This window comes from Melanerpes formicivorus, unplaced genomic scaffold (genome assembly GCF_026170545.1).
Source record: "Melanerpes formicivorus ecotype bairdi unplaced genomic scaffold, bMelFor1.0.p_v2 SCAF_72, whole genome shotgun sequence".
In the NCBI taxonomy this organism is placed as follows: domain Eukaryota; kingdom Metazoa; phylum Chordata; class Aves; order Piciformes; family Picidae; genus Melanerpes; species Melanerpes formicivorus.
Genome location: NW_027142424.1, coordinates 1,341,458 through 1,409,260, shown reverse-complemented (window position 1 = coordinate 1,409,260; position 67,803 = coordinate 1,341,458). Strand labels below are relative to the sequence as shown.

The window sequence follows — 67,803 nt, the reverse complement described above, 5'->3', positions numbered from 1 at the left end:
GAGCTGTAGAGAGCAATGAGCTCTCCCCTCAGCCTCCTTTCCTCCAGGCTGAACAACCCCAGCTCCCTCAGCTGCTCCTCCCCAGCCCTGTTCTCCAGACCCTTCCCCAGCTTTGTTGCCCTCCTCTGAACCTGCTCCAGCCCCTCAGTATCCTTCTTGGAGTAAGGTGCTCAAAACAGAACCCAGGGTTTGAGGGATTCTTGGCTACCTGAGCACACTGCTGGCTCATGTTCAGCTACTGTCAGGTCCTTTTCTGCTGGGCAGTTTTCAGGCACTCTGCCCCAGGCCTGGAGCATTCATAGAATTGTTAGGTTTGGAAAGGACCTCAAGGCTCAGCCAGTTCCAACCCCCCTGCCATGGCCAGGGACACCTCACACTACAGCAGGCTGCTCACAGCCACATCCAGCCTGGCTGCAAAAATCTCCAGGCACCCACCATGTGCCAGTGTCTCACCACCCTCCTGGGGAAGAACTTCTAACATCCAATCTGAATCTACCCATTTCCAGTTTTGTTCCATTCCCCCCAGCCCTATCACTCCCTGACACCTTCAGAAGTCCCTCCCCAGCTTTCTTGTAGCCCCTTTCAGATACTGGAAGGCCACAAATAGGTCTCCTCAGAGCCTTCTCTTCTGCAGACTGAACAGCCCCAACTCCCTCAGTCTGTCCTCATAGGAGAGGTGCTCCAGCCCTCTGCTCATCCTCATTCATGGGGTGGTTGTGACCCAAATGCAGAAGCCTGCACTTGAGCCTTGTTGTACCTCATACAACTGACCTCAGCCCAGCAATCCAGCCTGGCCAGGTCCTCCTTTACATTAAAACCCCAGAGCTGGCATTATGGATCATTTCCCCCCCCAAACCAGACTATCCCAGAGCCTGAAGGAGCAGCTCCCTCCTTTATTTTTAGACATGGGTGCCCAAGCCATCACATTCTCAAGGAACCAGCTGCCTGCCAACGGAGAGGTACCCAGAGACCCTCTTATCTTGGCTTGTAATGGACTGGCAGTTCCCTGGGATGTGTTTGCTTTCAGGCTTTAAAAAGCAACCCCAGCTTCAGTCCACAGCAGCAGGTTTGCCAAGTTTCCAGCTTTCCCTGCAGCTTGTGATGTCGTCGCAGCCCCCTGGCAGCACCTCGGGAGAGGGCCCGGGCTGGCTGGGATGGAGAGAACAGCACTGCAAAGGAAAATGTCATGGGGTGGCAAAAAGGCTGCTACACTTTCCATAAACACTTGGCCAAAAATAAGTGTCAGTGCTCAGGTCCACCCTGTTTGGGCACCTCCTGGGCAAGGGCACTGAGGGCTTTGATGCTGGAGCTCCACCACCGAAGCCCCGTGTGCCGGCTCGGCTGGCTGCTGCGGGCAGCAAGGAGCAGCGAAGTGGAGCTCGTGCTGGGCAAAGGCAAGATTCTGTCTGCATGAATCAGATGAACTGAGGTTGGAAGGGCACCTTAGAAATCACCAGGCCCACACCCTGGCTCAGAGCAGTCTCCCAGGCAGCTCAGGGTGAGCTCTGAGCACCTCCAAGGATGGAGATCCCACCAGCCGCTCCGGGTCACAATTCCCACTCTGGATGCTATGATCCTATGGTTCAGAGCCCCTGCTATGATTCTGATCCTCTGCTTCCTCCATTTGCTGATGCACCCTGGGCTCCATCCCCAAGCAGTTGAGTTCAGCCTTTAATAGCCCCCAGAAAATGAATCTTACCAAGAGCCTTGGTCTGTTGTGGCTTCTGCTGGGATCCAGATGAATGCTTATAAGGGAAGCAGCTCCTCATGTGCTCTCACAAGCCCATAAAGCAGACAGATTCGATTCCAAGGGTTTTCTTCATTCCTGTTCACGTTGTGCTGACCCTCACTTTAGGTTTGGAAAGCAAAGCAGACTCCAGGAAACACAAGGAGCTGATTCCAGGCTATTTTAAGCTCAAAAATACCACAACTTCTCCAACAAATCCAGGAGCCAAGGGCAGCCCAAACTTAGGGCTTGGTGGGGAAAAGTAAAACTAAGATGGGAAAGGAGCAGGAGGGGGGCAGAGGGTGGGAGGTCAGCCCAGCCTGAGGCCACTCTCAGCCCCTGTGTGGCCCCAGCACAGCCAGGCCACTGGGTGCTGCCAGCCTGGGCTCTGCCAGTGTCCCTTCTCCACCCTGTGAAGTCATTTTAATCAGGAGCTATGCTGCTAAATTGCCTTTCTCCAGCCTCCAGGAGAAATGGCACAGGCTCCAGGCACTGCCCCACTCCTGCCCAGCACACTTCACAGAATCACAGAATCACCAGGGTTGGAAGAGACCTCAAAGATCACCATGGCCAGATGCTCCCCATGAGCTGAGCTCTGCCCCAGCTCCCTGGCTGCATGATCAGAGTCACCAGCCCAGGCTTCACCTGCCCCACCGGAGAAGGGGAAGGAGGAGGAGAGAGATGCCAAGGAACAGGGTGTCCAGGGAAGTGGTGGAGCTGTGTAAAAGACATTTGGGTGAGGAGCTTAGGGACATGGCCTAACAGTTGTGTAGAGGGAGATGCTAGGATATCACAGAATCACCAAGGTTGGAAGAGACCTCAAAGATCATCAAGTCCAACCTGGCACCCAGCACCTCATGGCTACTAAACCATGTCTCCAAGTGCCACATCCAGTCCCCTCTTGAACACCTCCAGGGATGGGGACTCCACCACCTCCCTGGGCAGCACATTCCAATGGCTAACAGCTCTCTCAGTGAAGAACTTTCTCCTCACCTCCAGCCTAAACTTCCCCTGGCACAGCTTGAGACTGTGTCCTCTTGTTCTGGTGCTGGGTGCCTGGGAGAAGAGACCAACCCTCACCTGGCCACAACCTCCCTTCAGGGAGTTGTGAACACCATGTTTGGGATGCTCTGTGTGGGTGGGCAGCACCCAGGGGACCCCAGCTCTGCTCCCCAGGACTGCCAGGCCTGGGCAACTCATCTCACACAGGGACATCTCCCTAAGTCCTGCTGGAGTGTGGCCATCAAACACTTCCACTAAGGCTGATGCACCTTCTGGGGGATGTCACTCTGGCCCTGCCCCTTGCACCCAGTGAGCATCTCCCTGATCCTATGGGAGGTGCCTCTCCTCACCTTGGCCAAGGATCCCAACACATTTTATGCCCCAGCTGCATGGTCCTTCAGAGACACTTCAACACCCACACCCTGAAGTGTCTCACTCTCTTCCCTGACAAGCAGCAGCAACAAGAGAGATCAGCAACCTGCTCTAGTTGCTGATGTCCCTGCTGACTGCAGGGGATTGGACTAGATGACCTTTAAAGGTCCTTTCCCACCCAGTCCAGTCTGTGACTCTCTGATTTGCAGAGCTGTGGTGTTGTTCCAATTAAGCAGCAGGTTGTGCTGGAACTGGGAGCAAGGGAAACAGATGCTTTTCCCACATGGTTTGCACAAGGCATTGCCCCTTCCACTAACTGACACAGGAATGTGGCCTAAAAGAGACAAAAAAGCTTGCAGTAAATATTTACAGGATAATTAGGCAGAGGACTGACTTCATGGAAGCACAGAAAGCCAGCATGACAGGAGTGGGAAGGGAGCTCTGGAGATCATCCACTCCAACCCCCCCTGCTCAAGCAGGGGCACCCACAGCAGCTTGCCCAGGAGCACAATGCCCAGGGGGGGGTTGAAATCTCCCCAGAGGAGACTCCACAACCTCTCTGGGCAGCCTGCTCCAGGCCTCCAGCACCCTCACACCAAACAAGTTTCTTCTCCTCTCCAGATGGAACCTCCTGGGGTCCAGTTTGTGCCCACTGCCACTTGTCCTGTCCCTGGGCACCACTGACAAGAGTCTGGCCCCAGCCTCTTGCCCCCCACAGGTCCTTTAGCTCTTGCTGAGCACTGAGCAGACTCTCTCTGGGGGTCTCCAGGCTCAACAGCCCCAGGGCTCTCAGCCTTTCCTCCTCACAGAGATGCTCCCCTCAGTACCTTTGTAGTCCCTGATGGACTCTCTCCATCTCCACTCTTGAGCTGGGGAGCCCAGAGCTGGACCCAATACTCCAGATGTGTCTTCAGCAGGCAGAGTAGAGGGTGAGGAGGACCTCTCTTGACCTGCTGCTAGACTTGACCACCCCTGGAATACCATAGAAGAGCCAGATGGTTTGGTGGGAGCTTCTGCTGACTTTCCTTGGAAATGAGAGCTGCAGCAGGGAGCTGGAGCCAGCCCCTTGCTCCAAATTGCCCCCTGCCCACCATCAGCAATCCCACTGCAACCACCTCATTTACCCCCAGTGGGAGAGAGGCAGGGCAAGGAGCATCTTCTGTCCCCACAAAAGGTCAGGATTTGAATTTCTGCACCCTGGGATTAGAGACAAATTAAAGCTATGCTTGGGGAGGGGGAGAAAAAAAGAGAGTTGCCTTTCCTTGCTGTTTAGCAGCACTCCCTGCTGCAAACCTCAGCCCAAATGCACTCCCTGCCCCTCAGCCAAAATGCCATCTCCAATAGCACAACAAATTCTGCCATGCAGAAAACTCTGTGCACCAAGCAAGGGCAGGAGGGGGGGTGTGGAAATCAAGCAACATGGAAGCCACTTGCTCCTCCCACACACCACTTTTTAACACCACTAACATCACTGTTTTACTTGCCAGACTTCAGCCCTGCCCCTTGGAGGCTCAGCAAGCTGTGAGGTGTCCAAAGATTGAGGGATGGAGGTGGTCTCAGCATCCAGGAGGGGGTCTCAGCATCCAGGAGGGGGGTCTCAACTTTCATGAAGGGGTCTCAGCATCCAGGAGGGGGTCTCAGCATCCAGGAGGGGGTCTCAGCTTTCATGAGGGGGTCTCAGCTTTCATGAAGGGGTCTCTGCATCCAGGAGGGTGTCTCAGCTTTCATGAAGGGGTCTCAGCATTCTTGAGGAAGTTCTTAGCAGCCATGAGGGGGTCCCTGCCCTTGATTTACCATGCAGCAGGCCGTGGGAACCCTCTGCACCAGCAGATCGTTGTCCCTGCTGTCTCCCTGGTGATCCAGCAGCCTGCTCGTGGAGCACTGGTCCCTGGGCCTCAGGAATTCTGGATCTACCCAGCAAAGTCATGGGGAAACAATTGCTTGGAGGTTGTTTTTTTCACTCACTCCCCAGCCCTCTGAAATCCAAGGAGAAAATGAGATTTTGTTTGCTTGCTTTAGATCCTGAGAGTTCCTTCCCTGCTGTGCTTACTCCAAATTCCCCACTCCTCCCACTCAGCTCCCAGACAAGAGCAGGGAGCAAGCAGCAGCACTGAACCCAGCAGCCCTGGGTCTGGGGGACCAGCCCCCTCAGCTGGCTGTTGTGCAGAGCTCAGCACCAGCAATGGCTTTGAAGAGCCCAAGAGGGCTTTGCTGCCCTTCTCTGGACCCACTCCAGCCTCTCAATGTCCTCGGAGTGAAGAGCCCCAAACTGAACCCTGGATTGCAGTTGCAGCCTCACCAGTGCTGAGCACAAGGGCAAAATCCCTGCCCTGGTCCTGCTGCTCACAGCATTGCTGATCCAAGCCAGGATGCTGTTGGCCTTCTTGGTCAAAGCCATGATGGAGCCTCTTCAAACCCAGGTCTCCTGGGCTCCTTGCTCATCAAAAGGCAAACCTGGGTGCTTGGTGGCATCCAGCAAATGCTGAGTGTGGCAGGGCCAGGACAGAGCTTCCTCTGCACCTGCTGACACCAAAGAGGGGGCAGGAGCCCTTCAGCTCCTCTCTTGGCCATGCTGGAGAGAGCAAGAGGCTGCTCAGCTGGAGCTGCCTTTGCAAATGGCTGCTGAGCACAAGCTGCTGCTTTCTCCTGCCCTGCCTGATCCATCCCCCCAGTCTCTAGATGTGTTGTCTGCTAAAGAAAAGACATTTCAAAGCCAAAAAGAAAAAAAGCCACCAACCCACCAACCCCAAACTCCATTCCAGATGGTCTGGAGGAAAACTCCTATCATTTGCCAAAAAAGCTAGGGTTTTGCTTCCTCAGACCTGAATTTGAAGCTCTGAAAGGTCAGACCTCCCATGGAGACAACTGCAGTGCTCTCTACTCTTCTCATTGCTAGATTCACAAGGTTTGCAATTCCAGCTCGTTACACAAGCCCAGGGCTGCTGTGCTCTTCCCAAATCCACTCTTCCCTTCTGATTTCTGCCTCTTCTCAAGAAGAAACTACAATACCAGGGTACAGCAGGAGGCCAGAGCCGTGGCCAGATGCTCCCCATGAGCTGAGCTCTGCCCCAGCTCCCTGGCTGCATGATCAGAGTCACCAGCCCAGGCTTCACCTGCCCCACCTGAGAAGGGGAAGGAGGAGGAGGAGAGAGATGCCAAGGAACAGGGTGTCCAGGGAAGTGGTGGAGCTGTGTAAAAGACATTTGGGTGAGGAGCTTAGGGACATGTGTAGAGGGAGATGCTAGGATATCACAGAATCAATAAGGTTGGAAGAGACCTCAGAGATCATCAAGTCCAACCTGGCACCCAACACCTCATGGCTACTAAACCATGGCACCAAGTGCCACATCCAATCCTCTCTTGAACACCTCCAGAGATGACGACTCCACCATCTCCCTGGGCAGCACATTCCAGTGGCCAACAACTCTCTCTGGGAAGAACTTTCTCCTCACCTCCAGCCTAAACTTCCCTTGGCACAGCTTGAGACTGTGTCCTCTTGTTCTGGTGCTGGGTGCCTGGGAGAAGAGACCAACCCCCACCTGGCTACAACCTCCCTTCAGGTAGTTGTAGAGAGCAAGAAGGTCTCCCCTGAGCCTCCTCTTCTCCAGGCTAAGCAACCCCAGCTCCCTCAGCCTCTCCTCACAGGGCTGTGCTCCAGACCCCTCCTCAGCCTTGTTGCCCTTCTCTGGACACCTTCAAGAGTCTCAATGTCCTTCTTAAACTGAGTGGCCCAGAACTGGAGACAGGACTCAAAATGTGGCCCAACCAATGCAGAATACAGGGGCGGAATGACTTCCCTGCTCCTGCTGGCCAGAGTATTCCTGATGCAGGCCAGGATGCCATTGGCCTTCTTGGCCACCTGGGCACACTGCTGGCTCATGTTCAGCCAGCTGTCAATCAGCACCCCTAGGTCCTTTTCTGTTTGGCAGCTCTCCAGCCACTCCTACCCCAGCCTGTAGCTCTGCATGGACTTGATGAAGCCTTTTCCAGTCAGTCCACTCTGGGGTTCTGGGAATGTGTGTTTGCATTCCCTGAGCACAGATGAGGTCTAAGGGCAGCTTCCCAGCCACCCCTCACACTGGGCACAGCTGGTTTCTCTCTCAGCACTCTGAGCAAGAGGTGAATGAGCAGAGACCAAAGAGAAGCTGCACCAAAGGGCACAGCCAGCTCGGAGCTGCCTCCGGAGGCCACACGGAGCCTCAGAAGCGACTGCTGCATGCCCGAGGGGAGCTGATCAAAGAGGGGCTGGCTGGAAGGAGCCCATTTATGGCTGCTGTTGTGTAATCCCAGGGTGCTGCACAACATGCCACAGCAGCATGGAGTTTCTGGGCCCCTCAATTTAGGAAGGAGGTTGACTTGCTGGAAGGTGTCCAGAGAAGGGCAACGAAGTTGGTGAGGAGTTTGGAACACAGCCCTGTGAGGAGAGGCTGAGGGAGCTGGGGCTGCTTAGCCTGGAGAAGAGGAGACTCAGGGGTGACCTTATTGCTCTCTACAACTACCTGAAGGGAAGTTGTAGACAGGCAGAGGTTGGTCTCTTCTCCCAGGCAGCCAGTACCAGAACAAGAGGACACAGTCTCAGGCTGCACCAGGGGAGGTTTAGGTTGGATGTTAGGAGGAAGTTCTACACACAGAGAGTGATTGGCCATTGGAATGGGCTGCCTGGGGAGGTGGTGGAGTCACCATCCCTGGAGGTGTTCAGGAGGAGACTTGATGGGGTGCTTGGTGCCTTGGCTTAGTTGTCTAGGTGGTGTTGGATTGATTGATGGGTTGGACACAATGATCTTGAAGGTCTCTTCCAACCTGGTTTATTATTATTATTCTCATGGCTCTCTGGAAGGGTCCTGCAGAAAGGCCTGCTGGAAAAATGTGGGATAGACAGAACCAGAGAATGCATAGGGTTGGAAGGGACTCTCAGAGGGCATCCTGTCCAACCCCCCTGCACTCAGCAGGGACACCTCCAACTAGAGATCCTTGATCTCTTCTCCCAGGCAACCAGCACCAGAACAAGAGGACACAGTCTCAAGCTGTGCCAGGGGAGGTTTAGGCTGGAGGTGAGGAGAAAGTTCCTCCCAGAGAGAGTTGTTAGCCATTGGGATGTGCTGCCCAGGGAGGTGGTGGAGTGACCATCCCTGGAGGTGTTCAGAAAGGGACTGGATGTGGCACTTGAAGCCATGGTTTAGTAGTCACAAGGTGCTGGGTGAAAGGTTGGACTGGATGATCTCTGAGGTCTTTTCCAACCTCATTGATTCTGTGAAGCAGATGTGCCAGCAGTGATAAGACAAAGGGAAGGCTTTCAGAAGCCCAAATTCCAGATTAGACATCAAAATGAAATCAGTTTCATGCCATATGCAAACCTTCCCCAGCAGCCCCTCTGCAGTCACCAGAGACTTGATTTAATAAGCCAAGAGCAGAGAGGCAGCGAGGATGGGGGTCTGCAGAAGCCCAGTCAGGGATGCTCTGGGAAGCCAGGAGCCTGCCCAGCCCCTTGCCCATGGCTGCTGAGGTCCACAACATGAACAGCAGCAGGAGACTCAATTAAATGCCTGCAAATGAAGTAAGTATGACAGATGAGGCTGCTGCTTACTCCTGACATGCCAGGGTTCTCCAGCCAGCTGCTCTCTTCTGCATGATCTGACTGCTACTAATTTGGTAGCTGGACTAATGAGTGACCCAATCCTCCCAGGGCACAGGGCAGGTCATCTCCAGGCATCAGCCTGGATCAAGGCTCAGTGGGACAGCAAAGGACCACCCTTAAGAGAAGGCTGTAGGGAGATCTCCTAGCAGACTTCCAGCACCTGGAGTGGGCTGCAAGAATGCTGGGGAGGGACTTTTTACAAGGACTGGTAGTGACAGGCTGAGGGGCAGTGCCTTTGAGCTAGAAGTGAGCAGAGTTAGACTGGAGATCAGGAAAAGTTCCTCCCAGTGAGGGTGGTGAGACACTGGAACAAGTTGCCCAGGGAGGTCATGGATGCCTCCTCCCTGGAGGTGTTCCAGGGCCAGGCTGGACAAGGGCCTTGAGCAACCCAGGGTAGTGGAAGGTGTCCCTGCCCACGGCAGGGGGGTTGCAACTAGATGACCTTTAAGGTCCTTTCCAACCCAAAGCATTCTAGGATTCTATGATTCTCCATCCTCAGGCTTTCCTCTTCCTTGGGAGCCCTGGGTATATGACACTGATGTTCTTCCAGCCCAGGAGTCCAGGAGAGCAGAAGAAGGAGCAACATCCCTTTCCCACTGCAGTGAAAAGCCCCTCCATGCTGATCCCCACCAAAGCAGGGACCACCATCCTGGCTTGCACTCATACCAAGCACACAGCTATGAGGGGGCAGCACCTCTGACAGAGCTACAGGTCCATCCCAGGAGGCATTATGACCCAGCACTGGCCGTTTACTGGAACACTCAGCAAGCATCCAGTTAATTCCACACAGAGCCCTTAGCCCTTGCCTGCAGCCATTTGCCATGCCAGGAAGCAATGACAGTGTTGGAGCTGCTTCCAAACTGGACAGATCTCTGAGAGGAGGGAGGCACCTCACTGCTTTGCCAGCCAGAGCAACAGATGTGCCAACACCTTCAGGAGGAACTGAGCTGCACCAGGCTGCCAGCACCCTGGGCTGGGGCTTAGCTCACCTGGCAGTGGCTGCTCCAGACAGCACAGGTGGGAAGCTTCTGGAGGAGAGCAAAAGGAATCACAGAATCAACCAGGTTGGAAAAGACCTCAGAGATCATCAAGTCCAACATATTACCTAATAAATAACACCTCCTGACAACTAAACCATGGCTCCAAGTGCCACATCCGTGCCAGGGAAGGTTTAGGCTGGATGTTAGGAAGAAGTTCTTCATAGAAAGAGTTATTGGCCATTGGGATGTGCTGCCCAGGGAGGTGGTGGAGTCACCATCACTGGGGGTGTTTAGGAAGAGACTGGATGGGGTGCTTGGTGCCATGGTTTAGTTGATTAGGTGGTGTTGGGTGATAGGTTACCCACCAGCACTCCCAGGTCCTTCTCCACAGAGCTGCTTTCCAGCAGGGCAGCCCCTCCCCACTGCCCAGCCTTGCCCAGGGCAGTCCTGGCTGAGCAGAGACCCTCCCAGGCAGGTCACACTCATCAAAGACTGAAATGTTGGAACTCAGCCAGGACATGCTGACCTCCAGAACCCAGCCTGGGCTCCCTCACAGCCCCCTGAGCATCCCCCAGTACTCTGCCTCTCCAGCATGCCTGTGCTGGCTGCAGTTGCCATGGTGACTGAACACTGTCCCCTCTCCTGGTCCCTTTAAGGAGAGATGTCCCCTTCTCAGCAGCCACTCACAATCACAGAATCAGCCAGGCTGGAAGAGACCTCCAAGATCACCAAGTCTAACTGATCACCCAACCCTAACTAATCAACTAGACTCCAAGCCCTCCATAGCACAGCACTGTGCCCAGGCCACCTGCTCTCAGACTGCCTCTCCTCTGGCCACAGCCTGTAGCCAGGGCTCTGGCAGGCAGCAGAAGGACATCCTGGTACATCCTGGTCCCTCAGGCCAAAGCAGGCAGGACAGGGATGTCTGCCTGGCGAGGAAGCACCTCCAGCTGGACAACACTGCTGGCTCCAGCTGTCAAAAGTTGAACATCACCAAGGACAAGAAAAATAAAGGCAAAGGCAATGAGGATCTTGTTGCCAGGTGGAAACAAGCTATGGGTTTAAATGAAGTCCAAGAAGGGAAGAGCCTGAGGGCATCTAAGACCAGAAGAGGAACTCTAAGCACAGAGAGGCACAGCACGGTGCCCATGGCCCGTGGAGCCACCTCTGCTCCCAGCCTCACCACAGCTAACGGCACTGGCACCTCCTTGGGCACTCACAGAGACCCCAAGGGTGGCAGCCTCATGCTTCCCACCTGCAGGAAGGGCCACCTTCAGCCAAGTCTGTCCCACCATCAGCTCAGCGAGGAGAAGCACCACCTCCAGGTCTGCCAAGCTGCTGCCTTGGCTTCCCACATCGTGGTGGGACACCCACTGAGCTCCAACAGCTGCCAGCAGCTTCAGAGGGGGCGAGCTGAGAATCCTTCAAGGTAAAAGAGCTCTTTTTGCACGCTGCTCCTCCAACACCCCCACCCTGCTGCCTCTTTTAGCCCTCCCTGTCCTCGATTAGAAGCTCTGGAGACAAGAAGTGTGCAGAGTTTTGACTGCTGAATGATGTATCTTGCAAATCCATCCTGCCTGAGGGAAGAGAGGCCTTTGCTGCAGCAAAGAGAGCTTCCTCCTCTGACCCCTTGGAGGGGTTTGAAAGCCATGGAGACATGGTGCTGAGGGCCGTGGTTTAGCGGTGTCCTGGCTGTGCTGGGTTCATGGTTGGACTTGAGAGGAGGCTGTGGGAGGCAATTTCCCTTCTGCTCTCAACATGCAAATCACCACTGCAGCAGCTCATGGGTTTAATATATCTCCAGCTTGCCTGGTGTGGAGTCACATCACTCAAGTATATGTGGCAGCCAGTCCAGAATGACTCTTCAGAGTCAGCATTTCCACCTCAGCTGCAAGGACAGCCTAAAGATGAGTGTGCAGCCACCTGCCTTACCCCTCTCCCAGGTCCCCTCTGAGGCAGGACTCCCACTGAGTTTGGGTCAGCAAGTAGATGGCCAAGAGGCTCAGACAGAAACAGATTAAGGTCGCCAAGAAACATCCTCTTCAGCCTTGACTTGATACATGATTGCAGCTTTCCACAGCCCTCAACTTCCCTAAAGCTGATACTTCTCCCTCCAGGACAGGACAGCCAGCAAGAACAGGAACTGCCCCAAGAGACCACGTTCTCACAGAGTAGGTTGGGTTTTTCCATGGTCTTTTGGGTTTGCTCCCTGTCCTCCACAGCTCCCAGCACCCCAACTGGAAACTCTTCACAAGTACTGGAGGAGGGAGGACTCCCAAGTGCTGACATAGCATCACAGAATTGTTTCTGTGGCCATTAAGCCATGCCCTGAGCTGCCATGCCCACCTCTGTCCCTGCCTGGGGGGGCAGCAGCAGCCCAGCAGCACTTGTTGCTCCCTTGAGATGCTTATTCCTGCGTCCCACAGCCTTCCAGACCTTCAGACCAGCAGCAACGTGTGGCTGGTTGGAGAGCTGGGCTGACCACAAGTGCAACCATGAGAAAGCTTCTCCTCCACGCAGCTGGGACTCCTCATTCCCTACTTTCCCTCTAAACTGCATTCCTCACTAGATGAAGGACTGCAGAGTGGTTTTGCTTGGGTCCTGCTGGTGCGACGGCAGAGAAGCTCGGACCGAAACGCTGCCGTGCTCAGCTGCAGCATTGTTTTGCAAGTTCCCCTTTTGTCCATTTATTCCCAGCACTGCAAACCAATCTGTCTGAGAAGCTCATTCCTCATTATTTGCCTGGAGAGCCAAAGCAGCCCTCTGTTCCTGCACCACCACCCCTCCCACCCCGAGCTCTTTCAGCTCTTCTCTTCACAGCCTTCTGATTGTGCTCTTCGGTGCTGGCATGAGAGCGTTAAATTGTTCACTTATCCTTGAACCCCTCCTCGCTCAGTGCCTGTGCTCTGCAGCTAGAAGCAAGCACCACAGCATGCTCCAGCTCCTGCTTTTTGCTTAGCCTCCTGTTTTCTCTTTAATTAACAGCCCCTTTGGTCTCACTCTGGGATCCGGGAGGTGGTTTCCCTTCGCCTCGCAAACGCCGCCCTCAGCGCCAACCTTGCTGTGACCTGGGTGCCAGCTTTACCACCAGGCATTTGATCTCTTAACTTGCCCATCTGTTCCTTGATTAAAATCTCACCCTTCCATCTGCAGTGCTGTGGCTGCCCCCCTGTAGCTCCTCCCCACGAGAAGACTTCCCTACAAAGAAGCAGCCTTTCCCCGCGAGATGCTCCTTGAGCAGAGGACTGCCTCTCTTTAACCCAGCAGCTCAAGGGCAACTGGTCACCAGCAGGTCCCAGGGGCACTGAACGAGGGTGTAGGAAATAAGAGATGAAATCTGAGCTGCAGAGGGACAAAAAGAGACACCAGCACTCCCAGTATAGCAATACTCACAGAGATGCTGGGCCAGCAGTGCTCTACAGGCCTGGGACAGAGTGGTGGAAGAGCAGCCAGGCAGAGAGGGACCTGGGGGTACTAGTGGACAGCGGCTGAACATGAGCCAGCAGTGTGCCCAGGTGGCCAAGAAGGCCAATGGCATTCTGGCCTGTATAGGAACAGGAATAGTGTGGCCAGCAGGAGCAGGGAGGTCATTCTGCCCCTGTGCTCAGCACTGGTTAGGTCACACCTTGAGTCCTGTGTCCAGTTCTGGGCCACTCAGTTTAAGAAGGACATTGAGACACTTGAAGGTGTCCAGAGAAGGGCAACAAAGCTGGGGAGAGGCCTTGAGCACAGCCCTGTGAGGAGAGGCTGAGGGAGCTGGGGTTGCTTAGCCTGGAGAAGAAGAGGCACAGGGGAGACCTTCTTGCTCTCTGCAACTACTTGAAGGGAGGTTGTAGCCAGGTTGGTCTCTTCTGACAGGCAAGCAGCACCAGAACAAGAGGACACAGTCTCAAGCTGTGCCAGGGGAAGCTTAGGCTGGAGGTGAGGAGAAAGTTCTTCCCAGAGAGAGATGTTAGCCATTGGAATGTGCTGCCCAGGGAGGTGGTGGAGTCCCCATCCCTGGAGGTGTTCAAGAGGGGATTCGACGTGGCACTTGGTGCCATGGTTTAGTTAGTCATGAGCTGTTGGGTGCCAGGTTGGCCTTGATGATCTCTGAGTTCTTTTCCAACCTTCTTGATTCTATGTTCCCTCCAGCAGGGCCAGAATGGAGGCTGGAAGTGGTGGGCAGAGAAGTCCTCTCCCTTTTGTAAAGATTTTTTTTCTTTGCCTTTTAACATGTGGCCCAGGAAAGCCAGGAGCAACCCAACATCAATATTTCTGACTTATCTCCAGGTTTATGGCAGGTGAGATGAGCACAAGGCTCAGCCTAACAGCCCCCAGCAGGCACAACACGGCGCAAGCGCTGTGCCACCAGCCCCTGTCACACCTCCCCACCAACAGACTCCCTCAAACCTCCTTAGCACACAGAAAGGTGAGTTTGATCCCGGTGCAAACAGTTCCAAACAGAAGCCAGAGCCTTACTCAGCCTTAAAACGTGCTTTTCCCGATAGCTGCCTCTAAAGGCAGAAGGCAAAAGGTCCTGGAGAGAGACTGCAGCGCAGTGGGAGGTTTCTACCGAGCAGTGAAATGAGTCAGTGCCACCTACTGTCTGCTTCCACCCTCACCAATCTGGCCTCAGATCTTAAGCATACTCAGTCTCACATCCCATGCCACAATCTTAAGGGGGCTCCAAGCAAGCTGGGGAGGGACTTTTCTTTCCACAAGGGCTTGCAGTGATAGGATGAGAGGGGATGGCTTTGAGATGGAAAAGGGGAGGCTGAGGCTGGAGATTAGGAGGACATTTCTTACAGTGAAAGTAGGGAGACACTGGAATAGGCTACCCAGGAAGGTTGGGGATGAGCCCTCCCTGGAGGTGTTCAAGGCCAGGTTGGAGGGGGCCTTGAGCAAGCTGATCTAGTGGAAGGTGTCTCTGCCCATACTGTGGGGGGGGTTGGTACAGGGTGATCTTTAAGGTCCCTTCCAACCCAACCATTCTATGACTAATGCTTCCTGAGTCCTTCTGCATTACCATAACCAATGGCACTGTTTCAAACCCCTCAGGGTTAAGAGTCCAGATCAGAGACCTTCAGCACAAGCATGGCTCCAGACACTTCAATGTCCACCCACACCAAGAGCTGCCAGAGAGACCCAGCAACCAAACCAGGGCTGCTCCACTTCACAGCCCTCCTCTCCTACCATCTACACCAGCTTCTCCCATCACTACCCAACATCATCATCCAGAGAATCATAGAATCAATAAGGTTGGAAAAGACCTCAGAGATCATCAAGTCCAACCTGTCACCCAACACCTCATGACTACTAAACCATGGCACCCAGTGCCACATCCAATCCTTTTTTGAACCCTTCCAGGGATGGGGACTCCACCACCTCCCTGGGCAGCACATTCCAATGGCTAACAACTCTCTCTGGGAAGAACTTTCTCCTCACCTCCAGCCTAAACGTCCCCTGGCACAGCTGAAGACTTTGTCCTCTTGTTCTGGTGCTGGTTGCCTGGGAGAAGAGACCAACCCCCTCCTGGCTACAACCTCCAATCTCTCTGGGCAGCCTGCTCCAGGGCTCCAGCACCCTCACAGTAAAGATTTTTCTCTTCATGTTGAGGTGGAACTTCCTGTGTTCTAGTGCACATCCATTGCCCCCTGTCCTATCACAGGGCACCCATGAAAAGAGACTGACCCCTTCTTGACACTCACCCTTCAGGTGTTTGTAAACAGTCATAAGATCCCCCCTCAGGCTGCTCCTCATCATCACTGGAGGTGTTTAAGAAGAGCTTGGGTGAGGCACTTGCTGCCATGGTTTAGTTGATTAGATGGTGTTGGGTAATAGGTTGTTCTGGTGCTGGTTGCCTGGGAGAGACCAACCCCCTCCTGGCTACAACCTCCCTTCAGGGAGTTGGAGAGAGCAAGAAGGTCTCACCTGAGCCTCTTCTTCTCCAGGCTAAGCAACCCCAGCTCCCTCAGCCTCTCCTCACAGGGCTGTGCTCGAGGCCCCTCCCCAGCCTCATTGCCCTTCTCTGGACACGTTGTGATGTACAACATTGTGGTGACAGCAGCCCTCAAGGTGGCCTGGATCTACGTGAGGAAGGGCTGTAGAGACACCAAGTGCCTGCTGCCACCCCCTCGAGGGATGCTGTGGCACCGTCAGTTCCCAGCACAGCCGTCACAAAGATGTACTGCTCCAGGGCTGCCACGAGGAGATGCCAGGCACTCCTGGCTGCGTTGCTCTCCTCTGTGGGATCAGATTAAATTGGTGAGCAGATTCTAAATGTGTTTCTCACCCTTTTTAAAAGGGAAAAGTGGGGGGAGTGGAATGCATCATGGCTCTGTAATTAATCCATAATTAGGCTTGGGTGCAACACACGCTTCTGTCGAAGCTCTCTCCAGAAGGGCAGAGAGATCTGCTCCTCCTTCAAACACTAATTGTCTCCCAGACTTCTCTTTCAGCATTAACAGGCTCTGGCAGGCTCCAAATGGCTGGAGGACACAGCAATTTTGTGCTACAGGAATCGCCCTGGGCTCCCTCTGCTGCTGCCTGGTCTCCAAGCTGAGGTGCTGTCAGTTTCTTTTTAGGGCTGATGGCTGAGCTCATCAAGATGCCTTTGTCAATCCTGGGGAAACTGATGAATCATGGAATTGTTAGGGTTGGAAGAGACCTCAAGGATTAGCCAGTTCCAACCCCCCCTGCCATGGGCAGGGACACCTCACACTAGAGCAGGTTGCTCAAAGCCACATCCAGGCTGGCTGCAAACACCTCCAGGGATGAGGCTTCCACCACCTCCCTGGGCAACCTGTGCCAGTCTCTCACCACCCTCTTGTTCTCTTGTTCTGGTGCTGGTTGCTTGGGAGAAGAGACCAACCCCCACCTGTCTACAGCCTCCCTTCAGGGAGTTGTAGAGAGCAAGAAGGTCTCCCCTGAGCCTCCTCTTCTCCAGGCTAAACAACCCCAGCTCCCTCAGCCTCTCCTCACAGGGCTGTGCTCCAGACCTCTCCCCAGCCTCGTTGCCCTTCTCTGGACACATTCAAGTGTCTCAATGTCCTTCCTAAATTGAGGAGCCCAGAACTGGACACAGGACTCAAGGTGTGACCTAACCAGTGCTGAGCGCAGGGGCACAGTGACTTCCCAGCTCCTGCTGGCCACACTGTTCCTGATGCAGGCCACGTTGAGCCAAATTTCCTCTTCCCAACTGCCTTTTCTTGAGCTTCATGTTTAAGAAAGATTGCTAATTTTACCCAAAATGGTTAACATTTGCTCCTTTTCCTCCTCCAGACACGTTGTGCAGGAGAGCTCCAAATGTTCACAACAGGGGAGCTGTGTTTACCCTGCCTGCTTTTTATCCACTGTTGTCAGCTCCGAGGAAGAAAAATAGCCTAAATTGCCCCAATTTATTTCTGACAAAGCAGGTTATTTTTCCCTGCCAGGGATGATTTGCTGTGTAAGCATCTGTTAGAAAACTGTATCATCTTGCTTGATTCTGGAAGCTTGAGGGAGTTACCTGCAACTCCTTAAGAGACTCTCTCCTCCTTCAGCTTTTGCTGTATTTCTCCCCACTTCTGGTCTTTAACAAAAGGAAGAGAGAGGCATGGAACTGCTGCAAAGCACCCCAACACAAGAAAGACCTGGACCTGCTGGAGTGGGTCCAGAGGAAGCCATGAAAACAAACAGAGGGCTGAAGCATCTCCTTTATGGGGACAGGCTGGGAGAGGGAGTTGGGGTTGTTCAGCCTGGTGAAGAGAAGGCTCCACGGAGACCTTAGAGCTGCATTTCAATATATAAAGAGGACCTACAGGGAGGCTGGGGAGGGACTGTTTAGAAGGGCCTGTGGTGACAGGATGAGGGGCAATGGCTCGAAACTGGAGCAGGGCAGATTCAGGGTGGACATTGGGAGGAGGTTCTTCACAATGAGGGCAGTGAAACCCTGGAACAGGTTGCCCAGATGTGTGGTGCAGGTCCAACAACCTGGAAACGTTCAAAACCAAGCTTGATCAACCTGATCTAGTTGGGGGTGGCCCTGGGGACTGCAGGGGGGCTGGAGATGACCTTTGGGGATCCCTTGCAGCCTGATGTGTTCTGATTCTGTGGCGTGGGGATTACTGACATATTCAACTCCCTTAAACAAAAAAAAAGACTACTTTCCCAAGAAGAGCCATGGATAGGTAACAAGAACACCTGTATCAGATAGAAAAGGCTGTTTTGCCACGTAAGTAAAACGGTGAGCACTGAGGGTCGTTTGCTGTGGTCCCCATACACCAGCACTGTGCTAGTGGAAGCTCCCAGCCCCTCCCCAGAGGAGGCCACAGTGGCTGGGCAGCTGTCATCACCTGGCCCCACGCCCTTGAAGCTGCCCAGTGGGACTTGGTCTCCCCGACGCCCAGGCTCCTATCCTGGACTCAGGAGAGCTCCGAGCACTGCCCTCGCCTCGGCCGCGGCTGTCGCGTAGCAACCCGGGGCGGCCCTCCCCCTCCCCATCAGATGGCAAGTATGCCCGCCCCCCCCCCGCCGCTTTCCCTTCTCATTGGCTGCTCCTCCCATGATTGGCGTGCGCGCTCACTAGTTGTCACCCTCCACGAGCCCTCCCGCGCCGGGGGCGTGGCACTACCCGGAAGACGCCACAGGAAGGCGAGAGCAGGAAGAGAGGGGCGGGACATAAGGCAGAAGCGCCAATAGGAAAGCAAAGGGAGGAAGGTTCAGCCAATGGCAGGGTGCGGAGGACGAGAATTCACGGGGCGGGGTCACTGTAGCCGGCAACCGGCAGCGAAGGGAGGCGGCAAAGGTGATAAGGGAGCCTGGGCTGGGGAAGGACCTGAGGGGTGGCTGCGGGGGCCCGAGGCGAGGTGGGCCTGGTGGCGAGGAAGGGGCCAGAGGCTGTAGGAGCCAGGGCCGAGGAGGGTGCCAGGGGCTGCGGGGGCGCGGAACGAGGCGGGCCCGGTAGCGAAGCGGGGACTGAGGGCTGCTGGGGCCCGGGCCCAGGCGGGCTCGGTGGCGAGGAAGGGACCGGCGTGAGGGGAGCCGGAAAGAGAGGGAGGGTCTTCGGGGTGTGGGGGAGGACGGGGGAGCCCGGACAGGAAGGAGCAGAGGGTACGGGGGGCCAGGCTGGGGAAGGAGATCTGGGAATGGAAGGGTGCTGGCGGCGGAGCAGTGGATGAAGGGGAACCGGGGGCGTGGGGGAAGATGGGAGTCTGGGGAGGGGTTTCAGGGCCTCTGGCTTCGGGCCGGCAGCAGGGCTGGGGACTGGAGGAGAGAGGAGGAGGTTGTTGCACCATACCTGTGCGGGACAGAACTCCTTCATCCCTCCAGTCTGGTGCCCATGTGGCAGCGACGTTTCCTCACACTGCTGCTGTCACTTTAACGTGTAGCCGAGCCATGTGGAGTTGTGTTATGTTGAATACTGCACACACCCTGCCCTGATGTGCTTCGAGGTGGCAGGGAAAGGTGGGTGCTGGGGGTGACCCCGAATAGCTCTGATGGGAATCCACAGCCCACACACTCTGCCGTGTCCCAGCCCCATGACAGGGAGCTCTGGCTAAAGCCCTTTCTGTTCCCAGGTTGCAGCAGCAGGGAAGGAGATGTTCCTGGTCTCTGTGCTGGAAGCAGGATGAACCTGGTGTCCATGGCGACAGATCCTGAGTTGAAATGGCTAAGCCTGTGGGTCCGTGTGAGATGGGCAGCCCTGCTGGTGCTCCTCCTGAGCTCGGTGGTGATGCTGCTGCTCCCGCTGGCTGTGGTGGAAGACCAGTGCCAGACAGTGCTCAGAGGACTCTCCTTCCTGAAGAGTAAGCAGGGTGCAGGCTCCTCAGGTGTCACCAGATACACAGGACAAACGACTGGGCTCAGTGTCACCTCCAATGGGCTGGAGCTGCTGGTGCTGAAAGGCAAAGCCACCCCAGGTGAGTGTCCCTGGGTGGGTGCAGGAAAACAGCTGAGCTGCAGTGTAATAACAACCTGCAGCTGGAGATCTCCTTTGCCCTGTAATGGTGACAAACTCTTGCTGCCCAACTGCCACTTAGGTAACCCAGGGGCCAGACCTGTCACTGCCAGCAGCCCAACCACATTCCATTGCCCTGTGCTGCAGAAGGGCCAGGTGCTGCTGTTCTCTCAGTGCTGCCTTGGCTCTCAAGAGGTTTTCTTCACGTTTTAGTACTAGTAAGCTCTGTTGAGGGAACAGGGAGTGGTGCTTTAGTATGCAGCAACACAGCCAAGTACAAGGATCTATACCCAGATTAGGGCAGCCCCTGCTATCAATCCAGACTGGGGATGAAGGGCTAGAGAGCAGCCCTGTGGAGCACAACTTGGTGATGAAAAGCTGGACACAAGCCAGCACCATGCACCCCCAAGCCCAGAGCCAGCCCTGTCCTGGGCTGATCCCCAGCAGTATGGGCAGCAGGTACAGGGAAGGGATTCTGCCCCTCTGGGCTGCTCTGCTGAGACCCAACCTACAGTGCTGGGGGCAGCTCTGAGTCCTTAGCACAGCAGAAGCAGGAACCTGTTGGAGTGGGGCAGAGGAGACTACAGCAATGATGGAAGGGCTGGAAGCCCTCTGCTGGGAGGCCAGGCTGAGAGAGTTGGGCTTGTTTAGCTTGGAGAAGAGAAGGCTCCAGGGAGACCTTTCAGTGCTTAAAGGGGCCAGCCAGAAAGCCGGGGACAGGCTTTTGAGCAGGGCCTGGTGTGCCAGGACAAGGGGTGGCAGTCTGAAACTGAAAGAGTTGCAGAGAGGAGAGAGGGAAGAAATGTTTGACAGGGAGGGTGGTGAGACCCAGGTTGCCCAGAGAGGTGGGAGATACCCAGTCTGAGTCAGGTTGTTGGGGGCTCTGAGCAGCCTGTTCCAGATGCAGATGACCCTGCTGACTGCAGGGAGGTTGGACCAGGTGACCTTTAAGGATCCCTTCCCACCCAACCCAGTCTGTGATCCTGTGATCAACCCCAAAATCCTGGCTGTCACAGAGCAGCCCTTCTGGCAACAGCAAGCTGTGGTTTGTGCCTCTATCAGCCAGGACATTCAGCTGGAAAACACTCCAAGGAGTCCTGACAATTCCAGCCCTGTGGAATTCCAAAGCTGTCACTACTGGGAAGATGCTTGATAGTGCAGTGAAGAACCAGAAGTGCTGCAGGCTGTGCTACAGCAAGTTCCTGCCAGAAGAATCCTCTGTCCCCACCCCCCGTACAAAGCAGCCTGGTGGCCAGAGTGACCTTGGCTGGGATGGCTGCATGCCCATGGCCAACTTGAGCCATGCTGCTCACAGATCCTGCCTCACCACACTTCCTGCCAGGAACAGCTCCAGTCCCTGGCAACGTGGCATAACCCTCAGTGCTTGGAGCCCAGCAGAGGCTGGAGCAGGAGCTCTCACAGGCTGGATTTGTTTCACTTTTGAATTGGGTGAACTGTAGAGACTTTGAGTAAACCTCACTGCTCTAACCACAGAATGGGTTGGGTTGGAAGATCATTGAGCTCCAACCCCCCTGCCATGGCCAGGGACACCTTCCACTAAAGCAGGTTACTCAAGGCCCCATCCATCCTGGCCTTCAACACCTCCAGGGAGGAGGCATCCACAAGCTCCCTGGGCAGCCTGTTCCAGTGTCTCACCACCCTCACTGCAAAGAATTTCTTCCTAATTTCCAGTTTAAGTCTCCCCTCTTCCAGCTCAAAGCCATCACCCCTCATCTTGCACCCTTGAAAGAGTCCCTCCCCAGCTCTCCCACAGCCCTCTTCAGATACTGGAAGGCTGCTCTAAGGTTCCCCCCTGAGCCTTCTCTTCTCCAAGCTGAACAGCCCCAACTCTCTCAGCCTGCCCACATAGGGAAGGGTTCTTCTGCCCTCTTATCACCTTTGTGGCCTCCTCTGGACCCTCTTCAACAGTTTGATGTCCTTGTTTTGGGCACCCCAGAACTGGTCCCACTGGATGGCATCCCTTCCCTCCAGTTAAGCAGGCCGCAGAGCTTGGTGTCATCCAGAAATGTGCCAAGGTTAACTGTCCAGAGAAGGGCAACAAAGCTGGGGAGGGGTCTGGAGCACAGCCCTGTGAGGAGAGGCTGAGGGAGCTGGGGTTGCTTAGCCTGCAGAGGCTCAGGGGAGACCTTCTTGCTCTCTCCAACTCCCTGAAGGGAGGTTGCAGCCAGGTGGGGGTTGGTCTCTTCTCCCAGGCACCCAGCACCAGAACAAGAGGACACAGTCTCAAGCTGTGCCAGGGGAGGTTGAGGCTGGATGTTAGGAAGAAGTTCTTCCCAGAGAGATTGGCCATTGGAATGGCCAGGGAGGGGGTGGAGTCACCATCCCTGGAGGTGTTTAAGAAGAGACCTGATGGGGAGCTTGGTGCCCTGGCTTAGTTGATCAGATGGTGTTGGGTGATAGGTTGGACTGGATGATCTCTGTGGTCTTTTCCAACCTGGTTAATTCTAATTCTTAACCTATCCTAATTCTTCTTATTCGATCCCATTCCATCACTGCCTTTCAGAAGTGAAGCTGGAAGCCAGAGCAGCTCTGAAGCAAGCCCTGGAGATGAAGCGGCAAGGGAAGCGGGAGAAGGCTCACAAGCTCTTTGTGTACGCCCTCAAAATGGACCCCAACTACGTGGACGCCCTGAACGAGTTTGGCATCTTCTCTGAAGAGGAGAAAGACATCCTGCAAGCTGACTACCTGTACTCCAAAGCGCTGACCCTCTCGCCCTGCAACGAGAAGGCCCTCATCAACCGGGACCGCACGCTGCCCTTGGTCGAGGAGATCGACCAGAGGTACTTCAGCATCATCGACGGCAAGGTGAAGAAGGTGATGGCCATCCCCAAAGGCAACTCCGCCCTGCGCCGGGTGATGGAGGAGTCCTACTACCACCACATCTACCACACGGTGGCCATCGAGGGCAACACCCTGACGCTGTCAGAGATCAGGCACATCATCGAGACCAGGTACGCCGTGCCCGGGAAGAGCCTGGTGGAGCAGAACGAGGTCATCGGCATGCACGCGGCCCTCAAGTACGTCAACACCACGCTGGTGTCGCGCATCGGCTCCGTCACCGCCGCCGACATCCTGGAGATCCACCGCAGGGTGCTGGGCTACGCCGACCCGCTGGAGGCGGGCAGGTACAGGGCCACCCAGGTGTTCGTAGGCCACCACATCCCGCCCCATCCCCGGGACGTGGAGAAGCAGATGCAGGAGTTCGTGCAGTGGCTGAACTCGGAGGACGCCATGGGCTTGCACCCCGTGGAGTTCGCCGCCCTGGCCCACTACAAGCTGGTTTACATCCACCCCTTCGTGGACGGCAACGGGAGGACCTCGCGCCTGCTGATGAACCTCATCCTGATGCAGGCCGGCTACCCGCCCATCACCATCCGCAAGGAGCAGCGGGCCGAGTACTACCACGTCCTGGAAGTGGCCAACGAGGGCGACGTGAGGCCCTTCATTCGTTTCATCGCCAAGTGCACGGAGACCACCCTGGACATGCTGCTCATCGCCACCACCGAGTACTCCGTGGGCTTGCCCGAAGCGGACGGCAGCGCCGCCGGCTGCAAACAAACCATCCCCGTCAAGACCTGAGGGCTGGGGAAGGTTCAGGAGCCGAGGCCGAGCCGCTCAGTATTCCTGCAGGGAAAGAGCTCGACAGCAGGTGCCACTGGTTAGCATTTCACTTATTTAAAGTCTCTTCATTCCATTAAGTTAATGTAATTTATTTATACACCTTATGCCGAGCTGGAATGTGAACTGTTGGTGGTTGACTGTGCACTGTAATTTGCTTGTGCTCCTGGAAGGAGGCAGGGAGAAGTGGCAGAGGGGCTCAACAACTGGCAGCAGAGCTTCATTTCTCCTTAAAATTAAGCTTGGAGAGGCTGCTTCAAGCACAAGCCTTCAGCTGGCTGGTCAAGCACCTTGTCAAGGAGCTGCTAGGCAGGACAAAGCTCTAACCAAGTTGTTGCCTCTGTGTTACCTCTTTTCCCTGTTGTTCAAGGAAGCACCAAAACACAACCCTCACGGTACCAGCACTCCCAGCCCTGGCCAGCAGACTCTTTCCTGTCAGTCACATGAGTTTGAGTGACAGTATTGATCAAGGCTGAGGCCATAACTCCAGCTCAGAGGCATCTCTCCCCTCCCATTTCTGCTTTCAGTGACACTTTGCACATTTACTTTCAATTGCCTTCCCTGGGGTGAGGTTTGTACCATGAGCAGGAAGTATTTGGTTTAAGGTTACAGATGGAACAAGAGGAAGAACACTAACTTCTTTCCTTTACCTGCAAGGTACTTCTGCTGTACTGCAGGGAGGAGAACCTGGTGGCTCCAAGGCCCTCCCTTATACCCCACCTTATCCAGCAGGATCCCTGGGCAACTGCCAACTGTCCTCACACATTTCAGTTCAGGGTTGGAAAAAACCACTTGCTTCTGAAAAGCTGTGGGTGGAAAAGGTTGTTAGATAACCATGAGACAAGCATGAATTGCAAGTGTGCCAAAAAGTGAAGTTTCTTCAATCTACACAAGAGAACCTCTCAGTTAATTACTGGGTAGCATTATTAGAATAAACCAAACCAGGTTGGAGGAGACCTTCAAGATCATCGTGTCCAACCCATCAACCAATCCAACCCACCCAAACAGCTAACCCATGGCTGTGGTGATAAACACATCAGGAATCACAGGAGGCCTCGTTGTGCTGCAGTGGCAGCAGGTAAAGGACATGGAAGCTGCTCTGCAGAGCAAAACAAGCCTACTTTGTTTTGGCTTTGAAGATAAAACCACCTGCAGCCTAAAAACAGAACAGCTGCCTGCACCTCTACCTGCAGCTGTGCAGAATGATTCCAGTTCCTCTAGTGCAGAATGATTCCCAACACCTCTAAGCTCAAAAAGCTTCCATTTGATCCCCTTTAGAGTGTTGTTAAGCTTAAACCCTTCCAGCTGTTAGACTGTCCTACAACAGTGGGAAGTTCTTCCCTTCTAACTCTTACCTGGAGCAGACAGTAGGACAAGAGTGGAGTTGTGTGTCCTACAGCACCATCCTGATCAGTGCTGCCAGGGGAAGTAAGCTATGGGTGAGGAAGGTTGTTCTGTCCTCACAAACCATGCCTTTGGTTTTTCCTTTTTGAAGTGTGAGGTGACTGTAAATAAAATTTGCACTTTAGAGCTCTGGGTGGGAGGGGGGGGGGGAAAGAAATTGTTATTTTAGTAACAGATTAATAAACTATTTTGCTATTAAATTGGTTTGCTTGGAGAAGGTTGCTCTCAAAATGCTTTGGGCCAAGAAGTGATCACAGCTTGGTTTGGTTTGAGGGGGTGGCAAGTGACACAGCACGCATCCTGCTCCCTCAGGGTGCAGGGATGGGGGTGGGATGGAGACTCCCTAGTGCTAAATCCATCCTAATCAGCCAAAGGAAACTGAATTCATCACTGGTGGTGTGTAAAGGGGGCAGGCCAGCCTTAGCATTCCCACTCCACAACTCAAAGCTCCAGACTGAGGTCCTGTTCAAGCATTTCCAAGCTGATCTGGAGACAGAAGCAGCTGTTACCACCACCCCTGCTGCTCTTCTCGGGGTCAGAGCCACAAAGCAGACTCAAAAGTCAAGCCAAATGAAATCAGCAGAGAGCAGAAGCACTGAAAATAGTGTTTATTTGCAGCAGTGCTTGTGTTGTACAAGTGAACTTGGTGGCAAGGTTCCACCCCTCAATTCAACCCCTGCATGTGCTGCCTTCAGAGGTAACAGCAGTTTGAGCTGACAAGCAGGAACAGTTCTAACCAAGATGATCTACTGGAGTAAAGGGTTGAGGTGATTACTGGAGTGAGTCCAGGCTCTTCACACTGGATGGAAAGGTGTTCACATACCTTCAATTAGCTCAGTGCACCCAAGAGGTGAGGTACATCTCCATATGACCCAGCTGCCATAAGTGCAATTCCAACACTCACATTGAAAACAACAACAACAACAAAAAAACCAAACCAAAAAACAAACCCCCAACCCAACAGTATTTATAGAAAACCTTTTGAGAACTTATTTTTGAGTTTAATAAACCAAGAAGCATCAACTTGCACTTCACATTTGGTACAAAACCATAAAGAAACCACCTGCAACAAAAGACACAGGAGCTAGCTAGCCAAAAAGAAAACCCTAACCAACCAAAAGTAGTAAAAGCAACCCTCCAAGAACAAAAATGGTCCTCAGCAAGAGCACGTCGAGCCTAAGGGGGAACAGAAATGCCCAGGCCTAAAGTAGTTCAACACTTAAAAACAAGGAAGTCTGAGTGTCTGGTACAAATACACAATATAAAAAGCAGGTTAAATCCCAATGGAACATTAAAGTGGATACATATCTATGTATATACATATACACACATATGTATAGAAACTCTTCCCCATACTAAAATAGGCCATTGTGGTGAAGGGACTGGCGCTGCCATTTCACTCAGGGGGCTGGAAGGGGGTGGGGGGGGGAAAAAAAAGGGGGTTGTTCTCAAGAGAGAGAGAATTGACTGCAACCAGAAGCTTGAACTGACCAGTGAAGCTTGACAAGGTTATCCCAAGGCTTTCACGTCCCGTCTCAGTCGTGAGTGAAAGAGAAAGCGCCGCGGAGCGCTCGGGAGGAGCGCGGCGCGGCATCCGACCTGTGCAGGAAAAGGCTTCCCCCCCACTCCTTACCCTCAATATGAGGAATCATAAAATGCCATTTTACTAGAACATAGTGTAACACTTTGCTCTCAGAGGAAAGGAGAAAAAAAAACAGCCCAAACAAACCAACCAACCAACCAACCACCTGGGTTTGCACCATCCTACACTGATCCTGATGACTGCGGCAGCCCAGAGCTGTATTTACACGTGACTGCGACCGGCGTTCTCTCCGTGCTAGCGTTAAGGACACAACATGGCTTCCAGAAAGGCATCTCACATTGTTCCAGACTTGCTGATCACAGGTTTGGTGTTTTGCTCATTTCTTCAACAGCATCTTGGCAAAATCAGCATTGGACATCTTTTTGGGCTCCTCAGGGGGGTTGGATGAAGTTGCTGGTGAGTTCTGGACCATCCCGTTCTCCGCTTTAGCCACGGGATGACTCTGGCGTTGTAGGGCGCGGGGCATCATGGAAAGCTGTGTCCTTCCCTTCCCTCTCCTGCAGAGCAGAAAGTGACACTTCAAAAACAGCCCAGTGCTCCCTCAGCACTAAAAGGCTAGCTTTACTGAAAGTCTTCCTCGTTTTATTACCCCTGCCATTTGCTTCAGTAGTAACCAGTGCCAAGCTTTCACTGCGCACCCTCCTTAGTCTGCCCAAGTCCTGGCAGAAAAGAACTGGCCCACAGTCCTCAACAGGAAGCTCCACATTGATCCACAGGGACATACAACACAATGCTAAGCAGCAGGAGCACCCTGAAAGATGCAAGAGCAGCTTCAGTGCTCACTGAACCATCACTCCAGAACAACAGGATGTGGAAATTCAGTGCTCAGGTGCTAACGTCAGCCCCTGTGATGAAGGACAAGAAGTGATTGTGCCCTAGTCCTCAGCACCACTGAGGCTGCAATTGGAAACCTGGGTTCAGTTTTGGGCCACTCACTCCAAGAAGAACACTGAGGTGCTGGAGTGGGTCCAGAAAATGCAACAAAGCTGTGAAGAGTCTAGAGCACAAGTCTTGGAAGGGGCAGCCAAGGGAACTGGGGCTGTTCAGCTTGGAGAAGAGGCAGCTGAAGGGAGACCTTCTGGCTCTCTAACATCCTGACCAGATAAGGGATGATCTCCTCACCCAAGGAACAAGTTACAGAACAAGAGGAAATAGCCTTAAGTTGCCTCAGAGGAAGTTTAAGTTGGACATGAGGAATAATTTCTTCCACTTGAGGGTTGTCAAGGCCTGGCCCAGGCTGCCCAGGGCAGTGCTGGAGTCCCCATCCCTGGAGGGGTTTACAGGCTGTGGAGGTGTGGTGCTGAGGGCATGATTTAGTGGCAACCTGGCAGTGATGGGTTAATGGTTGGACTTGATCTTAAGTCTCTTTCAACCAGAATGGTTCTGTTGTTCAATGTCCTATACCCAAAACTCAGTCCCTACAGACCTGTTTCTGTTGATAAAGACATCTGCTTCTCATCAATCCAACAATCCCTTTTTTTGTGGTTGAGCACCTTTTGAATGTTTTCTCTTATCATAGAATTGTTGAGCTTGGAAGGGACCTCAAGGATCAGCCAGTTCCAACCCCCCTGCCATGGGCAGGGACACCTCACACTACAGCAGGTTGCTCACAGCCACATCCAGCCTGGCTGCAAACACCTCCAGGGATGAGGCTTCCACCACCTCCCTGGGCAACCTGTGCCAGTCTCTCACCACCCTCATGGGGAGGAACTTCTTCCTGACATCCAATCTGAATCTACCCATTTCTAGTTTTGTTCCATTCCCCCCAGTCCTATCAATCCCTGACACCCTCAAAAGTCCCTCCCCAGCTTTCTTGTAGCCCCCTTCAGATACTGGAAGGCCACATTAAGGTCTCCTCAGAGCCTTCTCTTCTCCGGACTGAACAGCCCCAACTCCCTCAGTCTGTCCTCACAGGAGAGCAGCTCCAGCCCTTCGCTCATCCTTGTGGCCCTTCTCTGGACACACTCCAGCACCTCCAGATCCTTCCTGTAACAGGAGCTCCAGACTGGATGCAGTACTCCAGGTGGGGTCTGAGCAGAGTGGAGCAGAGGGGCAGAATCACCTCCCTCAACCTGCTGGCTGTACTTCTCTTGAAGCCGCTGAGGATGCAATTGGCTTTCTGGGCTGCAGGTGCACTGGTGGCTCATGCTGAGCTTCTCATCCACCAGCACCCTCAAGTCCTTTTCTTCAGGGCTGCCCTCAAGCCAGTCTATTATTCTAGGTGAGACTCCTAGCTCCCAGCATGTGCAGCAGCCCCCCCCAGCAGTACTTACGCTCCATAGACAGGTCGGGGTACCGCGAACTGGGGAGCTTTGCCTGCCTCGGCCTTCTCGGGCAGCCTGCGGAGCGGGGGGTTGCTGATGGCCACCTTGATGACGTGTTCCTTCACTGTCAGTCCATCCATCTTCAGCACAGCCTGGGAGGCCTCAGCTTCATTTTCATACTCTACATAGGCCAGGCCCTAAATAAAGGGAAAAAGGAGTAAGCCAGGTGAGTTTCAGTGCTTCCCCTGTCTGCATGGAACTCTCGTGAGTCACTTGGCTAATGAAAATGTACAGGAAGCAGACCTGAACCTGGCTAAGTCTCAGCATTCTACACTTAATTCTTACCTACACATCTACAACCTGCATTCCCTGACTCTCATTCATGATAGAATTAACCAGGTTGGAAAAGACCTCACAGATTATCAAGTCCAACCTATCACCGAACACCAGTTAATCAACTAAGCCAGGGCACCAAGTGCCTCATCCAGGCTCTTCCTAAACACCTCCAGGGATGGGGACTCCACCACCTCCCTGGGCAGCACATTCCAATGGAAAATCACTCTCTCTGTGAAGAATTTCTTCCTACCATCCAGCCTAAACCTCCCCTGGCACAGCTTGAGACTGTGTCCTCTTGTTCTGGTGCTGGCTGCCTGGGAGTAGAGACCATCTCCCACCTGGCTACAACCTCCCTGCAGGGAGTTGGAGAGAGCAAGAAGGTCTCCCCTGAGCCTCCTCTTCTCCAGGCTAAGCAACCCCAGCTCCCTCAGCCTCTCCTCACAGGGCTGTGCTCAAGGTGTCTCCCCAGCCTCATTGCCCTTCTCTGGACACCTTCCAGCAACTCAACCTCTTTCCTAAACTGAGGAGCCCAGAACTGGACACAGGACTCAAGGTGTGGCCTAACCAGTGCTGAGCACAGGGCAGAATGACCTCCCTGCTCCTGCTGGCCACACTGTTCCTGATGCAGGCCAGGATGTCATTGGCCTTCTTGGCCTCGGGTCCCTCTCTTCTCTCAGCCACTCTCACCCCAGCCTGTAGCACTGCATGGGGTTGTTGTGGCCAATGTGTAGAACCCTGCACTTGGATGTGTTCAATCTCCTGCCCTTGGACTCTGCCCATCTGTCCAGCCTGTCCAGGTCCCTCTGCAGAGCTCTCCTACCCTCTAACAGGTCAACACCTGCCCTGTCCTAGTTTGTGGAAGAAGTATTGTGAAGAAGAAAGGAAGCCAAGATCCCAGTGACTGTAATACTATACTATAATATATGCTAGACTATAATACTATAATACTGTGTCAGTGGCAAGTCTTCACTTCTCAATGTGTATCATACATCCATCCAGGCTGAATCTGGTGCTGGACAGTTTGGATTCATAGTGGAAGGGAAGATAAACCAATCTGTAGAGGGAGAACAGGAAGAGCTACAAACTCTCCTGGGATTCTTCACTAAGCTACAGCTCACAGCCAAGGAGCTAAGTCCCCAAAAGCAGCCTCACTGCGGCCACTGTGCTTTCAAGGGCAGTAAACCCCATCTTGAGCAGCTCCAAGAGCTCTACAGAGACTGGCATTGATGCCCTGAGAACAAGGACGAGCAATAAAAGCATTCTTTGTGGGACAGGGGTCCTTGTTGGCTCCACACAGCAACAGCTGCTAACCACACTGGGCACCAGCTGCTGGTGCATCATCAGTAATGGGGTCTTGTTCCCAGCCTCCCCTCCCCAGAATCTGCTAGGGCAGGATCCTAGCTGGGAGGCATCACCTCTCAGTTCTGCTGTTGTTACTCTTCTACATGACCTTCAACCCCTTCAGCTGTATTTTTGGACTGTCCAGTTCCACATGAAGTACATCAGGCTTGGCAGGGCTGGGACAACATTTGGACTCAATGATCTCCAAGGTCTTTTCCAACCTAAATGCTTCTGTGATTTTTATCTACCACCCCCAAGTACAACTGTTGGTGGTTTAAGGTAGAATCCCAGCTCAGGATGTGGACTGCAAGAGTTGAGCTACACACCAGCTCTGTGTGCAACAGGAGCTGCACTTGGAAATCCTGCCAAGGGCTAGAAAACACACACACACACACCCCCATCACCAGGATGGCACCTGTTGAGTGCCCCACAGCAGACACAGCTGAAGTGTCAGGTAGAATTCTGGCAGAGCAGCAGCTGGTTTAGAGTCTCTAATTGAACAAGGAGTCATTTATTCCAGGAGGGAAATAATGAGCCCTGTCAGGGAGAGGTGGCTCATTTCTCACTGGCAAATCTATTACTGCAGCAGGTGTTATGAACAATAGCCTCAAGGATCTGAAGAACAGGAAGGGGAGGGGGTGTGGGGGGGGAATTGGTTCTGCCAGATGAACTCTAGCTACTCAGTTACTTTAAAAATAACCAGCCTTTGCAAAACTCACTGAAGCAAAATCTTCCTGGGGCTCTCACAGTGCTGTCAGACTTCCTACCTTGGGTTTTCCAGCTCTGTTGGTGACCAGCCGGATGTCTTTGACCTTCCCATGAGCCTTGCACAGCTCCTCCAGCTCCTCCTTAGTGCAGGAAAAGGGCAAACCCGAGATAAAGAGCTTGTGTTTCTCCAGGGTGGTGCTATACCTGAAGACCTGAGGAAGTGAAAAGGCTTTTAGATACCAAACCAGCCAAAGACACCCAAGGATTTCAATCTATTCCACCTCCAAAAGCTTTGAGCGCTTCGTATTGGGAGGAATTCTTACAGTGAGAGTGGTGAGACACTGGAACAGCTTGGCCAGGGAGGTTCTGGATGTCCCCTCTCTGGAGGTGTTCAAGGAAAAGTTAGATGGGGCCTTGAGCAACCTGGGCTAGGGGAAGGTGTCCCTGCCCATGGCAGGGGGTTGAAATGAGGATGATAGGTGGGACTTGATGATCTCAAAGGTCTCTCCCAACCTGGTTAATTCTATTCCATTCCAACCCAAACCATTCTATGAGGGTTGGAGCTAGATGATCCTTGTGGTCCCTTCCAACCCTGACTGATACTATGATCTTTTGAGTGAGACAAAAATGCCTTCAAGCCACAGTAGTATCTTGAAAAACAGCTGCCTATAAACACAGGCTACAGCAAGGACCTGCAAATAGATGTCTCTCAACATCTACATCTCCTTCACAGTGAGAACAGCCATGGATCATACCATGGAATCAACAAGATTGGGAAAGACCTCAAGGATCATCAAGGCCACCTCATAGCTACTAAACCATGGCACCAAGTGCCACATCCAATCCCCTCTTGAACACCTCCAGGGATGGGGACTCCACCACCTCCCTGGGCAGCACATTCCAATGGCTAACAACTCTCTCTGGGAAGAACTTTCTCCTCACCTCCAGCCTAAACTTCCCCTGGCACAGCTCAAGACTGTGTCCTCTTGTTCTGGTGCTGGGAGAAGTGACCAACTCCCACCTGGCTACAACCTCCCTTCAGGGAGTTGGAGAGAGCAAGAAGGTCTCCCCTGAGCCTCCTCTTCTCCAGGCTAAGCAACCCCAGCTCCCTCAGCCTCTCCTCACAGGGCTGTGCTCAAGGCCTCTCCCCAGCCTTGTTGCCCTTCTCTGGACACCTTCAAGTGTCTCAATGTCCTTCTTAAACTGAGGGGCCCAGAACTGGACCCAGGACTCAAGGTGTGGCCTAACCAGTGCTGAGCACAGAGGCACAATGACTTCCCTGCTCCTGCTGGCCACACTATGCTTGATGCAGGCCATGTCTCTTTGCTCATCTGTGACTCTCTCAACATTAAGCTCTCCTGTGCAATAACTCCATAGTGCATAAGCCCACTGACTCTATGACTATCCATAGGACAGATCATTAGCAAGAGCCAGTGGGTGGGGTAATAAATGCCCACAGCTGTTATGACTCAGTTGAAAAAACAAAAGTACTTTCCAGGGATGCTCAAGTAGGAATCTGAGCACATCACACCATTAACAAGCTGCTCACATGAGGTATCTGCAAGTTCTGAGTAAACTAATGTCAGTTCTGATTCATGGTAATGTAACATAAGATGCAAAGACCTCCAGAACACAGTATCACAGAACCACAGGATGGCAGGGGTTGAGAGGGACTTCTGGAGATTGAGCCCAACCACCCTGCCAAGGCAGGGTCACCTAGAGAAGGTCACACAGGAACATATCCAGGTGGCTCTGGAATGTCTCTAGAGATGGAGACTCCATCACCTCTCTGGGCAGCCTGCTCTGTCACCCTTAAATTCAAGCAGCTTTATATGAAGATTCTTATGTTCCAGGCTGTGCCTATTAGCCTTTGTCCTGTCACTGGGCACCACTGAAAAAAGCCTGGTGCCATCCTCCTCACAGCCACCCTTGAAGTATTGATCACCATTGATGAGATCCCTCCCCAGACTTTCCTTTTCCACACTAAAAAGTCCCAATTCTCTCAGTCCTCATCAGAGCTGTTCCAGTCCCCTCAACATCATTGCAGCCCTTGACTGTCCCCTCTCCAGCAAGTCCCTGTCCTTCTTGAACTGGAGAGCCCAGAACTGGACACAGTACTCCAGATGTGGCCTCAACCAAGGCAGAGGGGAAGAGAACCTGCCTCAACCTGCCAACCACACTCTTCTTGATGCACCCCAGGATGCCATTTGCCTTCTGGGCCATGAGGGGCACATTGCCAGCTTACAGTCACCCTGTGGTCTACCCAGGACTTCACTGCTCTGGAAGCATCTCCCCTGGTGCAGCCTGAGACTGTGTCCTCAAGCTGTGCCAGGGGAGGTTTAGGCTGGAGGTTAGGAAGAAATTCTACACAGAGAGAGTGATTTGCCATTGGAATGCGCTGCCCAGGGAGGTGGTGGACTCACCATCATTGGAGGTATTTAGGAGGAGACTTGATGGGCTGCGTGGCTGCATGGTTTAGTTGATTAGGTGGTGTTGGATGCAGTGATCTTGAAGGTCTCTTCCAACCTGGTTTATTCTATTCTATTCACTATGCTCTGCTAGCTTTCCACTGCAGTCCCACCCAATAGAAAGAAGAGAAGTTTACCTTGAAGTCTGGATTCTTGTTCTTGTCAACACATGGAGAAACAAACATTGGCCTTCCCTCCACCACCTGGCGATCCAAGCCAAGAGCCTGGAGAGCAGACTTCTCCTCCTTGAATTCCACGTAGCAGTAGCCTCGGAAAGTGCCTTTGTTGCTGAACACTGGACGGACCTCTGTCACCTCCCCACAGCTCTCAAAGAGCTCTTTCAGCTTCACCTCAGGGTTTGCCATGGTGTAGGAAAGGTTGCTGACAAAGACAGTGACATTATCCTTACTGCTGTCATGCAGAACTTTGGGGAGGTCTTTCCGGCTGGTCGATGCCTTCTCCTTTTGGTTTGCTGGGGGCTCTGGCTTGGCAGCTCCACTTCTCCCAAACAGCCCAGTTTCCACCTCCATGTCTTCCTCCAGAGGTAGACCATCACCATCCCCTTTGTGTTTCTTGCTGGGCTGCTCTGCTAAGCAACAACATTAAAGCTTTACCAGAAATAATGACACCATAGGGATGAGGGGAAGGGAGCAACACTAGAAATGGGGAGATTCAGATTGGATGTTAGGAAGAAGTTCTTCCCCAGGAGGGTGGTGAGAGACTGGCACAGGTTGCCCAGGGAGGTGGTGGAAGCCTCATGCCTGGAGGTTTTTGCAGCCAGGCTGGATGTGAGCAACCTGCTGCAGTGTGAGGTGTCCCTGCCCATGGCAGGGGGGATGGAACTGGCTGAGCCTCGAGGCCCCTTGGGGTTGGAACTGGCTGAGCCTCGAGGTGCCTTCCAACCCTAACAATTCTAAGACTCTATTATTCTGCTCACCACTGAAATGAAACTGCCCTCCTGCCCACCACAGAGTTTGGAAGTGGCACAGGAAAACCACAAAGTGGAGAAGGGTCTTAAAGACACCAAATTAAAACCTCCCTCAGGTTTTAAGGAATGAGTTTGACCAAAAGAGCAAGGATATGAATGGGTAGATTCAGAGTGGATGTCAGGAAGAAGTTGTTCACTATGAGGGTGGTGAAAGACTGGCACAGGTTGCCCAGGGAGGTGGTGGAAGCCTCATCCCTGGAGGTTTTTGCAGCCAGGCTGGATGTGGCTGTGAGCAAGCTGATGTAGTGTGAGGTGTCCCTGCCCAGGGCAGGGGGGTTGGAACTGGCTGAGCCTCGAGGTCCCTTCCAACCCTAACAATTCTATGATTGAAATAGAAATAACAAGGCTATCCCCACCCCCATCCTTTTTCTGTCAGCTCCACCCTCTGATCCTTGGGGTTTATTTTCTCTTTATCTAATGGGATTTTAAAGAAATAAAAGTCAAAAAGCTCTCAGAACTCCCCTGGGGGGCAGCAGACTATTCAAACCCTGTCACACCAGTTTCCAAGGGGCTGCCTCAGCACTCAACAACTCAATTTAGCCAGATGCCTCAGCATCCTTTGCTGAGTCAGGAGAATCGCTTTCTTGAAGAAAAAATGGAAAGGGAAAAACAAGTAATCACAGTTTCTCTGAAATCAAACCATTTAAAACCTCCTTATGGAATGTTTTATCCTTCTCAAGCCATACCTCCATTCAGCAAAAGCCACCTAGAGCCTTGCCTCCGTTTCACTACCACAAAGACCTCCTGGGAGAGAGCGGTCCCGAAAAGACAGCAGCACTGAGGCCACCAGCGATGGCACTTCCCACCTCTGCCTCTACCAGAGTGCAGACAACCAGCAGCCATGTCATCAGAGGTTGAAGTTTTAAGTATTGAGGGGGTTTAATTCACCTTCTTCTTGCCCCCATTCCCCCTCCTCATCCTCGTCTGCTTTGCGCTTGTCGCCGGCCTTGGGTTTCTTAGCCTTTTTGGAAGCCTTTTTTTCTGCCCGAGCCTGCTTGCGCTGCTCAGCCTTCTCCTCCTCCTGCTTTGCCAGGGCAGCTTCTTTCTCTGCAGCCTACAAACATGCAAGAGGTTTTATACATATGTTTTTTTAGGGTTTTGGGGTTTTTTTCAGTGATTATACACGTTCTGGAGCAGTGACCGCTGAGGGTTTGCTCCTAAGATGTGGCCCAGCCAGTAGCTTGAGTCCTGTGACCAGTTCTATGTGAACAGAACAGAATGAACCAGGTTGGAAAAGACCTTTGAGATCATCCAGTCCAACCTATCACCCAACACCATCTAATCAACTAAACCATGGCACCAAGCTCCCCCATCCAGGCTCTTCCTAAACACCTCCAGGGATGGTGACTCCACCACCTCCCTGGGCAGCACATCCCAGTGGTCAATCTCTCTTTCTATGAAGAGCTTCTTCCTAACATCCAGCCTGAACCTGCCCTGCCACAGCTTGAGGCTGTGTCCTCTTGGTCTGAGCCCCTCAGTTTAGGAAAGATGTTGAGTTGCTGGAAGGTGTCCAGAGAAGGGCAACAAAGGTGGGGAGGGGTCTGGAGCACAGCCCTGTGAGGAGAGGCTGAGGGAGCTGGGGTTGCTTAGCCTGGAGAGGAGGAGGCTCAGGGCAGACCTTCTTGCTGTCTACAACTCCCTGAAGGGAGGTTGTAGCCAGGTGGGGGTTGGTCTCTTCTCCCAGGCAAGCAGCACCAGAACAAGAGGACACAATCTCAAGCTGTGCCAGGGAAGTTTAGGCTGGAGGTGAGGAAGAAATTCTTCCCAGAGATTGGCCATTGGAATGTGCTGCCCAGGGAGGTGGTGGAGTCACCATCACTGAAGGTGTTTTAAAAGACCCTGGATGAGGCACTTGGTGCCATGGTTGAGTTGATTAGATGGTGGTGGGTGATAGGTTGGACTAGATGATCTCAAAGGCCTTTTCCAACCTGGTTCACTCTGTATTCTAATTCTACATGAAACACAGCACTGCCAGGATCATCATTTATAGCACATCTCAAATTACAGCTCACATTATTCTTGTATCCATCCCAAAAGAGAAAGATTAAAACCAACATGAGGTAGGATGTTAGGAAGAAGTTCTTCACCATGAGGGTGGCGAGACACTGGAGCACCCCTCCTATGAGGACAGGCTAAGGGAGTTGAGGCTGTTCAGTCTGGAGAAGAGAAGGCTCTGAAGAGACCTTAAGGGGGCCTACAAGAAAGCTGGGGAGGGACTTTTTAGGCTGTCAGGGAGTGATAGGACTGGGGGGGATGGAACAAAACTAGAAATGGGTAGATTCAGATTGGATGTTAGGAAGAAGTTCTACCCCAGAAAGGTGGTGAGACACTGGCACAGGATCCCCAGGGAAATAATGGAAGCCTCACCCCTGGAGGTTTTTGCAGCCAGGCTGGATGTGGCTGTGAGCAACCTGCTGTAGTGTGAGGTGTCCCTGCCCATGGCAGGGGGGGTGGAACTGGCTGAGCCTTGAGGTCCCTTCCAACCCTAACAATTCTATGATTCTAAACTAAACCCCAACAGCTCTGTAGCTTCAAGACAATGCAAGCTTGTCTAAGAGGAGTAGTGTTAGAGATGTGACATCCAGGCAAGCATGATTTTGATACAGCTATTTCCCAGACACCACTTAGGTGGCTTCCAGGAAGTTCTGACCTTTGCTCTCTGTTCATTCACTCGAGCCAATCTGGTTTCTGTTTTCTGAACTGCTGCATCCCAGTCTTCCAATGTTCCTAAAGGATAAAAGAAAGGATAAAAACAATCTTGTCTTGGAAATACAATTCTGGAAAGAGTTAATTATTTGGACTTGATGATCTTAAAGGTCTTTTCCAACTGAAGTGATTCTATGAATTTATAAGTGCTATGAACTCACTGACTTTAATATTCACCATTACACCTGGAAGCCAACAAACAGCCCTCAAAGCACAACAAGGAAAGACAAACAAAAGCCCAGCAGAGCAACAAACCTCTCACTTGTAACAGACACTTCCAAAAGGCATGGGAAAACAAACACCCCAGCTGCTTTCAGCAGGCTCCCAGTCAAGCCAGAGAAGAAGCAAAAGGGGGGAAGAAAGAGCTGCTTGTGTGTGCCACAGCAGTGAAAACAAGAAGACAAAGCACTAGATCAGATTCACTGGGTATCACATTGTGCACCAAGCAGAGGGGGGGGTAAAAGGAGATGATGAGCTGTGAGTTACCTTCTATCCTCTCCAGGGTCAGCAGCACCTCGCAGACGTGCTCTGGGTAGTCGCTGGTGCACTGCACCGCTCGGTGCAAGGCCTTCCTGCAGTGCTGAGTGTCCCCATGAGCTCTGCAGGAGGGAAAGCACAGCCATGAGGAGCCAACCCTCCACACCAGGAGGAGAAGATGACAGGTCACTATGTTCTCTGTGCCAATGGTTTCCCTCCTTCCCCAGCAAACACAGCCCATAGTGGCTGGAATGCTTCTGAAATACAGGGCAGGGCTGCTGGAGAAACATTGCCACCACAGTGTAAACTCCTATGGAGTGTACTCATAGTGAGCAGCTGAGGCTTGTCTCAGGTAAGAAAACTAAAGAGATAATTAACCCTTTAGTTAATGGATAGAGAGCAGCCCTGTGGAGAAGGACTTGGGGGTGCTGGTTGAGAAGCTCAACGTGAGCTGGCAACCTGTGCACAGGGCCTAGAGCCAAGCCTGTCCTGCCCTGATCCCCAGCAGTGTGGGCAGGGAGGGGATTCTGCCCCTCTGCCATGCTCTGCTGAGACTCCCCCTGCAGTGCTGGGGCCAGCTCTGGAGTCCTCAGCACAGGAGAGACAGGGACCTGTCAGAGTAGGGCCAGAGGAAGCCACAAAGATGATCAGAGGGCTGAAACTCCTCTGCTGTGAGGCCAGGCTGAGAGAGTTGGGGTTTTTCCAGCCTGGAGAAGGCTCAGGGGAAACCTCAGAGCAGCCTTCCAGCATTTGAAGGGGGTGACAGAACTTTTTACACAGGGATAGGATGAAGGGTGATGGGTTCAAACTAGAAGAAGCTCAGCTAAGGTTAGACATGAGAAAAACTCTTCCCCAGGAGAGTGGTGAGGCACTGGAACAGGTTGCCAAGGAAACTGCAGAGGCTTCAAGCCAATTACTGAAAGCCAAGCTCGATGGGGCCTTGAACAACCTGGTCTGGTAGGAGGTGTCCCTGCCCATGGCAAGGGAGATTGGAACTAGTGAGCTTTAAGGTCACTTCCAACCCAACCCATTCTGTGATTCTAACCAGCCCAGCTCTTACCTTTCCAGGTTGTAATACTCCAGCCACATGTTTGCATACTTGGCATTCCCTTTGGTCATGATGTTGTCCCAGAGCTCTCTGGCCTTCTGCATGTTGTTACACAAGCGGGCCTGAAACACAGCACCTAAAGCACTCAGCAGGGTTCAGTGAGTAGTTCACTGCTCCCCTTGGCAACTAGTTAGTGTAGGAAGCACTAAGTTAAGCAGGATTTAAGGCAGTTTACAGCTTAGTGCCCAATTCCAAGCCACCAGCCTGCTAACCAAGCTACTCACACATCCCATGCTGCAGTCACAGCAGGGTAAACATGCCAACGACTGGCAGCTTTCTCTAAGACAAGGCAGCTTCTCTCCTGAGATGCCATACTTCAAGCCTGAAGCTACACTATGTGCTTGAGCAGTCCACACAGAGTAGAAAGAGGAAGATTTGCTCAAAGTTACCCAGACAAAACACCCAAGCATAAAAGAATTGCATTTTGGATGTTTGAACAGACTACTGAGTGATGTATTTCAATTCCTAGAGCAGAGAAAAACCAAACAGAAACATCACCTCAACTCTTGCCCAGTTCTGCATGATGGTGCAGGATGGATCTCCACTCTCACTGAACCCTGGGAATAAAAACAAGGAGTTTGTGGATGGCTCTTGGCAAGCCAAGTGTTTGCTCAACAAGCTCTAGCTTGTAGATGAAATGCTTATCAGCAGCTTGCTTTCTTCAAATGGTGGAGGCCCTTGAAGACAAGTTAAATACGGTGTGGAGAACTGGCCTTCTAGAAATTCATTGTGAGCAAAAGAAAACCATCTAGAGGAGGACCTGGACAGGCTGGAGAGGTGGGCACAGGCCAACCTCATGAGGTTCACCAAGACCAAGGGCAGGGTCCTGCAGCTGGGTGGAGGCAATCCCAGGCACAAATCCAGGCTGGGCAGTGACTGGCTGGAAAGCAGCCCTGAGGAGAGAGACTTGGGGGTGCTGGGGGACAGAAAGCTCAACAGGAGCTCTCAGTGTGCACTTGCAGCCCGCAAAGCCAATCAGATCCTGGGCTGCAGCAGGAGAAGTGTGGCCAGCAGGGCAAGGGAGGTGATTCTCCCCCTCTGCTCAGCTCTGGGGAGACCCCACCTGGAGTACTGCCTCCAGTTCTGGAGCCCCTATTACAAGAGGGATCTGGAGGGGCTGGAAGGTGTCCAGAGAAGGGCCAGGAGGATGAGCAGAGGGCTGGAGCACCTCTCCTGTGAGGACAGACTGAAGGAGTTGGGACTGTTCAGTCTGGAGAAGAGAAGGCTCCAAGGTGACCTCATTGTGGCCTTCCAGTATCTGAAGGGGGCCTACAGGAAGGCTGGGGAAGGACTGCTCAGGATCTCAGGGAGTGATAGGACTAGGGGGAATGGAATGAAGCTGGAGGTGGGGAGATTCAGGCTGGAGGTGAGGAGGAAGTTCTTCACCATGAGAGTGGTGAAGGCCTGGAATGGGTTGTCCAGGGAGGTGGTTGAGGCTCCATCCCTGGAGGTGTTTAAGCCCAGGCTGGATGAGGCTCTGGCCAGCCTGATCTAGTATGGGGTGTCCCTGCCCATGGCAGGGGGGTTGGAACTAGCTGATCCTTGTGGTCCCTTCCAACCCTGACTGATACTGTGATACTATGATTTAACTCACTCTCTTCAACTTCTTGTTTCAGGTACTCCACAGCACGTGCGAACGCAGAGCGCAGCTCCTCCAGTTCTTTACTTGAGTCTGGAGACCAAAAGAAAAAGGAAGAATTGCCTTCAAGTCATTTAACTTTCATCTCCTATCCACTAAAAACTCTTCCTGACACCCATGAGGATTTTTACTGGGGGGGGAGGGGGAGGCAAAAAGGTATTACTTCAAGTAAAACTCGCTGCACGCACAACGAAGAGCCACCAAGCATTTCAAACATCATTTCTGCCCCAGCATTATCTCTTTTGTAGGCTAAGAGCTGCTCTTAAAATCAACTCAGTGCATCTAGTTTATAGGCAGCAGCTGGCCAGGAAGTAATTTCTATGAACTTACTGTTAAATCTGAGGAGTATTATGGGTTTGAGAGGGACACAAAGCAGTTCAGCTGTTTACTCACGTGAGTATTGGCCGTACCTTGTGTAAAATCCACCCTTCTTCTCAGGTAGTCCAGATAAGCCTGCCAGATTTCCACATAGTCTGTTGCCTGAATAAAACCTGCATTCAGAGCTTTTTCAAACATTTCTGAAAGAAAATGGAGGGGGAGAGAGAGGGGAAATAAAACAGCCACTCAGATAAACCTATTTCCTTTTCAGGAGGGACGGAATGACTACCCACAGCGTCCAGCAGAAAGAAGCAGATGCACCTGGCCGTTGTAGGAAGACAGGCAAAACCCCAGCAAATCCTACAGCTGGCAAAGGGGTTTAGGAAGGAAATTTAAAGGCAGCTGAATTCAGTAATGGTCAAGCAAATTGTTTGTAGCTTGCTCAGAATTGGAAGCTGCTCAGCCAAAACGTGCTTCGCTCTGCCAGCACGACTCCCGCGTTTCATCAGCAGGATGGAAGTGACTCCAGCAGCACTTCAGGGTGCAAACAACAATCCTCTACTCCAGAGTTTTACTGAGCTGGTCTTTCCTTACCAGAAATAATGCTGTGATCAACTCTATGCCTCTCCATTGCCAAGAGGTATCTAATCCACAGGCCAACAGTCCAGGGGCAGTTCCTAACAGCACGGTCGTGAGCGGACAGGACCAACTCTTTCACCTTCAGCTGTCGGTCCTGAAACAATCACACAACAGAGCTGAAGTCCCTGGCAGCCAGAGAGCCCACACAGCACAAGTATCAGCTTCTAAAGAGAGACTTAAAAGTCATTACTTCTGGTTTAAATTTGAAAGGCTACAGACAAGATGGGTATTTGGACAACAGGAACACACTGGAACCCAGGAGATTCCATCTGAAGAGGAAGAGAAACTGTATTCTAGAATAAACCTTTATTTAGAATAGACCAAACCAGGTTGGAAGAGACCTTCAAGATCATCATGTCCAACCCATCAACCAATCCAACTCACCTAAACAACTAACCCATGGCACCAAGCACTCCATCAAGTCTCCTCCTGAAAACCTCCAATGACGGCGACTCCACCACCTCCTTGGGCCGCCCATTCCAATGGGCAATCACCCTCTCTGTATAGAACTTCTTCCTAACATCCAACCTGAACCTCCCCTGGCGCAGCCTGAGACTGTGTCCTCTTGTTCTGGTGCTGCTTGCCTGGGAGAAGAGACCAACCCCCACCTGGCTACAACCTCCCTCCAGGTAGTTGTAGACAGCAAGAAGGTCACCCCTGAGTCTCCTCTTCTCTAGGCTGAGCAACCCCAGCTCCCTCAGCCTCTCCTCACAGGGCTGTGCTCCAAACCCCTCCCCAGCTTTGTTGCCCTTCTCTGGACACCTTCCAGCATCTCAACCTCCTTCCTAAACTGAGGGGCCGCAGAACTGGACACAGGACTCAAGGTGTGGTCTAACCAGTGCAGTGTACAGGGGCAGAATGACCTCCCTGCTCCTGCTGGCCACACTGTTCCTGCTGCAGGCCAGGATGCCATTGGCCCTCTTGGCTGCCTGGGCACACTGCAGGCTCATGTTCAGCCTACCATCAACCAGCACCCCCAGGTCCCTCTCTGCCTGGCTGCTCTCAGCCACTCTGTCCCCAGCCTGTAGCACTGCCTGGGGTTGTTGTGGCCAATGTGCAGAACCTGGCACTTGGATGTGTTCAGTCTCATGCCGTTGGACTCTGCCCATCTGTCCAGCCTGTCCAGGTCGCTCTGCAGAGCTCTCCTACCCTCTAACAGATCAACTCCTGCCCCCAGCTTGGTGTCATCTGCAAATTTACTGATGCTGGACTCAATGCCCTCATCCAGATCATCAATAAAGATGTTAAAGAGCATCTGCTTTGGTGTGAGAGCAGGCTGCCCAGAGAGGTTGTGGAGTCTCCTTCTCTGGAGAGCTTCCAAACCCAGCTGGACATTGTGATCCTGGGCAAGCTGCTGTAGGTGACACTGCTTCAGCAGGAGGGTGGACTGGAGGTGTTCAGGAGGAGACTTGATAAGGTGCTTGGTGCCATGGTTTAGTTGATTAAGTGGTGTTGGATGATAGGTTGGACACAACGATCCTGAAGGTCTCTTCCAACCTGGTTTATTCTATTCTATTCTATCTCCAGAGGTCACTTCCAACCCCCCTCATGCTGGCATTCTGTGATTTTAAAGTCTTATACTCCTAAAACCCCACAGCAAGCACTTTAAAACCAGGAAAGATCTGCTCAGGGGCAACACCACCAAGAACTCCATGCTGCAGTCAGCCTGCAGTACCCAAATGTCTGCCTCTAACCAAGCCAATTTTCTGTCCATCAGACAGACAGGCTTGAGGTGAGGAGAAAGTTCTTCCCAGGAAGAGTAATTGGCCATTGGAATGTGCTGCCCAGGGAGGTGGTGGAGTCACAGTCCCTGGAGGTGCTCAAAAAAGGACTGGATGTGGCACTTGGAGCCATGGTTTAGCTGTCAGGAGGTGTTAGGTATTGGGTAACAGGTTGGACTTGATGATCTCTGAGGCCTTTTCCAACCTGGTTGACTCTGTGATAAATCATAAAGGCACAGAGTAAATTCCCAGCTGTTCTTAGTATGTCAAGAGGAAAGGAAACAAAGAACAGGATGCACATATGGGCTGCTAAGGCAGGTGCTCTTCCACCTGCAACCTGCTGTCTGAAGCTGGTAAGAGAAAGAAAACAGAGCAGCCCAGCCTAGACAAGGCTCCTGCAGAGAGTTACACTGATCTCAAGATTAAGAGACCTTCTGTCCACATGAAAGCCCTGCCTCTCAGGTCCAATATGCTGCTCAAACTGCACTAACCAGCCCACAGGTTGAACATCTGGGTTCACTTTAGCTAGCTGGGAAAGCAGCTCTTAGTTCCCTCTGCTCAGCAGAGCACTGGCAGCCCTCAAACAAGCACCTTCATTAATTCATCTGTGCCTCCTGAAGGACAGGCAGGCTCTCCACTGATTCAGCACTGAACTGCTTTTCTTCTGCCTTTTGTAGGCTAAAGAGGGTTTCCCCCCCAAAAAACAATGCCTGTGGATGAGATGGTACCAGAGACAATGGCAGGGCTGACACTACAGCTGGTTACACCTCTTTGCCAGGTAGCACAAGCTTTGATGCCCACCCCTAACTTCATAGTTAGAGGAAAAAGTGAGGAAATGCTCACCTCAAACACACCACTGAAACAAGAAAGAAGCCAAAAGAATCACAGAATAGGTTGGGTGGGAAGGGACCTCAAAGACCATCTAGTTCCAACCACCCCTGCCATGGGCAGGGACACCTTCCACTAGCCCAGGTTGCTGAAGACCTCATCCAGCCTAGCCTTGAACACCTCCAGGGAGGGGGCATCCACAATCTCCCTGGACAAACTTGTTCCAGTGTCTCCCCACCCTCAATGGAAAGCATTTCTTCCTCATCTCCACTCTCAGTCTCCCCTCTTCCAGCTCAAAGCCATTGCCCTTCATCCCAAAAGATGAGGTGAAAAGCAGTTACTGAGGAATTTAAGGGACCGGATGCAGGCAGAGTGTCCTGGTCATTCATTTATGAGGTGGCCAAGAAGGCCAATGGCATCCTGGCCTGCAGCAGGAACAGTGTGGCCAGGAGGAGCAGGGAGGTCATTCTGCCCCTGGACTCAGCACTGGTTAGGCCACACCTTGAGTCCTGTGTCCAGTTCTGGGCCCCTCAGTTTAAGAAGGGCATTGAGACACTTGAAGGTGTCCAGAAAAGGGCAATGAGGCTGGAGAGGGGTTTGGAGCACAGCCCTGTGAGGAAAGCCTGAGGGAGCTGGGGTTGCTTAGCCTGGAGAAGAAGAGGCTCAGGGGAGACCTTCTTGCTTTCTACAACTACCTGAAGGGAGGCTGTAGACAGGTGGGGGTTGGTCTCTTCTGACAGGCAAGGAGCACCAGAACAAGAGGACACAGTCTCAAGCTGTGCCAGGGGAGGTTTAGGCTGGAGGTGAGGAGAAAATTCTTCCCAGAGAGAGTTGTTGGCCATTGGAATGTGCTGCCCAGGGAGGTGGTGCAGTCCCCATCCCTGGAGGTGCTCAAGAGGGGATTGGATGAGGCACTTGGAGCCCTGGTTTAGTAGTCATGAAGTGCTGAGTGACAGGTTGGACTGGATGATCTCTGAGGCCTTTTCCAGCCTTATTGATTCTATGACTCTATGTAAGATTAGAAGAACAAAAATCAACATCACCACCACCCTCCAGGCAAATAGAGCCACACAGATCTGGGGTCTTTTTGTCCCTTACCAAGTACTGATTGTAGCGTGCCCAAAGGTCTGGCACCAGGCAGTTCTCCGCCAAAGCCCTCTCGTAGATCAGCTGAATCCGAGCTGGATCCCCTGCTTTCATTTCAAAATCAATGTAAGCTTGATATTCTGCTAGCTTTGGTGTTTCAGCACCCAGCTGCAAAACAGACAGGGACAGAAGAAAGTTCAGCTCCTCTGAAGAAAGCAACAATCCAACAGTTAACTGTTACTCAGAGTAGGGCTCATGCACAATTCCACACCAGAGCCTGGCTGCTATCTATCAACAGCTTTGGATTTCCAGGCATCTCTGCCCACCACACACTCTGAAGGCATTCAGATCCCTGCTTTGGGTTTCCTTTTAGCCCCAGAATCCTGGAGGAAGCACCTTGTGTACCTCAAGGTGGCCTAACACAATGAACAGAATCAATAGTCAGGTAGTGATAGGACTAGGGGGAATGGAATGAAGCTGGAGGTGGGAAGATTCAGGCTGGAGGAGAGGAGGAAGTTCTTCCCCAGGAGAGTGGGGAAGCCCTGGAATGGGTTGTCCAGGGAGGTGGTTGAGGCCCTGTCCCTGGAGGTGTTTAAGCCCAGGCTGGATGAGGCTCTGGCCAGCCTGATCTAGTGTGGGGTGTCCCTGCTCATGGCAGGGGGGTTGGAACTGGATGATCCTTGTGGTCCCTTCCAACCCTGACTGATACTATGATACTATGAATAATTCCCAGTACACCCAGTTGTGAGGCTTCTGGCACACTGCTCACAGATGGCAGGGTGACCTGGCAATACTCAGCTTTATCTCTGAGTTAGAAAACAGCCAAATGGGGGGAAAAAGAGAGGAAAAAATCCCCCCCAAAGCAATTCACTGTTAAAGCAAGGTGTAAGTAACAGCATTACCAGTGCCTCTTCATATGGTTTGTACTTCTCCAGTTGCTGCAAAGCTTTCTTGTAGTTCTTTACTGTTGCTTCTGGTATTGGTTCTTCTGACCACTCCTCATATTCAGCATAGGAAGCCTCCATATCTGTTAGAATAGAATAGACCAGGTTGGAAGAGACCTACAAGGTCATCATGTCCAGCCCATCAACCAATCCAACCCACCTAAACAACTAACCCATGGCACCAAGCACCCCATCAAGTCTCCTCCTGAACACCTCCAGGGATGGGGACTCCACCACCTCCCTGGGCAGCACATCCCAATGGCCAATCTCTCTCTCTGTGTAGAACTTCTTCCTAACATCCAGCCTGAACCTCCCCTGGCACAGCTTGAGACTGTGTCCTCTTGTTCTGGTACTGGTTGCCTGGCAGAAGAGACCAACCTCTGCCTGGCTACAACCTCCCTTCAGGGAGTTGGAGAGAGCAAGAAGGTCTCCCCTGAGCCTCCTCTTCTCCAGGCTAAGCAACCCCAGCTCCCTCAGCCTCTCCTCACAGGGCTGTGCTCCAAACCCCTCCCCAGCTTTGTTGCCCTTCTCTGGACACCTTCCAGCAACTCAACATCTTTCCTAAACTGAGGAGCCCAGAACTGGACACAGGACTCAAGGTGTGGCCTAAGCAGTGCTGAGCACAGGGCAGAATGACCTCCCTGCTCCTGCTGGCCACACTGTTCCTGATGCAGGCCAGGATGCCATTGGCCCTCCTGGCTGCCTGGGCAGCCTGCCTGCAGGCTCATGTTCAGCCTACCATTGACCAGCACCCCCAGGTCCCTCTCTGCCTGGCTGCTCTCAGCCACTCTGCCCCCAGCCTGCAGCACTGCCTGGGGTTGCTCTGGCCAATGTGCAGAACCTGGCGCTTGGATGTGTTCCATCTCCTGCCCTTGGACTCTGCCCATCTGTCCAGCCTGGCAAGGACCAGAAGGCATGAAGCCCCCACCAGTAACACACTCACTGGGCTGAAGAAATAGCCTTCAACCTGTATTTCACTCTCACATTTGTATTTCACTCTTAGACAGCTGTGTTTCTGTTCACACCTTTGTGCATGAACAGCCACACACTCCAAGGGTTTACACACTTCATCTTACATAGTGCACACTCAGGGCAAGCTGTAGTCAAGCTACTCATTTTGACTTAGAAAAGCCAAAAGGGGTTAAGGTTTGCCCCAGGCTTCAAAGAAAAGAAGCCAGGTATCTTCCAATGAGCACACAAAGTAGTCAAAGAACTGTGCTCCAGTTCCCCCTGTTAAGTAAAGCAGCAAGAAAAGGGAGTCAAGGAGTTTAAAGCACGAAACAGATATGGCAGGAGCTGATCAATCCAGCTGTCAGGGTGCACCCCCTGTCAGTAAAGGTTCTTAGGTAGTCAATTCCTAGTCCCCAGTGCTATTCTGTGCCCACCACTTCTACTTTAAATAGCCTCCCACCATCTACTGAAGAAACATTAAACCAAGCCTCAGTGAGCAAGGCTATTTCTGAACAAAAGGGATCCTTGCATCATTCACAGGGCAAAGGTCACTGATCAGAGCATCCCCCAAGTCCTACAGCTGCAGTTTGGGTGCCTGTGCCGCAGCCTGTCCACGCCACCCCTCCAGCTCTCACCTAGCAGTGGGATCCCCAGCTGGCGCCTGAACAACGTGTGGATCTTCTCGAGCTGGCTGCAGAGCATCTGCTGCTGCTCAGGAGATGGAATGCTGCCAGGGGCTGGCTGCAAACAAAAAGGACTGACATTTAATCAGTTCCCCCAGGCCTGAGCTGATGAACATGATGAGGCACTGGCCATAGATGTGGAGGATCTGGGCTCCAAGGCACTGCCCGATCCCCGAAGGACAGATGCAGCCAACTTGTGTGCCAGGCCACAAGTCTGAAAGCTAAAACCTGGAAACTGCTACTCAGAAGCTGGTGAAGGTGGAAAGCATTTCCTCACTGAGAGCTGACACATGCATGGGGAAAGAGTAACCTGAAACAGAAGTGGGCAGCATGTGATCAGACCACTCACAAAACAAGGCGGCTGCCAAATGGCTTCTCAATGAATCCCTGGTGTGTGCAGAGGTGATTTAAAGCTTCCAGCTTGCTTTCTGCTTGTGGATGAAAGAGGGGGGATCTCCTGTTACTCCTTTTGTCAGAGCACTTCACAGGATGGGGTTGGAAGGGACCTTTGAAGATATATCTGGTTCCATCTCCCACACTGGTGGCAGGGAGATCTTAACTTGCACATCCTGGGGAGTGAACCACAGCAAGTGAATGGAAATATCCACGTGCTGCCCATCCTGTAAAGGGGTCTTGGGCAGATGTCAAATGTGTGCTCCAGGGACATCATCATCAAAAGTCACAGAGAGGGAGAAATAATGAATGAGGTAAAAGCTGAAGAGCAGTCTTCAGTACCTTAAGGGGGCCCACAAGAAAGCTGGGAAGGGACTTTCTACAGGGGTTTGTCATGACGGAATGAGAGGGAATGGATGGAAGCTTGAGGAAGGCAGGTTCAGAGTGGAGGTTAGAAGACATTCTTTACAGTGAGGGTGGTGAGACACTGGAACAGGTTGCCCAGGGAAGTTGTGGATGCCCCTCCCAGGCAGGATGAGGCCTTGAGCATCCTGGGCTAGTGGAAGGTGGTCACCTACTCCAACCTCCCTGCCACGGGAGGGGACACCTCTCAACTAGACTTGGCTGCTCAAGGCCTCATCCACCTGGCCTTCAACAACCTTGGGAGAAGGCATCCACAACATCCCTGGGCAGCCTGTTCCAGTGTCTCACCACCCTCATACTGAAGAGCCTCTTCCTGAGACCCAGCCTAAACCTCCTCTCCCTCAGCTCCCAGCCATTCCCTCTTGTCCTACCACTGGACACCCTTATGAAAACTCAGTGTTGTCAGTTCAAGCTGAAGGAGCAGAGTGGAACTTTGCTTCTGGGTATGAGGGTTTTTTGACCTTATTTACACACAAATCCACAGCAGGACATCAATACAGAGTGTTTACCTCAGAGCAAAGGATCAGCTCCTACAGCCCAGAAGAGACAACTGGGTGACCCCAAAGCACCACCTGGGTGACCCCACAGCCTCTCTTCTCAGAGGAGAGCAACAAAGGGGCTGCAGAGCAAGGAGCTGTGCTGTGGTTTGTGATGAGAGCCCAGGGAAGGAGAGACTTACCTGTGCTGTCTCCAGTATGGCATTCTCAAACTCCCTGTAAGCCTCCCAGAGAGCTGTGCCCTTGGTGACGTGCAGCCCCACCGCCGTGAGGGCTCTCTCGAACACGGAGCGCACCTTCTCGATCCCTCCTTCCTGCCCAATGCCACCAATGGAATACTGGGCATATTCCAGCCAAATCTCAGGACCTACACCAAAGGCAGGAGGAACAAATAACCTAAGCACCTCATAAATACCAAACCCCCACAACTCTCTGCTTCCCCAAGCCCCTCGTTTGCTGCGGAAGTCAAATCTCTGCCTCGCGAAGAGCTTGGATTCTCTGCAGGTAAATAGACCAAAGCTCCTTCACCATCCAGTGTCACACAGAAAAGTTGCAGTGCTTCCACAGGCAGCAGTTATGGGCTGCTCTGGAGGGGCTGGCACACAGTGAAAGCAGCAGTAAAAGCAGCACCAACCAACACAGGAGTAGGCAGAAGCCTTTTAGGAGCATTCGCTGCCCTGAAAGAAACAGCTGAAGAGCCTCCCTTAAAGGGCCACAGCACTCTGAAGACCCCCCAGGAAGTAACAGAGAAAGCACTCTTTAGGTGACCTGCTGCTCAGAGAAGCTCAAAATGTGAGTTGAAACCTCTTCACAACATTCATTTTGAAGATTTCAAACCCTGCAGTGGCACTTGAGGCACTGCTCTGGAAGGGCCTTAACCCCAATGCCTCAGAAGAGCTGAGGCTCACTTCACATTTTGCACTGTGAAAAGGAAGAACTCCTAGGTGGGGGGAGGAAAAAAAGCCATCAGCTGAACAAAACCCAACTGCTCCTGGGGCTGATGTTGGCAACTTACAGATGTAGTCCTTCACAGCCCTCTCAAAGAGCTCATACACTTTCTCTCGCTCGGCGCTCTCAGAGGCCATTTTTATCTCATCCTTCAGCCAGTCCAGCCAGATTTCTGCAAGGGAGAGATGCAGAGTACATCCTCAATGGTCACACCAATGAAAAACCACCCCAAGTGAAACCCACTGCAACTTTTAATGAGACCTTTTTAAGCTACAGGCTTCAAAAGAGGAAAAGGCCAAGGGGTGGGGGGGAAGGAGAGAGCAGTTTTGGCCTCCACGGTGGTTCCCTGTCAATAAAAAGGTTTGCTGGAAGCCTTTTCAAGTTGATAGCAAACAAGGCAATGGGTCAGTGGCTCCATGGCCCAGTGGAGGCCAGGGACAAGCAGAGTCCCTCAGGGATCAGTCCTGGGACCAGGCTTGTTCAACATCTTTGTGGGTGCCAGGGACAGTGGCATTGAGTGCACCCTCAGCAGGTTTGCTGATGACACCAAGCTGTGTGGTGCAGCAGACACGCTGGAGGGAAGGGATCCATCCAGAGGGACCTGGACAGGCTGGAGAGGTGGGCACAAGCCAACCTCAGGAGGCTCAATAAGAGCAAGTGCAGGGTCCTGCATCTGGGTTGAGGCAACCCCAGGCACAAATCCAGGCTGGGCAGGGACTGGCTGGAAAGTAGCCCTGAGCAGAGAGACTTGGGGGTGCTGGGGGAGGAGAAGCTCACCAGGAGCTCTCAGTGTGCACTTGCAGCCCACAAAGCCAATCAGATCCTGGGCTGCAGCAGGAGAAGTGTGGCCAGCAGGGCAAGGGAGGTGATTCTCCCCCTCTGCTCAGCTCTGGGGAGACCCCACCTGGAGTACTGCCTCCAGTTCTGGAGCCCCTATGGCAAGAGGGATGTGGAGGTGCTGGAAGGTGTCCAGAGAAGGGCCAGGAGGATGAGCAGAGGGCTGGAGCTGCTCTCCTGTGAGGACAGACTGAAGGAGTTGGGGCTGTTCAGTCTGGAGAAGAGAAGGCTCTGAGGTGACCTCATTGTGGCCTTCCAGTATCTGAAGGGGGCTACAGGAAGGCTGGGGAGGGACTGCTCAGGATCTCAGGGAGTGACAGGACTAGGGGGAATGGAATGAAGCTGGAGGTGGGGAGCTTCAGGCTGGAGGTGAGGAGGAAGTTCTTCCCCATGAGAGTGGTGAAGGCCTGGAATGGGTTGTCCAGGGAGGTGGTTGAGGCCCTGTCCCTGGAGGTGTTTAAGCCCAGGCTGGATGAGGCTCTGGCCAGGCTGATCTAGTGTGGGGTGTCCCTGCCCATGGCAGGGGGGTTGGAGCTAGCTGATCCGTGTGGTCCCTTCCAACCCTGACTGATACTAGGAAGTCCATTGCCTTTCAAGGCAGGAGGAGTTGCAAGCAGCAGTTTGTCAGTACCTTGGGCAGAGGACCAGTATGCACCCAGTAACCAAACAGGCATCCAGAAGCATCCCCTTTTCCTCACACTTTTACAAGACACAGCAGCAAATGGCTCTAGAGCCTGCAAGTTTCCAGGGGCACAGAAGGAAACTTCCCCCTGGCCAAGGCTAACAGCAGACTGGCAGAGCAGTATTTACACTGCCTCTGTGTGATGGATTAAAAACCCCAAACCAAACCACTCACTTCAAGGGCTACCAATAACTTCCCACCAAGGTGGTTGTACTTTTTTGGTTGCTTGACTGTGAAGTTTAACTCTGGGCAGGTATCTCTCTGGGCTGCTCTGAGTCACATTCAGCAGGCAGCTGGAGCAGTTTCAGCGCTGCTGTGCCACAGCTGAGTGTCACCAGCCCTAGAGCCAAGGCAGCACAAGCAAACATCAGCTGTCCCTAGGCTACAGCAAGTCACATCCTGCCAGCACCTCTCCAGCTAAGAGGCAGACCAGGGACTAGAGGAGGTGGGCACACACAAACACCCTTCCCAGTCCCACATTCCTGCAGCAGCCCCTGGCAGAGGACAGGGCAGGACATAACAGTCAGAACTGACAACAACTCAGGTTCCTGCCACAGGCTCACTACCCTGTGCCTGCCAGAGGCCAAGCTCAGTGCTGGCCACTAACACCAGCAGCATCCCGAGTTGAAATGCACCAAATTTGACCTCTGAGGTTCCTCTGGACTGGAACAACACTGCTGAAGCCTGGCACAAACATGTCACTTCCCCACTGAAGCAAGAGCATTTTGTAAGGATGGTGCTTGAGCTATGATCAGCTGCAAGAGGAGGAGAAGTACCTTCAGTAAGGGGGAAGAGCTCACTCATCTTCTGCCGAGCTCTCCGGAGCTTGATCAGCTCTCCCTCCTGGCGCAGCAGCTTGATCAGATCCAGGTGACAGTTATAGTCAAAAGCATTGATGGAAAGCTTAAAGACAAGCAACAACAAGAGTAACAGAACCTTTAAAAGCACTGTTAAGTGATGGACATGAAGAAATAGGCTGGAGGTGAGGAGAAAGTTCTTCCCAGAGAGAGTTGTTAGCCATTGGGATGTGCTGCCCAGGGAGGTGGTGGAGTCCCCGTCCCTGGAGGTGTTCAAGAGGGGACTGGATGTGGCACTTGGTGCCATGGTCTACTAGGCATGAGGTGTTGGGTGACAGGTTGGACTTGATGATCTTTGAGGTCTTTTCCAACCTTGTTGATTCTAAATGAAAACAGAGGCTCCTCATCTCTTCTGGGGCATACAAACCTCACCATGTGTTAATGGAGCCAAGACAAAAGCTATAGCGTGGCCAGCAGGAGCAGGGAGGTCATTCTGCCCCTGGACTCAGCACTGGTTAGGCCACACCTTGAGTCCTGTGTCCAGTTCTGGGCCCCTCAGTTTAAGAAGGACATTGAGACACTTGAAGGTGTCCAGAAAAGGACAATGAGGCTGGGGAGAGGTCTGGAGCACAGCCCTGTGAGGAGAGGCTGAGGGAGCTGGGGTTGCTTAGCCTGGAGAAGAGGAGGCTCAGGGGAGACCTCATTGCCCTCTACAACTACCTGAAGGGAGGTTGTAGCCAGGGGGGGGTTGGTCTCTTCTCCCAGGCAAGCAGCACCAGAACAAGAGGACACAGTCTCAAGCTGTGCCAGGGGAGGTTTAGGCTGGAGGTTAGGAAGAAGTTCTTCACAGAAAGAGTAATTTGTCATTGGAATGTGCTGCCCAGGGAGGTGGTGGAGTCCCCATCCCTGGAGGTATTCAAAAAGGGACTGGACATGGCACTTGAAGCCATGGGTTGGTTAATCATGAGGTGCTAGGTTGGACTTGATGATCTCTGAGGTCTTTTCCACCCTTATCAACTCTATACCTTTGAGCACAGAGTTGCACCAAGCTTCACTACTGCTTGCAAGAGGCTTTCAGGCCACGAGCAGACATTTAAAAGACACACTTTCAAGTTTAAAAGAGCTGGAAAGTTAACATTCAGAGTTTAGCTTGGGGCTCTAGTGAGCAGTGCAGAGGCCAGCACTGGCAGCACAGCAGGTAGCCAGCTACAGAGCAGACCTAGGGGTAACAAACTGCAGAAATTCGCTTTTCAACGGGGCCAAATGCACCTTGAATTTCTTCAAAGGCTCTAAGGGTTGGACAAGAAGATCTCCAGATGTCCCTTCCCACCCCTACTAGTCTGTGGGTTTGTAAAAGCGCCCACTAGGGCTCTTCTCCCTTAACTTCCCTCTCAGAAAACAACTCCACCACGTTTAGTTTCCCCTGCAGAGTCTAAACGCTCCAAAGGTCTCAGCAGAGCCCAGCACTAACCCACAGCAGCAGCCCTGGGCGTTTTCCCATCCCTGCCGCGCTCACTCCAAGGGGAAGTCACAATGAACAAGCCCGCAGGGAGGCGGGGGTCGCGCCTCCCTTGGAGGTCTCCCGGGAAAGAGCCCCCGGTTCCCCCGGACGAGCCTCACCGGGGCTGCTGCCGGGGCTGCGCCCCGAGCCGCTCCCGCGGGATGCCCGGGGCCGCCGCGTCTCTCACAGCAGCGCGGACGGGCCCCCAGCGCAGCGCCCTGCCTAGCCCGGCCTCCAGCACCGCTTTCCGTGGCCTAGGAGCCTAGTGGGAGCCGAAGCGGTGATGCTGCCCCACCGCCCCCTCCCCACGCCGCCGCCGGGCCCCACCTGCTCCTCCAGCCGCTGGATCTCAGCCTCATTCTCTTTCTCCTCGTCTTCGCCATCACCAGACGAGTCTGAATCGCCCTCGTCTTCCGAGTCTCCTCCCGACTCGGGGTCGCCCTCCGGCAGCCGTTTCTCCTCCTCTGCCGCCACCGCAGCCGCCTCAGCTCCCGCCGCCGCCATCTTATGGCGCTCCCTCCGCAGCCAGCCGCGCTTCGCCAGCCGACGGAGCTGTCTCAATGGCGCCTGTCCCGCCGCTGCACGCTGCCGCCGGGCGAGCGCTGCGAGGACAGTGGCGAGCGGCCTCCCTCAGCATGCAGCGTTCGGCTTCTCGCCGAGACCGCGCTGCGGTGAGCGCTGCCAAGGCCGCACCCCTTGTCTTCTTGGCTGAGGTACAGGCACTGCCGAAGCCTCGGGGCCTCGCCGTGAGAGGTCCTCTGAGAAGGTCCGGGGCATGCGCGGCGCGTCTCGCCCGCCATGTTGAGTGTGGCAGCCGCCACTTGCACATCCTCCGGTCCTCGTCATATCAGCTGCATCGTGACTGGAAGCAGCGCTTATCGATCCCTGTAGCGCTAACGCAATGGGGATTCCGCAGGTGACTTCAGCGCTCGGCCCCTTCTGCGCAGAGCCTCTTCCCCGGGGGTAAAACGTGGGCGCCGGGGCCTGAGGCGCCGAGGGGGCGTGGTCGGGGGCGTGGCCGCCCGGCCCGAGTCTATAAAAGGGCGCGGCGGGGCCGGCCGCCCCCGCACAGGCTCAAGATGGCGGCGCTGAGGGTGGCGGGGGCGGCGTTGTTGCGGCCCGGGCGCGGGGAGGCGGTGACCAGGCTGGGCTACCACAAGAAGGTGAGGGGCTGCGAGGACAGGGAGGGAGGACAAGGCATAGATACGTGGTGGTGGTGGGCCACGGGGATCTGGAGAAGCGGATCTCCGTGTGAACCTCGTGAGGTTGGACAGGGCCAAGTGCAAGGTCCCGCGCCTGGGTCAGGGCAGCACGCGGTATCGATCCAGGCTGGGGATGAGAGGCTGGAGAGCAGCCCCGGGGAGAAGGACTTGGGGTGTGAGAAGCTGGACATGAGCCGGCACGATGCGCTCCCAGCGCAGAGCCAGCTCTGTTGTGGGCTGATCCCCAGCGGGGCAGAGACACAGACCTGGAGCGGGGCCAGGGGAGACCACAACCATGCTGTAGGGCCAGGCTGAGCGGGTTGGGGTTGTTCAGCCTGGAGAAGGGTCTCCAGGGAGACCTTCTGGGGACCTTCAAGTGCTTGAAGGGGCTGAGCAGAAATCTGGGGACAGACCTTTGAGCAGGGCCTGGTGTGACAGGACAAGGGGCGATGGTTTGAAACTGAAAGGAGGAGGTTAAGACTGGAGGGAAGGGAGAAATTGTTCCCCGTGAGGGTGGTGAGAGCCCGGCCCGGGTTGCGCAGGGAGGTGGGAGCTGCCCCGTTGCAGGTCAGGCTGTGTGGGGGCGCTGAGCAGCCTGCTGCAGCTGCGGGGGGCTCGGCCTGGGCGCCCTTCGGCGGTGCCTGAGGGTGTGGCGGTGCCCTCGCAGGTGGTGGATCACTACGAGAACCCTCGCAACGTTGGCTCCCTCGACCGCAACGCCAAGAACGTGGGCACCGGCCTGGTGGGCGCCCCGGCCTGCGGAGACGTCATGAAGCTGCAGGTGACCGGGGGGGGGGGGCGTGACGGCAGGACAGGGGGGGGGACAGTGCCGGCAGGACAGGGGGGGGGGCAGTGCCGGCAGGACAGGGGGGACAGTGCCGGCAGGAGAGGAGGGGGGGGGACAGTGCCGGCAGGAGGGGAGGGGGGACAGTGCCGGCAGGAGGGGGGACAGTGCCGGCAGGAGGGGGGGGGGGACAGTGCCGGCAGGAGGGGGGGGGGGACAGTGCCGGCAGGAGGGGGGGGGGGACAGTGCCGGCAGGAGGGGAGGGGGGACAGTGCCGGCAGGAGAGGAGGGGACAGTGCCGGCAGGACAGGGGGGACAGTGCCGGCAGGAGAGGAGGGGGGGGGACAGTGCCGGCAGGAGGGGAGGGGGGACAGTGCCGGCAGGAGGGGGGGACAGTGCCGGCAGGAGGGGGGGGGGGACAGTGCCGGCAGGAGAGGAGGGGACAGTGCCGGCAGGGGAGGAGGGGACAGTGCCGGCAGGAGAGGAGGGGACAGTGCCGGCAGGAGGGGGGGGGGGGACAGTGCCGGCAGGAGGGGGGGGCGGGGCAGGACAGGGGTGGGGACAGTGCCGGCAGGACAGAGGGTGTCCCCCGAGGCCACCTCAAGGCCCAAACCCTTCCCCTCGGGGCTGCGGTGGGAGCCTTCCCTCCTCACACCCCAGCCCCGAAGCGTCCCCTGGGCCCCGGGCAGGCTGCGTCACGCTCTGCCGGGCCCCAGAGGGCGGCTGCGGGGTGGCTGCTGGAGCCAGGCCGGCCCCTGAGCTGCCCCCGACGCTGTTGCAGGTGGAGGTGGACGAGCACGGGAAGATCGTGGACGCCCGGTTCAAAACCTTCGGCTGCGGGTCGGCGATAGCGTCGAGCTCGCTGGCCACCGAGTGGGTCAAAGGCAAAACGGTAAGGGCCCGGCAAAGCCTCAAACCCCCCGGTGTCCTCTGCTGGGAGCAGGCAGGAAGCCTGCCCCAGGGATTCCAGCACTGCCTTTGTGCAGCAGGAACAGGTCCGGCCCTGAATTGTAGGGCAGGAGTTGCCTTTTCCAAGAGCCCCCCTACCGTTCCTGCTGGCTGCACAAGACACAAAGCACTTCCCAGCACAGCAGGTGGCGACTGCAGCTTCTGGCAGAAGGGCTAATGGTAGAGCACTTTCCTCTTCAACATCTTCATTGATGATCTGGATGAGGGCATTGAGTCAGTCATCAGCAGATTTGCAGATGACACCCAGTTGGGAGCAGATGTTGGGCAGAAAGGCTCTGCAGAGGGACCTGGACAGGCTGGACAGATGGGCAGAGTCCAACAGGATGGCATTCAACAAGTCCAAGTGCCAGGGGCTGCACTTTGGCCACAGCAACCCCAGGCAGAGCTACAGGCTGGAGTCAGAGTGGCTGAGAGCTGCCAAACAGAGAGGGATCTGGGGGTGCTGATTGACAGCTGCCTGAACATGAGCCAGCAGTGTGCCCAGGCGGCAAAGAAGGCCAATGGCATCCTGGCCTGCATTAGGAACAGCGTGGCCAGCAGGAGCAGGGAAGTCATTGTGCCCTGTGCTCAGCACTGGTTAGGCCACACCTTGAGTCCTGTGTCCTGTTCTGAGCCCCTCAGTTTAAGAAGGACATTGAGACTCTTGAAGGTGTCCAGAGAAGGGCAATGAGGCCGGGGAGAGGCCTTGAGCACAGCCCTGTGAGGAGAGGCTGAGGGAGCTGGGGTTGCTTAGCCAGGAGAAGAGGAGGCTCAGGGGAGACCTTCTTGCTCTCTACAACTACTTGAGCTTTGCTTCATTCTCACTGCTGCTCAGCTTGAGACATTCCTTCATTCCAGCATCCTTTGCTGCCTCTGGCAGTGGAGATGTTCTTCCATGTGGCTTCTGGGGCCTTAAAACTCTCTCTGCCAGGTGCCTCTGTGGCTCACGTTGCACCTCACCTGAGCAGTGACCGCAGGGTGTCTGCCTTTCAGGTTGATGAAGCGCTGAAGATCAAGAACACAGATATAGCCAAAGAGCTCTGCCTTCCCCCAGTCAAACTGCACTGCTCCAGTAAGTAAAGCACCCAGCACAGCCCAAACAGCAGCTGGGGGTTGGGTGGGAGGCTCCAGGGAGCGCCACAGCCACCTCTGACTCTTGTTTTCCAAGTGAAGCTTCTGCACAAGGAACCAGGATAAGGTTGGCTCCCAGGAGGAAGTTGCTTGTGTTCAGGTTTCAGGGCTGTTCTAAGATCTCTTGGGTCTTTTGGGCTTGGTATGGCAGGTGTTTAAAAGGTCAGAATAAGGTGCCAGCTGCAGTGGTGCTTGCTGCTGGCTGCTCTGGTTTTCACCCCATCTTTGGTGCTAAATCAGGGCAACAAAGCTGGTGAAGGCTCTGGAGGGCAGGTCTTGGGAGGGGAGGCTGAGGGAGCTGGGATTGCTTGGCCTGAAGGAGGAGTATGAGAGGAGACCTCATTGCTCTCTACAGCTCCCTGTAAGGAGGTTGGAGTGAGGCTGGTGGTGGCTGCTTCTCCCAGGTGACTAACAGGACAAGAGGAAACAGCCTGCAGTTGTACCAGGGGAGGTTTAGCTTGGGCACGAGGAAAAACATCTTTGCTGCAAGGGTGGTCAGGGATTGGAACAGGCTGCCCAGGGAGGTGGTGCAGTCCCCATCCCTGGAGGTGTTCAAGTGGTTGTGGCACTTGGGACCATAGACTCATGCAGTGGTGGGGGCTGGGAGGGACCTCTGGAGATCACTGGGTCTAACCCCTGCCAAAGCAGGACCACCGGAGCAGCTCACACCGGGAGCACATCCAGATGGGTGCTGAAAGCCTCCAGAGCAGGAGACTCCACAGCCTCTCTGGGCAGCCTGTCTCAGTGCTCAGTCACCCTTACAGGAAAGAAGTTTTCCCTCATGTTGAGGTGGAGCTTCCTGGGTTCCAGTTGGTATCCATTGCCCCTTGCCCTGTCACAGGACACCACTGGGAAGAGCCTGGCTCCTCCTTGCCTCCTCCCCTTCAGATACTGGTAAACATTCATAAGTTCCCTGCTCAGGCTGCTCTTCTCCAGGCTGAACAGCCCCAGGTCTCTCAGCCTTTCCTCATCAGACAGAAGTGTCAGTCCCATGGCCTCTAGTGGTCGTGGAAATGCTGGGTGGGAGGTTGGGCTTGACCTTAGAGATGTTGCCAGCCCTGGTTTCTCTGAGTGCCTTCTCCTCCTCCTTGCTCCCGGTTCGCAGTGCTGGCCGAAGACGCCATCAAGGCTGCCTTGGCTGACTACAAGCTGAAGCAGGAGCCAAACAAAGGGGAGGCAGAGAAGGAAGCCAACAAGGCCTGAAGCTGCCTGCCAAGCTCATCCTCATTCCACTCTGCGGTGCAATCTCTCTAGCTGTTGGTAGGACCCTCTGCACTACTGCAGGAAGCTGTAAGATACGCACAACTTACGCACAAGGTGTCACTGCTCACCTCTCTACAGCCACTCTCCTGCTGCTTGCACCTCTGGGGGCCTGGCCCTGGCCACAACCTGTGTCCTCTGGCCACAACCTGTGTCCTCTGGCCACCTGAAGGGTGAAGAAGCCTCCTCAGCTGCAGTGGCTTCTCTCAGGAGAGAACAATCCTGCTGTTCCGGTACTGGAAGGGCTGCACTTTGTTTGTTGTCTTTGGTTTTGGGGGGTGCACTGGGGAAAGATGTATAGTTTTGCCTAATATTTTACAGAATTAAGTTGGGGAAACCTTGCCTTGGTCTCCATGTTGGTGTGAGAAGTGCAGCTCAGCCTCTGCGTGGCTGCAGGCCGCCTGCAGGCAGCAGCTGCGTCCGGCTTGCGTTTCGCAATCCGCGCCTGGCTCCCTCCTCCCCCGGCTGCTGGCAGGCTGCAGCAGGCACCAGAGGGCACTGGCACTACACTGCTGGCACAGGAGCACCTCCTAGAGTTGTTGAGGTTGCAAAGGACCTTGAAGGTCATCCAACCCTTAGCCCAGCACTGCCAAGTCACCACCAAATCACGGCCCTCGGCGCCACACCTCCACAGCTTTGAAAGCCCTCCAGGGATGGGGGCTCCACCACTGCCCTGGGCAGCCTGGGCCAGGCCTTCACAACCCTCAAGGGGAAGCAATTGTTCCTCATGGCCAACCTAAACCTCCCCTAGGGCAACTTGAGACTGTTTTCTCTTGCCCTGCTGCTCCATGGGAGAAGAGCCTGACCCCAACCTGGGTTGGAAGGGACCTTCAAAGCTCACCCAGTGCAACCCCCTGCACTCAGCAGGGACACCTGCAACTAGAGCAGGTTGCTCACAACCTGACCTGGAATGCTCCCAGGGATGGGACATCTCCCACCTCTCTGGGCAACCTGGGCCAGGGTCTCAGCACCCTCAAACATTTCTTCCTTCTCTCCAGTCTGAATCTCCCTCTTTTAGTTCCAACCCATGGTGACACTGGGCTGCAAGGAAGCCCCCCCCAGGGAGCAGAGACAGATCTGTGCCCTCTGGGGCTGCCTCTACACCATCTGCTGAGCTCTACTGGAGGGGCAGGGTGTGGAGAGAGCATGCCTGGTGTGGTGGTCACCCACTTGAGCATTCAACACAGCAGCTGTGAGCTGCTCCCCAGCCTTTAAAAGATGACTACTTGGAGGGGAGCAACAGCTGAAAACGAAATGCCTTGTGGTGCTCTGGCACAACTTACCCTCTGTGCTGCAGGCCACCACTCCCTCCTGTAGGCCACCACTCTCTCCTGTGCCTTCTGGTGGTTGCTTTTTTGCCTGGGGGAGGGGGGGTTGGTTCCATAGACTCCAAACCAACCAGAAAACACATTTGGAAACACTGAAGATTTGAAACCACACACAATCCCACCCCCCCCAAAAGCAAACCCCAGCCCCCTTCCTTGGCTCTTCCCCCCCCCCCCCCCCCATTTCAAACATTAAAAACCACATTTAAGAAGCAGCTGCTCTGCAAAATCATCTCTCCCCAACAGTTTTTTTTTTGGGGGGGGGGGGAGTAGTTTGGTGTGGGGTTTGGGGTTTTTTTAAGTGCCAAGCAGGCCCTGGTGCTGTTCCTTGCTGTGGTTTTGTCACTCCCAGGGACTGCCCTGCGGGGCCTCAGCTTGGCACTGCTGGGCCCCACCCCAGGCCCATCTCCCTGCGGTGAGGAATGGGCCTGGTTCCTTGGGAACAGCCCTGTGGGTTCCCAGCTCAAAAAAGAGAAAAGAAAAGAAATAAAAAGGAATCCAGCAGGGGAAGGTCCAAAATTAGCCAAACAGCAGCAGAGTTGGTTCCTTGTGCTCAGCAGAGCGCAGGAGGGAGAGGAAGGCCACCCCAGAGGCTTCCGAAGCGGCGACAGGAGGGGGAGACCTGCCTCAGGGTGGGATAAGGATGGGGGGCTCCAGGCATGGGGGCAGGCAGGGGTAAGAAAATACAAGGATAGGGGGTTCCAGGAATAGGGGGAGGCAGGGGTAAGGAGGGTTGCAGGGATGGGGGGAGGCAAGGATAAGGGGGGGGCTCCAGGGATGGGGGGGAGGGAGGGGTAAGGGGGGACTGCAGGGATGGGGAGAGGCAGGGGTAAGGGGGGACTGCAGGGATGGGGAGAGGCAGGGGTAAGGGGGGACTGCAGGGATGGGGAGAGGCAGGGGTAAGGGGGGACTGCAGGGATGGGGAGAGGCAGGGGTAAGGGGGGTTGCAGGGATGGGGAGAGGCAGGGGTAAGGAAAAATTACAAGGGTGGGGGGATGCAGGGCATGGGGTTACAGGGATAGTGGGATGCAGGGCTGGGGGATGTGCAAGGATGGGCACAGTTACAGGACTGGGGATGCAGGGGTAGGGGGATGCAAAGATAAGGGGATGCAGGGGTAGGGGGGTTACAGGGCTGTAGGGATACAGGGATGGGGGGATGCAAGGATATGGGGTTACAGGGATAGGGAGATGTAAGGATAAGGGGATGCAAGGATATGAGGGTTACAGGGCTAGGGGGATGCAAGGATATGAGGGTTACAGGGCTAGGGGGATGCAAGGATATGAGGGTTACATACAGGGCTAGGGGGATGCAAGGATATGAGGGTTACATACAGGGCTAGGGGAAGTAGGCTGTAGGGATGCAGGGACATGGGGATGCATTGCCTTTGAGGCAGACAAGCCTCTGTTACCACCACACACCCCCTCCCAGCTTTTCCTGCCCTGCATGGTGCAGCTGCATCAGCACCCTGCATCCCCACCCCCCCCAGCCACCACCACGTCAGCTGTGGGCTGAGAGATAAAAGTTTCCCAGAAGCAGCGTGTCCCCAGACAGATTTTGTGGCTGATAAACCTGTCCCCAGCTCCTGGGGTGGCACCCACACAAATAACCCTCACCCCAAAGTATGGCCAGGCCGTGCTAGGGGGGCGGCTGTGGACCCCTGGTGGGCTGGAGCTGAAACCAGCGGCGTGGGGCTGGGAGGGCCCTGGAGGAGCAAAGAGGAGAGCCTGGGGCTCTGTTCTGGCCACCTCACCGGCTGCAGGAACACACAGGAGAGGACAGCTGCGGAGGAAAGCTCTTTATTATAAGCTGGAGGGGTTGAGGAAAGGGAAGAGTCCAGCTGGGCCATGGGTTTGGGGCAGGGAAGGGCAAGGATGGGTCCTGGCTGCTAAAGCCTCTTCCCTTCTCTCAGCCGGGCAAGGTCACCCTGTCCTCACTGCTTCGGTGGCCACAACGAAGCCAGCCCACGGTGGCCAAGGTCGTGGTGAGCCCCTGCTCCACTCTCCAGAGCAGGGAGCAGCTGCCGTGCTCCAACACTGCCCAGAGGCTGCAGCTCCTCCTGGCAGGCTCCCAGCACAGCTCAGGACAGCAGTAACGAGCAAACTAAAGCTGGAAGAGCTTGGTGCAGGGCAAGAGCTGCCCAGCACAGAGCTGGGGGAAGGGGGCAGAGCTGGGACTGGGGACTGCACCCACACAGTGCCCGGGGGTGGGACAAGCCTCCTGGGGGCTGACACACTCCAGCAGCGTGGAGAAACGCTGCCAGCCCCCCACCATATCTGCCAAAACAAGCTGATGGCTTGGCCACAGCATCCCACCAGTGGAAGGGCTGATGGGGGAGGGAGCAGGGAATGGGGGGGGGGGGGGTTGGGTTTCATCGGGGCCTCTTTGAGCCACCACGTACAAACCACCGTGTCCATCGTGTGTCCAGGGCGTCCCCTGAGCCGGCAGCTCCTCAGGTTCACCCAGGACCAAGTCCCTGCCCTAGATGCCAGGGGGAGCCACAGGGCCGTCCTGGGGCGCAGCAGCATCCCCTTTCCCCCCTGCTCCTGTTGCAGCCGCTGCTTCCTCAGCGCCTGGATTTTGGGGTGGGGGCTCAGCAGCCGGTTGCTCATCACCCTGCTTTTTGCTTCCTTCCTCTTCCTCCTCCTCCTCCTCGTCTCGGGGGGCTTTCTGCTCCCCCTGGGGCCCGTTGGGCAGCGATGCCTTGGGGGATTTGAGGTTCTGGGCAGCGGCGAGGATGTCTGCCTGCAGCTGCTGGTTGCTGTCGAGGGGCTCCTCGGCGCCGGGGTCGGGGGCTTTCTCGGGCACCTCGCTGAAATCCCGCGGCCCCCCCACCTTGTCCCGCTGGTCCACGTACTTCTTCTTGGGGAAGGAGGACGGGTAGTAGGCGGAGGCTTTGTGCTTCTGCCGCACGATGACGGCGGCGCAGATGATGAAGAGGAGGACGAAGGCCAGCGAGCCCACCACCACCACCAGCAGCATGTACTCCTTAAAGAAGTCCGCCAGCCCCTCCAGCAGGCCGCCCGGCGCCGAGCTGTTGGTGACGGCCGTGCCCGCGGCGGTCCCCACGGTGGGGCTGCTGCCCGGCGTCAGGCGGCGGCCGGGCGGCGTGGCCGGCACCTCCTCGCCGTCCCCGCTGCCCACCGCCTCGGGCAGCACCGCCGCCCGCCGGGGCGCTGCCGCCTCTGCTGCGGCCAGCACCACCAACGCCAGCACCAGCGGCCGGCTGCCCAGCGCTGCCATCGTCCCCCCGAGGGCTCGCGGGTGGCGACCTGCGGGATAGAATCGCTCTGGTTGGGAAAGAGCTCCGGGGGCACCGAGTCCAACCACTCACCCAACACCACCACAGAACCGCCACAGAATCCCTGGATCAATCAGCCAGGTTGATTGAGACCTCCAAGAGGTCAAGAGACCTCCAAGATCACCAAGTCCAATTGATCACCCAACCCTAACTAATCAACCAGGCTGGGGCACTAAGTGCCTCATCCAGGCTTTCCTTAGACACCTCCAGAGATGCTGGCCCCACCACCTCCCTGGGCAGCCCACCTCAGTGGACAATCTCTCCAGGATCAACCCTAAATTTCCCCTGGCACAGCTTGAGACTGTGTCCTCTTGTTCTGGTGCTGCTTGCCTGGCAGAAGAGACCAACCCCCATCTGGCTACAACCTCCCTTCAGGGAGTTGTAGAGAGCAAGAAGGTCTCCCCTGAGCCTCCTCTTCACTGTGACCATTGAGTCAGGTAGTGGGGAGGGCAAAATATTAACACCCAGACCACAGGCCCACAGGATGTTAGGGGTTGGAAGGGACCCCTGGAGACCTTCAAGTCCAACCCCACTGCCAGAGCAGCTCCATAGAATCTAGCACAGATCACACAGAAATGCATCCAGATGGGTCTGGAAAGTCTCCAGAGAAGGAGACTCCACAACCTCTCTGGGCAGCCTGCTCCAGTGCCCTGTGACCCATAAGGTACAGAATTTCTTCTTCATGTTGAGATGGAACTTTCTGTGCTGTGGTTTACATCCATTGCCCTTTGTCCTATCCCAGGGCACAAGTGAGCAGAGCCTGTCCCTTCCTGATGGAGCGAGACCCCCCACACCCTACCCCAAGCCAAACCCCACAGTGTGCCCACAGGTCATAAGATCATTAAGGCTGGAAGAGATCATGGTTTAATGGCCATGATGGTGTCAGGTCACCAGTGGGACTTGATGACCTTCAAGGTCTTTTCCAACCAAAATGATTCTATGGCCTCTAAGGTCAAGCCCAACCATCAACCCGACACCACCATGCCCAAAGTGCCATGTGACTCCCCACGAAAGGGTGTCTCCATACAAAGGGGCAAGTGCAAGCACTGAACCTCCCTCCTGGGTTTAGCTAGGAGTTTCCATCACAGGAAGCTGGGACAGGACATAACCAAGACAGCTGAACCATCACACCACCAAGCTCAGGCTCTCACGGATCTGTCAAGGTTGGAAGAGACCTTTGAGACAGTCAGGTCCAACTGCTCCCCATCCCACCACAACTGCTAAGCTACTACCACTGAACCATGTCCCTCAGCACCACAGCCAAGTGTCTGTTAAATATCCTCAGTGTTGGTAACTCCACCACCTCCTTGGGCAGCCTGGTCCAATGCCTCAGAACCCTTGCTGTGGAGAAATTGTTCCTGGTATCCAACCTGAACCTCCCCTGGCACAGCTTGGGGCCATTTCCCCTTGTCCTGTCGCTTGTTGCATGTGAGAAGAAATCAACCTCCATCTGGCTGCAGCCTCCTTTCAGGGAGCTGGAGAGAGCAAGGAGGTCTCCCTTCAGCCTCCTTTTCTCCAGACTAAACCACCTCAGTTCCCTCAGCTGCTCCTCATCAGACTTGGGTTCAAGGCCTTTCCCCAGCTTCATTGCCCTTTTCTGGACCTACTCCAGCCCCTGAATGTCCTTCTTGGAATGAAGGGCCCAAAACTGAACCCAGTATTTGAGGTGTGGCCTCACCAGTGCCTGGTACAGTGGGACAATCCTTGCCCTGGTCCTGCTGGCCACTCTATTCCTGCTGCAAGCCAGGATGCCATTGCCAGGGAAGTGGTAGAGCCACCATCCCTGGAGGTGTTCAAGAGGGGATTGGATGTGGCACTTGGAGCCATGGTTTGGTTAGTTGTGAGGTGTTGGGTGATAGTTTGGCCCTGATGATCTTTGAGGTCCTTTCCAACCTTGTTGATTCTCTGATTCTATGTCCTTCTCAGCCACCTGAGCACACTACTGCCTCATCTTCAGCTAGCCATCAGTCAACACCCCCAGGCCCTTCTGCACCCAGCAGCTCCCCAGCCCTTCACCTCTGAGCCCTTAACCCTGCATGGGGTCGTTGTGCTTAAGTGCAGCACTCAACGCTCGACCTCGTTGAGCCTCTCCTTGTTCACCCTCCTAAACAGCCTTCAGCAAGCAGAACCCCAGCTCATATTCCCTCTCCCACCATCACCCCAGGCTCTGCATTTGTTTTGCAACGGGTGTGCTGCAAAAAAAGCCCCAAACACCCAAAGCAAAACAAAAAAGATGGCAAGCAGCTGAAGCTTGGAGTTGCTCAAGGCCGGGGGACGCTGCAAGGCGCGGGGCCGCTGCCAGCAGCCAGCTTCAGACAACGGCCGTGGGGCTGAGCAGAGAATTCCTGAAAAATGGAGGCTCCCAGTGGAAACTTTGACACAGGCAGCGCTGCAGAGGGGCCAGCCCCCACCGCCGGCCGCATTTCCCAACCGCTCGTCCCGGCGCGGACCGTTAGGGACCGGCCCCAGCTTCAGCCTGGCTAAAAATAGGCTGGGGGCAGGGTTTCACCCCCGGCGGCCGAGCGGTGCCGGCACGGGGCATGAACCTCACCCCCACAGCCCACCCCCGAGCCTTCAGAATGGAGCTGGGGTGCACTGAATAGGGGCTCCCGGGGGGTCCTGGCTGGCTGAGCATCTGCGGTGCAAGGTTCCCCCCTCGCCTGTGCCGTGCTGCTCCGGGCTGGATGGGACTGGATTTGCCCCACGCCAACAGCCGCAGACAATGGTGGACATGGGACGAGCGTTTCCCACCCTGGCTGAGCTGCACAGCTCTGTGGGGCTCAGGAGCAGGCTGCAACCTTCTCCCCAGCATGTTCCCCGGGGATGGCAGCGTGTTTTGTCTGCCCAGAGCCATGGAACACCACCAACCGCTCCCCACACTCTCCCGCTCCACATCACCGCGTACAAAGGTCTCACAAACCAGCTCCACAGGGCCTCCCCAGGACAATTCCCCCAACCTCAGACCCCCCTGAATCCAAACCTACCTCTCATTTTCCTCCCCCCCAAAACCCCCCCAAGCCAGCCCAGCAGCACTGCAGACCAGGAGGGACTCCAGCAGCAGGACTTGGCTTTCAGGCTCCTTCCCGGCTTCCGAATCTGGTTTGCACTAAACCAGAGCAAACAGCTGGCGGCAGGGGCGCCCCCGGACCCCCGACCCTCCCAGCTCACCGCAGGCGTCGCCGTGCCGGGGGCTCTGGACTCGCTGCAGCAACCACAGCACTGCCAGGATGGGGGTTTTGAGGGGGCTGGGATGAGCCCCTTCGCCCTCCCCCTGCTCCACAGAGAGGGGCCCCTCAGCAGAGAGGGGTCCCGGGGAAGGCAGAGGCATCGATTCACCATGAGCAAGCAGAGGTGACAAGCAGCCATGGTCACAGGGGGCCTGACCCAAGCCCAAATGAGTGCCAAGGGCAAGGCCTGTCACCGTGTCCACCAGTCCTCCATCCGTATCTTCATCCCATCCCACCTCATCTCCACCCTTGCCCGCCCCCAGACCCACAGCGCATCCCCGGCTCCGGCTGGGCTGCAGGCAGCCGATCCCTGCTCCGCTTCCCCGCGCTCCCCAAACGCTTGGGAAAGTCACAATTTGATGTTGTCCAGGCACAACATCCTCCAGCCCGTGCCTGGGCACACGGCCACACGGCCAGCTCCATCCCACAGCCCACCACGGGGACCGTGCGCAGCCCTCGTCCCAGCGACCCAGCAGCGGGGCAGCCTGCAGCCCGCTCCAGAGCCACCCCAGACCCGGGGAGCAGGCTGGAACTGCCAGTGGGATCCTCACCTCAACCTGCAGCCTCCACGCTGATGAGGAAGGAGCTGTGAGGATGGGGTCCCTCCCAACACCTCACCTCCTCAAGACCCTTTCTGCTGCCTGCTGGGACGAAGCCTCCTTCTTCTTCTCCTCCTCCTCCTACTCCTCCTTCTTCTTTTCCTTCTCCTTCTCCTTCTCCTCCTCCTTCCTCCCAGCCCAGGACCAGCTTGTTCTCATTAAGGCTGGTTTGGGGAGGGACTGTGGGAGGCCAGTGAGGGGCAGGCGGCCCCCAGCCCCCGCCCAGCTGAAATCCATCTGGGAGATGTTGAGGGCTTCCCAGCCTCTTGTCCTGCCAGCAAAGCAGGGAGCCCCTGTGCCCCCCCAAACATCCCAAGAGCACCACTGGAAGGAGTTGGTTTTAGGGGTGCAAATGGGGGAGGAGGTCACAGGGTGTGTGTGTGGGGGGGTGTTGCAAATGAGGGTTTATCCATGAGGACAGAGGTAAAACCCCCATCCCATGGCCACATGCTGTGGAGGGACAGT

At 54.6% G+C, this 67,803-nt stretch overlaps 4 protein-coding genes across 7 annotated transcripts; 2 read left to right on the top strand and 2 right to left on the bottom strand.

Moving 5' to 3' along the window:
- The first annotated feature begins 18,403 nt into the window (after positions 1–18,403).
- Positions 18,404–24,811, top strand: FICD (FIC domain protein adenylyltransferase). 2 transcript variants are annotated; one of them, XM_068163352.1, is made up of 3 exons: positions 18,404–18,482; positions 19,255–19,596; positions 22,159–24,811. In XM_068163352.1, exons 1-3 carry the CDS (start codon positions 18,404–18,406, stop codon positions 23,232–23,234), a joined length of 1,497 nt encoding a protein of 498 aa, XP_068019453.1. In that variant the 3' UTR covers positions 23,235–24,811. The 2 variants fall into 2 exon arrangements, with proteins under 2 accessions (XP_068019453.1, XP_068019455.1); XM_068163354.1 differs by lacking the exon at positions 18,404–18,482 and adding an exon at positions 18,864–19,141.
- A 459-nt stretch (positions 24,812–25,270) lies between these two features.
- On the bottom strand, positions 25,271–54,249 carry SART3 (spliceosome associated factor 3, U4/U6 recycling protein). 2 transcript variants are annotated; one of them, XM_068163348.1, is made up of 19 exons: positions 53,891–54,249; positions 52,042–52,168; positions 49,814–49,918; positions 48,981–49,165; positions 47,438–47,543; positions 45,810–45,934; positions 44,920–45,075; positions 41,228–41,366; positions 40,726–40,833; positions 40,271–40,348; positions 39,175–39,233; positions 38,629–38,738; positions 37,578–37,690; positions 37,036–37,112; positions 35,274–35,439; positions 33,535–33,986; positions 30,989–31,141; positions 28,554–28,741; positions 25,271–26,777 (listed from the first exon to the last, which is right to left on the bottom strand). In XM_068163348.1, exons 1-19 carry the CDS (start codon positions 54,065–54,067, stop codon positions 26,597–26,599), a joined length of 2,805 nt encoding a protein of 934 aa, XP_068019449.1. In that variant the 5' UTR covers positions 54,068–54,249; the 3' UTR covers positions 25,271–26,596. The 2 variants fall into 2 exon arrangements, with proteins under 2 accessions (XP_068019449.1, XP_068019450.1); XM_068163349.1 differs by having other exon boundaries at positions 33,535–33,983; positions 53,891–54,248.
- A 155-nt stretch (positions 54,250–54,404) lies between these two features.
- Positions 54,405–59,230, top strand: ISCU (iron-sulfur cluster assembly enzyme). Of its 2 annotated transcripts, none has more exons than XM_068163351.1 (5): positions 54,405–54,479; positions 55,433–55,546; positions 56,331–56,441; positions 57,491–57,569; positions 58,734–59,230. In XM_068163351.1, exons 1-5 carry the CDS (start codon positions 54,465–54,467, stop codon positions 58,829–58,831), a joined length of 417 nt encoding a protein of 138 aa, XP_068019452.1. In that variant the 5' UTR covers positions 54,405–54,464; the 3' UTR covers positions 58,832–59,230. The 2 variants fall into 2 exon arrangements, with proteins under 2 accessions (XP_068019452.1, XP_068019451.1); XM_068163350.1 differs by lacking the exon at positions 54,405–54,479 and adding an exon at positions 54,642–54,726.
- A 2,764-nt stretch (positions 59,231–61,994) lies between these two features.
- Positions 61,995–67,379, bottom strand: TMEM119 (transmembrane protein 119). Its single transcript, XM_068163347.1, has 2 exons — positions 67,291–67,379; positions 61,995–63,483 (listed from the first exon to the last, which is right to left on the bottom strand). Exon 2 carries the CDS (start codon positions 63,452–63,454, stop codon positions 62,693–62,695), a length of 762 nt encoding a protein of 253 aa, XP_068019448.1. The 5' UTR covers positions 63,455–63,483; positions 67,291–67,379; the 3' UTR covers positions 61,995–62,692.
- Between the last annotated feature and the right edge of the window lie 424 nt (positions 67,380–67,803).

Bases quoted from the DNA above. Each gene is read 5' to 3' on its own strand.
- FICD (XM_068163352.1), top strand. From the start codon at position 18,404: ATGGCAGGGTGCGGAGGACGAGAATTCACGGGGCGGGGTCACTGTAGC. The intron at 18,483-19,254 runs GTGATAAGGGAG...TTCTGTTCCCAG, and splicing joins AGCGAAGGGAGGCGGCAAAG to GTTGCAGCAGCAGGGAAGGA. The intron at 19,597-22,158 runs GTGAGTGTCCCT...ACTGCCTTTCAG, and splicing joins GAAAGGCAAAGCCACCCCAG to AAGTGAAGCTGGAAGCCAGA.
- SART3 (XM_068163348.1), bottom strand. From the start codon at position 54,067: ATGGCGGCGGCGGGAGCTGAGGCGGCTGCGGTGGCGGCAGAGGAGGAG. The intron at 49,919-52,041 runs GTACTTCTCCTC...TCTCCCTTGCAG, and splicing joins GCTCTTCCCCCTTACTGAAG to AAATCTGGCTGGACTGGCTG. The intron at 49,166-49,813 runs GTAAGTTGCCAA...CCTTTGGTGTAG, and splicing joins GGCTGTGAAGGACTACATCT to GTCCTGAGATTTGGCTGGAA.
- ISCU (XM_068163350.1), top strand. From the start codon at position 54,643: ATGGCGGCGCTGAGGGTGGCGGGGGCGGCGTTGTTGCGGCCCGGGCGC. The intron at 54,727-55,432 runs GTGAGGGGCTGC...GTGCCCTCGCAG, and splicing joins GGCTGGGCTACCACAAGAAG to GTGGTGGATCACTACGAGAA. The intron at 56,442-57,490 runs GTAAGGGCCCGG...TCTGCCTTTCAG, and splicing joins AGTGGGTCAAAGGCAAAACG to GTTGATGAAGCGCTGAAGAT.
- TMEM119 (XM_068163347.1), bottom strand. From the start codon at position 63,454: ATGGCAGCGCTGGGCAGCCGGCCGCTGGTGCTGGCGTTGGTGGTGCTG.